The 72089-nt window shown below is 32.8% G+C and overlaps 2 protein-coding genes across 3 annotated transcripts in view; both read left to right on the forward strand.

Moving 5' to 3' along the window:
• Positions 1-20886: 20886 nt before the first annotated feature.
• LOC141287586 (uncharacterized) lies at positions 20887-46740 on the forward strand. Its single transcript, XM_073819747.1, has 19 exons — positions 20887-21058; positions 23601-23632; positions 23726-23760; positions 25914-25951; positions 26391-26484; positions 28911-29005; positions 29130-29187; positions 33020-33112; positions 33221-33249; positions 33342-33378; positions 33472-33550; positions 35821-35851; positions 35936-35969; positions 36056-36161; positions 38621-38652; positions 38782-38813; positions 38917-39000; positions 42563-42721; positions 46406-46740. The coding sequence occupies exons 1-19, from the start codon at positions 20924-20926 to the stop codon at positions 46520-46522; spliced, it is 1320 nt and encodes a 439-aa protein (XP_073675848.1). The 5' UTR covers positions 20887-20923; the 3' UTR covers positions 46523-46740.
• A 2055-nt stretch (positions 46741-48795) lies between these two features.
• cltcl1 (clathrin, heavy chain-like 1) overlaps positions 48796-72089 on the forward strand; it is an 80450-nt gene continuing 57156 nt past the window's right edge. For both annotated transcript variants that reach the window (XM_073818649.1, XM_073818650.1), the window contains exons 1-3: positions 48796-49133; positions 60359-60566; positions 67099-67367. In XM_073818649.1, the coding sequence (XP_073674750.1) occupies positions 49092-49133; positions 60359-60566; positions 67099-67367 (519 nt within the window). In that variant the 5' untranslated portion in view covers positions 48796-49091. The remainder of the gene's footprint in view (positions 49134-60358; positions 60567-67098; positions 67368-72089) is intronic.

Genomic DNA, 72089 nt, shown 5'->3' on the forward strand with positions numbered 1-72089 from the left:
TATTGCAGTTTTCTGCAGAACTCTTGGAATCATAATTATCTTTATTGTACCATTTAAGACTTTTTTTATGGCCTTAAATTTGATGCAACTACAATAAAGACTTTTTAAGACAATTTAAGGACCTGCGGAAACTCTGAATTGTCAGTATCTATACTTTCACTTAAATATAAATTTTGATTACTTCTTACACCCCTGACTGACAGTTATGTAGCAGCAGCAGGAAACCCAACAGAATGACGGTTTAAATCATTTGTTTTAATATTTTAATACTTTGAGTTGGCAAGTTAATGAGTTATTCATTGTGTGTTACATTTCAGCGCAATCAACAAACAGAAATCTCAAAAATGAAGAAGGTCAAACAGTTAAATCAGCAGGGGTTTCCCTTGCATGTAAATGAATCAGGAACAAGGAATTACTAGAACTGATAATTGATAATTGATCTGACATTCTTTCCATAGTTTGCTTCACAAATCTACAATCCTTGTATATTTAAAAAAAAAAAAGAGTATTGTTAGCAAATGCATGCAGTGTTTTTGTTGAACCGTCACCATAAGTAACCAGATCTTATATTAAAAAAAGTAAAATTTATTCATGAATGGCTGATTTATGTCTCAATCACATGGTGATGGTGATACCGGCTCAATTCTTGTGACCTCGAAAGAGTAGATGTCAGTATTATTCGCTCTTAATAAACTCTCCACCAAAGCGGCAACCTAAAAAAAAAAAAGAAGATGATATTAGGCAAGAAAGTCTGGTTCAGAAGTTGCGTCTCAATTCATACACTGTTCATAGTGTATAGAATTTTTGTGATGAGAATAATTAAGAACAATAAATAATTTATGAGTACTCCAGATATTATGATATATTTTTATATTGTCACAAACTTTTTGAATTTGAAGATTAGGGTAAAATAAACTTCTTTTGTTTTCTGGGAAACATCTAAATAACTATCTTTCGTAGCCTCTGAAGGGCAGTACTAAATGAAAAAATATGATATTTAGGCAAAATAAGATCAAAATAATCTCCATTATGTTAAAAAGTTTTCACCTCCCCCCCCCCCCTCCCCCGGCTTTTAAAGGATCAGTGGACGTTTGAACCTTCTGTAATAGTTGCATATGAGTCCCTCAGTTGTACAGTCATTATTGGAAAGGGTTCAAATACTCAAAAATGCAGGAAAACCAAAGAATTTGTGGGACCTGAAGGATTTTTCTGACAAACAGCAGGCAGTTTAACTGTTCAGAACAAACACGGGACTTGTGAACAACTATCACTAAACAAAAACACATAGCTGTGAATCATTCAGGTACACAGTATTAAGAAAATGTTTATCGGGGTCATTTTTATAAATTTAGCTATTAGTAAATGTCTTTCATGTGAAATATCTTTTTCAGATCAGTACTAAATAAACAATTACATGCATTTTGTATAATCCCTCTTAATTTGGCACAATAATTAACATTTTGCAGATTCTGAAAGGGGGGTGACTTCTGACCACAACTCTATGGTTTAGAACAACAAGCAATTATAGAGGATTTCAAATCAGGCACAGAATAGAAACCCTAAATAACATCTTTCAGTCAAAAGAATCACTTTAGAGCCAAAGAATTTCATGAATTGAGCTTCAATTATATTTTTTTGTTTCATAATTTGTCCAATTGCTGGCATACTTAAGGTTTAACATACTCATACATATACACTGCCCTCCAAATGTTTGGAAACACCTTAGAAAAATGGGGTTTTGGACAATATCGGCATGAAATCATTTTTTAATTTGTGATAATTTTGCACTGATAAGGGACAACACAAAATATGAAAACATATTTTATTACATAAACAGTTTATACGTAGAAAAAAATTCAATGTTCAATTAATCGAAATATCCACCATTAGCAGCTATTACAGTTCTGCATAATCTGGGCATCCGAGCTGTCAGTTTATTCAAACATTGACTTGATATATTACTCCAAGTCTTCTGAAGGATTAGTAAGATTATTCACACCGGTTGGACACTTCTTACAGAAATTACGGTCCAGTTTCTGAGGTTTGGTGATTGTGAAGGCCATTCCATGACAGACTGTTTCCTCTCCAAATAGGATTTGCACAGCTTGGAAGTTTGCACCAAAAAATGATTAGGATTCATGAGGATGACACTTTGCCAGAGGTGTTTCCAAACTTTTGGAGGGCATATTTAGCGTGTAGTGTAAGTATGTGAACTAGATGCAATTAAATAATCAGAAATGCTTCTCTCACCTCACGCAGTGCTTGCTGACGCTCTGCTTCAGTGGACGACTCGACGGCCAAAAGCTCTACCTCCAGATTAGTGAGTATTGTCAGAACATCTGTGAAACACATATTATTGATATCAGCATGGGTAAACATGACCTACACATCTCATATACTACACAAATACACACAGGTCAATTACCTTTGGGTGGAGCTGTGGTGGAGGTAAAGGGAGGAGCTGTGGTGGTGTTGACAGAAGGAGGTGCAGTTGGGATTGGGAAATCTAAGGAGAAAGCAATTTATTTAGGATGTCTTAGGATTCATCTTGCGATAAATCCAGTGGTGATTGTTCTGATACTGACTTTGATGCATAGAACAATTCAATCAACAGACTACAAAAATAAAAAATTACTCACCCTCCAGGCATCCTAGGTGTATATGACTTCCTTCTTTCAGACAAATCCAATCGGAGTTATTTAAAATAGCTATTACAAATTATTCATAATTGTTCAGACTCGCCTAAGTTTTATCATGGCAGTGGGCGGGTGTTTCTCTTCATCAGTCATCAAAATAAGTCCAATAAAGCGCATCCATCCATAATAAAAAGTGTCTCAAACAATTCCAATGTGGTAAATATAGGCCTCCTGTTGCAAATCGAGGCATTTTTGTAAGAAAAATATCCACATTTAAAAAATTAATAATCACTTTAATCTAGCTTGCGCAAACTGTCATACATGAAAGCTGCCAAAACAGAGACCAAAACAAAACAACGGTCACAAATTAGAAGTACAAAACAAGGATTTGTAAAGCAAAATGTCGGAGGATTTTGATATAAGCCAAGAGGAGACTAAATTAAGGAAACTTTGCTTCCTTTGCTTCTGTAAACAAATATTGGTTTTCACAAGACAGAAGGCACAACGCCAGCGTCATACGTCATCCACCCATGGATATGGATATTTTACAAAAACACATCGCTACTGGAAGCCTTTATTCGCCCCCCCGGAGTCGTGTGAGACACTTTTTTTTATGGATGGATGCACTTTATTGGACTTGTTTTGAAGAGAAACACCCATCTATGCAATTCTAAATCTTAGAAATGCCAGGATAATTTTAATATAACTCCGATTAGATTTGTCTGAAAGAAGCAAGGATGCATGGAGGATGAGTAAATAATGGGCTGATTTTCATTTTTGGGTGAACTAACCCTTTAAGATTAATAAAGGTGATTATTCTGACACTGACTTTGATGCATAAAACAATTAAATCAGGAACAAACTACTTAAAGAGTTAGTTCACCCCAAAAAAAATAATAATAATTTGCCCATTGTTTACTCACCCTCCAGCCATTCTAGGTGTATATCACTTTGCTTTGTCAGACAAATCCAATCGGAGTTATATTAAAAATTCTGGCTCACCCAAGCTTTATCATGGCAGTGGGTGGGTGACTTCATCAGTCCAAAACAAGTTCAATAAAGTGCATCCATCCATAATAAAAAAGTGTCTCACATGGTCCAGGGGGTGAATAAAGGCTTCCTGTAGTGAATCAATGTGTTTTAGTAAAAAAAAAAATCCATATTTAAAATGTAATAATCACTTTAATCTAGCTTGCACAAACTGTCGTACACGGAACAGAGACCAAAACAAAACAACAGTCACAAATTAGAAGTACAAAATGAGGATTTGTCAAGCAAAATGTCGAAGGGTTTCGATATAAGCCAAGAGGAGACTGGTTTCCCTTTGCTAAATGTAACGGGTGCTATATTATTAATTTCACTCAAAATTTATCTTCTTGTAATTATCAATTATTTTATATGTATTTAATTTTATATTCTCGAAATTGTTCTTTTAATATTAATTTCTTATATTTGCGATTTGACTTTCATAGGTATATGTTTATTTTCAGTGGCTGGTGTATTGTTAAAAAATGGTACGTGGCTCCTTTAAGGGTGTACTCACACTAGGCACGGTTGCCGTGAACCGGGCCCGAGTACGATTGTCCCCCCTCCCCACTCCCCCTCTGGCCTGCACTCACATAGGGTTTCAGCATTCGTGCCGGAGCACGCTTACGTCATTATGGTTTGACGGTTTCAGGATAAACAGGAAGAGCGCGCTCTCGCTGAACGCATTTTAGTCGATCGCTCTTTTTACTTTGTGGATAGTAATTTTGAGTCGTTTGTTCCGCGGTTGTCCACAGCCTATTGTTAAACATGTCTATCGCATTTGTGGCACGAAAATTTTCGCGCAATCGTGCTGCTTGTATGAGGAGGTTTGCAAGGTACCAGCTGAAGTGCAGCAAGGACTTTGCAGCTTTGATTATGGACTATAAAAACGCTGATTACCTCGCAAAAACGCGACATCACACGTCCTGTTCCGTGCTCCAGCACGGTTAGCGCTCACACTGCATGCGAACCGCGCCCGAGTCCAACTGAACCGTGCTCTGGCCCACCTCTTCCAAGCGGGCCAGGGCCGGCTAAACGAGCCGCGCCCGGGCACGGTTCGGAGCACTCACACTAGTCAAACGAACCGCGCTTTGGTGGTCAAACGCACTCGGGCACGGTTCAAACTGCCTAGTGTGAGTACACCCTAAGAGTTCTGTTCCGGTTCCACCTGCTCTCTCAGTCAGTTCGCGGCAAACGCGATTGAGGAGAGGTGAGTTTTACTGAAGCTCCGTCTAAAAAGTATCATATAAATTTTGTTTATCGTAATAATACATGTAATTTTATTCTAAAAAGCACTTTACTCCTATTTAAACATGTATGAAGTTTGTGTGAATAATATGAAGCATGTATTTTTGGAGAAAGTTCATAATAAGCTTCGTGGTTAAAATAATCTCTTTCACTGATAGGTTGATGTCACAAATGTAAAAGAAGGCCACAGATTCAAGCTTGTTTTAATTTGTTTTAGTCACGTAGGTATGTTCTTAATTCATGCTTCTATTAATATCGTTTTGAATTTATGTATAATGTTGTATTTTTTTTAAATGAAATATGTTAAATACTATTTGATTTGATTATATGAGATACATGAAAACAGTGTGCCCTCTGTTTTGATTTGTTCTTTTATTCATGCAGAATAAAATGTGGCCTGAGTAATTCCAGATGCCTGAATTCATCCATCCACAGACAACGCAGAGCTAAGTAAAGATCAGTCACATAAAGTAAAGAAACTTTGCTTCCTTTGCTTCTGTAAACAAAGGTTGGATTTTTTGCAAGCTAGATTAAAGTGATAGTTACGTATTAAATATGGATTTCTTTTCTCACAAAAATGCATCTATTTGCTACAGGAGGCCTTTATTCACCCCTCCGGAGTTGTGTGAGGCATTATTTATTATGGATGGATGCACTTTATTGGACTTGATTTTGGACTGATGTAGAGAAACACCCATCTATGTTATTGTAAAACTTGAAAATGGGGTCATCGGATGCCCATTTACCATAAGCTTATATGATTCTTTAGGGTCTTAATGAAAAGTCTATAATATGCTTTGGTTTAAAATGCTCAATAGTAGTATAAAAGAACACCCTTTTACCTTGTCAAAATCAACTCATTTTATTGCATGGTCCTTTAAATGCAAATGAGCTCTGCTCGCCCCGCCCCTCTCTGCTGTGGGATTATGAGTTGTAATGTTCACTTTAGCCGCATTTTCCCACGAAACTTGCCAACAAGCACATTATTAAGAAAGGTCATTTGCAAAGATGCATAAAAAACCCTTATACTCACTTTCACTGTGCATCACGAATGGTTCACATGAACATACGCATATGTAGATCGGGATCTGCGATTTCCTTTTAAAAACGAAAGTAACGTCAATCCTCTGCATCTTCAGCGGCTCAGATGTTGGGAGTAAATGACGACTGCTATGTTCATTATTACATCCAACAACAGAACACCTCAATCACTCAATTAGAGTCTTCCTCTGCAGCTGAGTCACACAATGGTGATTGGAGTTGGACTGTTTGAGCTCGGTGAGGGCGGGTCTAAGGTAAGACGCTCATGTCAATCAACTATCGTGGGAGCGGCCTCTGTCTGTGTGTCATCACATGACAAGAAGCTGAGAATGAGCTACTACTATTATTATATTATATAAATGTCACTTTTAAAGATTTAAAAAAATACCACTAGGTGGATTTTTATCATTGTAGGGTGGTTGTGTTCACAAATTGCCAACACACATGTTGAATAAACATGTAAAGGGAGTTTTGCATCCAATGACCCCTTTAATATAACTCTGACTGTATTCATCTGAAAGAAGGAAATCAGTAAGAGAGTAAATAATGGGCTAATTTTCATTTTTGGTTGAACTAAGCATTTAAAAATCAAACAATTCTCTCAATCTCTAAACATACTTCAGCCCAAAGAGAGCTTCTGATTCAGTTCAACATCTCTGTCTGTGTATGCAGGTTCTTACTGCAGGTACTGTTGAGGTCTGGACAGCAGTCATTGTACAGTTTGCAGGCCTCGTCACAGAAACAGCCTCTGAAACAGTTGAAGTTTCCGCCATTGCAGCACAGAGTCGGATGTGAACAAGTTCCTACAAGAGCAGTGTAGACGACACATTGATCCTCAGAGCACTTAATTATTCCAGCATGCTAAAGACAATAGCACACAGGGGCTTGGATGGAATTGTATGTTACCTTTATGTAACCACTTCATATTTTATTAGAAGCAGGGTTAAGGTCTTTGCACACTGAGACATGGGACACTGGGACAAACTAGAGACGTGATCCAAAATACAGGCAATAGGTCAAAACACAGGATCCAAAACAATCGACGTGATCCAAAACAATCGACAAGGCAGAAAACGCAGGCAAAGGGGAAATCCAAGAGACGGGAAAGAGAAAAAAAAAAACAAGAGACATGAATCCAGAGAGAATGCTCAGAAATGCAGTGTAACAACTAACACGACTTCGCAAGGAATGACAGACTAAACCAGGCTTATATAAGGTGAGTAGACAGAGTAAATGAGCCACAGGTGCAGACAATGATCCTTTGCATGCAAAGGAATATAGGAAATGAAGTACGACGTGAAAAATGGAAACAATCTGGAATGGAGTGCCCTCTAGATAAGCTCATGGGCATGGGCTAGAAATCATGACAATCATGTTTACACACTAAACACTTCAAAAAAATTGTATCAGGTTTGATTCTCTGCGTTTTCGCATCCGTTGCAAGCATTTTAATAGGAAAAGATGACGAATATGGAGGAAAAAAAATGTTTTTTGGACTAAAAAAATTCTAAGTGTGCAATGACCTTTATTATCGTAAACTAAAACTAAATCTTTAAAGTAACTGCTTAAAAAAAATTGTTTAAAATAAATGAATGAAAGTCAAGAAGTAAATAAAAAAAAACTTAATTTCAGGCTAAGAAAAAGTTTTTTTCATGTAGCTTAAGTTATGCATTAAAATAATTAAAACTTAAATAAATATATAAAAACAAGTTTTAAAAAACAAAGTAATAAAAACAGCTACTTTTAAAATGAAAAAAATCTAACATTCACATTATAACTGTATTCTAATGATACAAAAATGTATTCACATTTTATGTAAAAAGTATTTCATAAGTGAAATGTAGTGAAATCTGATGGAAAAGAACACCAGCTACCACAAAGAATATGACAGCAAATGCAATTACAAAGGTCGGTAAAATTATTTTTCATTTTACTTTTTCACTGTATTGCGCATAAGCACAGCATCAAGCTGAAATAAATTTTAAAAAATGCAACTTGAGATGTTTAAATGTTTAAAAAACAAAATGTGCTCTGTGTGAATAGCCCTTGATGCAGAATAGCTTGTTTCTTGATACAGAGTAATATAAATAAAATAAAGAAGTTGAAAATACCTGTCAGTGGCAAAGCGCCTGGTTTTGTGTAGTTGGTAGTGTTAGTGACTAAAAAATGGGACAGAGGAGCAGAGATATTAAGACGTTTTCATAAATCAAAAGTGATTGATTTTAGCACAGATTTATCAGTTTTACTAATTCGGAATGAATATATCTCTATACCTGTGAGGCAGGTGGGTTTGAAATCAGGGCAGCAGTCATTTAATCTCAGACAAGCAACATCACAATAACAATTCAAGCGGTGACAGCTGTTATTCAATCCAGAGCAGCACAGACCTGCATTGGCACAACTTCCATCTGTGACAGAAACATCAAACACACATATATCACATATAAGCCATAGTATATTAATCACACACAAACAAAATACTCACACACAGGAGCCTGAGGTGTTGTTGTTTTATTTGTCACATTGGTTCCTGAGATGGCGGTCACAGCTGCTGTGGTAACTTAAGATAGAGAGCAAAGAGGTGGTATGAAGCCACATTTTAAACACCATTTAAGAAGACAAGGAAATATTTCAATGCATGTATTAGCATATTTTACACTTGTGGAATTAAAGGAATAGTTCACCCAAAAATTTAAAATTTTCGCCAAATTTGTTTATCTGTTTACCCCCAGGGCTTCCAAGATGTAGGTGACTTTGTTTCATCAGTCAAACACAAACGAAGATTTTTAACTCAAACCGCTGCAGTCGGTCAGCCATATAATGGCAGCCAATAGTACCCACGGCTTTGAGAGTCAAAAAAAAAAAACATACACAGACAAAACCAAATTAAACCCTGTGGCTTGTGATGATACGTTGAGGTCTTAAGACACAAAACAACTGTTCTGTGCAAGAACCTGAGCAGTATTTACATCATTTTTTTACCCCGATCCCCCACAATGCCCAGCTGCCCTGAGTGTGTTCACAACAGCCGGTGTGTGACGAAGAGCAAGCAACCATAAATGATGTTTTATAAACAAGGTTCGGGAGGAGCACGATCAGATAATCAACCAATTTGGCACAGGTGTAATTCGTTTACCCAATCATCCTAACCAACACGTATAAACATACCGCCTTCTTACCTCCGTCCTGTGATAGTTTCTTGGCATCCCTCCTCCACCCCAATTCCCCACTTCTAATCTGTTTTTATCCCATACTAGGGATAGGGGGAGTTCTCTGGGTTCGGCCTATATTCCGGGCCCGGAGCCCTCCCCCAGGACAGCACGCCAAAATATGCTTTCTACATGCTCAAGCAGATTAGATGTAAGGGCGAACTCGTGAACTTCATTTAATCAGGGTCAAATGTTGGGAGTTGGTGAAAAGTCAACAATCCCAGATGAGTTTGCGCAAGCAAACACAATCTTTTAGTTTTTAATTGGTTGCAACAATCAGGATAAGCACAAGTAATAACCATTTTAAGAAGCCGTTGGTGGATCAGAGGTAAAAAAGTATATAAATACTGTTCAGTTTCTTGCACAGACCGATTGCTTTGTGTGTTAAGGCCTCAATATATATCATCACGAGACGCAGGGTTTAATTTGGTTTTGTCTGTGGATGTTTTTTTGACTCTCAAAGCCATGGGTCCCATTGACTGCCATTATATGACTGACAGACGGAAAAGGCTTGAGTTAAAAAAATTTGTTTGCGTTCTACTGAAGAAACAAAGTCACCTATGCCCTGGGGTAGCAGATAAACATCAAATTTTCACTTTTGGGTAAACTATCCCTTTTCGTTGCATGTTAAATCATATTCTTAAAGGAGATAAATTACATACAATATAACCTATTTTAGTCATTACTAATTCAGTATAACATATATTGAGTTTTTTGCCTTACGTGTTGATTGATGGATTGTAGTTGTAGTTGTGATAATTGGTCGTGTCGTAGCTGGTGTAGGTGGTGTTGTATTTGTAGTTGGTGCCTGAGTAGGTGTTGTGGTATTTGTAGTCGATGCCTGAGTAGGTGATGTTGTATTTGTAGTTGGTGCCTGAGTAGGTGGTGTGGTATTTGTAGTCAATGCCTGAGTAGGTGTTGTGGTATTCGTAGTCAATGCCTGAGTAGGTGGTGTTGTATTTGTAGTTGGTGCCTGAGTAGGTGGTGTTGTATTTGTAGTTGGTGCCTGAGTAGGTGTTGTGGTATTCGTAGTCAATGCCTGAGTAGGTGGTGTTGTATTTGTAGTTGGTGCCTGAGTAGGTGTTGTGGTATTTGTAGTCGATGCCTGAGTAGGTGGTGTTGTATTTGTAGTTGGTGCCTGAGTAGGTGGTGTGGTATTTGTAGTCAATGCCTGAGTAGGTGGTGTTGTATTTGTAGTCGATGCCTGAGTAGGTGGAGTTGTATTTGTAGTTGGTGCCTGAGTAGGTGTTGTGGTATTCGTAGTCAATGCCTGAGTAGGTGGTGTTGTATTTGTAGTTGGTGCCTGAGTAGGTGGAGTTGTATTTGTAGTTGGTGCCTGAGTAGGTGGAGTTGTATTTGTAGTTGGTGCCTGAGTAGGTGGTGTTGTATTTGTTGTTGGTGCTGGTGTAGGTGTTGTTGTATTCGTAATTTCTGCTGGTGTAGGTCGTGTTGTAGTTGTGGTCGGTTCTGGTGTAGTGTGTGCTGGAGTAGGTGGTGGTGTTGTAGTTGGTGCCAGAGTAGGCAGTGTTGTGGTCATTTGTGCTGTGGAATGAAAGACAATCAGAGAATCTGAAGCGTACTTGGCCACTACTATTCCAAATAGTGGACTTCAATGGTGCTCAATGGATTGAAGGTTAAAAATGCAGTTTCAATGCAGCTTCAAAGGGCTCTACATGATCCCAGCCAAGGAATAAGGGTCTTATCTAACAAAACGATTGGTGATTTTCGTAGTATGTGCACTGATTCAAGACAGTTAGGGTATGTTGAAAAACTTCAGAAAATCTCATTGTCTTCTCCAACTTCAAAATCTTCTTACATCACAGTTTTACCTTTTTTTTGTAAAGGGTGTTTGACTGTCCTTGCACATTCACTTTGTAAACACTGGATCGATATTTCTCCAGCGATGTAGGACGTTTTTGAAGTTGGAGGAGAAAATGAGATTGGAGATTTTTGACATACCCTAACTGTATTGAACCCGAATACACAGAGTTATACATTAAAAAGTATATAAATTGTATATATATTTTTTTTTTCGTTTTTGTTTTGCTAGATAAGACCTGTATTCCTTGGCTGGGATCGTTTAGAGCCCTTTGAAGCTGTACTGAAACTACATTTTTAACCTTTAATCCATTGACTTTTTTTGAGGAAAACATTCCAGGATTTTTCTACATATAGTGGACTTCAGTGGTGCTCAACGGATTGAAGGTTAAAAATGCAGTTTCAATGCAGCTTTGAATGGCTCTAAATGATCCCAGCCAAGGAATATATATTTTTTTATATTTATACAGCTAGACAAATGCCGGTTCAAGACAGAGGGTCGAACTTTTTTTTTTTAGAAAATGATAGATCGTTTTGCTAGATCCTTATTCCTTGGCTTCGATCATGTAGAGCCATTTGAAGCTGCATTGAAACTGCATTTTGAATCTTCAATCCATTAAGCACCATTGAAGTCCACTATATGGAGAAAAATCCTGTAATGTATTACTCAAAATCTTAATTTCTTTGCGACTGAAGAAAGAAAGACATGAACATCTTGGATGACATGGGGGTTAGTAAATTATAAAAAATATGTGTTTATTTTGGAATTGGAGTAAATGCTTTAATGTAATCAGAGGTGGAACTTATTCTGTAATGAAAACTATATCAAAATCAGACACAGATTACAGTTTGCTTACCTGTGGTGATTGTGGCGAGCAGACAGCTGATGACAAGAACAGTGGGAGCCATCCTGCAGATTCAGTGTGTGTCAGTTCTCTGGCAGCGATCTTCTGAAGTGTGGCTTCTCTGTGGCTCCTTATTTAAGTCCAAATCGTTTCGTCATAACCCATCATGTGCCTGCCCTGCCTCTTGCTGAATTACACTGTTGTCAGAGAGAGATAACTACCAAAAGTATGAAGGAAACAGATGTTTTTATCTGTTTTATCAGATTGTTTTTACTGAAGCAGTGAAAAATGGGCCAAATCATGCTGCATCTGTGTTTGTGAATGTTGGTAGATCATGTGGTCTTTTAATGTGTTCACACTGCCATCCGCAGGTTGAGTTCAGGAACTGATCACAAGGGTTTGTTGTACTGTTCTGTCTTTTGTTATTAAACTCTGTTCCTCTGAAAGGCTTGATAACACTAGTTATTTCTGGCACCTCCCCGTCTGTGGTCAGATGCCTCTAAACATTCAATTCAATTCAATTCAATTCAAGTTTATTTGTATAGCGCTTTTCACAATACGAATCGTTGCAAAGCGCTGTACAAAAGTTTAGGCTACTACAATATATTTAGTAATTTTAGTATTTAGTGGTGAATACTGTATGTCAAGTCGATGTACATATGATATAAATGTTAAAATCAGTAACTGTGTAATCAAACAGATGATGAACACTAATTGCAATGATTATGTGCTGTGATCAAACTTGTAAGAAAATTATGTAGTGCTGTATGTTGTTTCAAGGCTGGCATCATCTGCGGTCCTCTGAGGGGTCGGCATCATCTCTTCTTCTGAATCCAGACTGAATCTTGTGTAAATCCTAGTTACCACGGGATGGAAATCCCGTGGCAGAAACAGAGAAACAAATAGAGAAATAATTAGCGTAGCTGCTGTTCCAACTTCCAACCAAACAAAAATGATGTGTTTAGCCCAAGCCGAAGAATATTAATGTGCATTTGATCAGATGTAACTGAAGTACAACGTTATGAGATACATTATGTGAATGCTTGGCTAAAGAGATGAGTCTTTAATCTAGATTTAAACATAGAGAGTGTGTCTGAACCCCGAACGTTATCAGGAAGGCTATTCCAGAGTTTGGGACCCAAATGAGAAAAGGCTCTCCCTCCTTTAGTGGACTTTGCTATCCTAGGTACTACTAAAAGTCCAGAGTTTTGCGACCTTAGGGAGCGTGAGGGATTGTAGCGTAGTAGGAGACTAGTTAGGTATGCAGGAGCTAAACCATTAAGGGCCTTAAAGGTAAGAAGTAATATTTTGTAAGTGATACGGATCAGACATCAGACAAGAGAGAGAACAAAGTGCCTTAGTGAACAGCTACTTACTAAATCATCCACCTGCTTTGCAAATACTCTCTCTCTCTCTCTCTCTCTCTCTCTCTCTCTCTCTCACACACACACACACACACACACACACACACACACACACACACACACACACACACACACACACACACACACACACACACACACACTATGCACTATCCTCACATACAAAGTTCTAGGAGATTTGCATCCAAACCTCACAGCAGGAAGTTTCCTGATGAACTGAACACCTCACGCATTGTGGTTAAATCCAATTATTTATATTTATTTCATGAATTGCATGGTAAACATTTAGAACTCCAGACAGAGAAAATATAAATATAGCATAAACAGGAATTTCCTCAAAAAAAAACAAACCTAAATCTCACTTTCCATAGTTTGCATCAAACATATACAATGCTTATATGTTTAAGGTTAAAATACTAAAAAACTAAATGTTTGTGCCAGCAACTCTAATGCTTTTGTTCAACCGTCACCATAAACAATCAGATCTCATATTAAAATAAAATAAAATTAAATTAAAGTAAAAGTCCAGTAGAGATGAGAGTTTATTCATGTCTGTTCCTCTTGACTGATTTCTGTCTCAATCACATGGTGATGGAAATACCGGCTCAATTCTTGTGACCTCAAAAGATTCTATGTCATTATAATACCCTCTTAAGTAACTCTCCACCAAAGCACCAACCTGAGAAAGAAAACAAGACAGGAAGTGAGAAAATGCACTTTAATGATTCAGTACAACAAGTTTCATGAATTTTGCTAGATGCTAATGCTTTTTTATTTAATTTGTTTAAATAGCCAAAGTATTTAAGACTACAGTGAGGGGAAAAATATTTGATCCCCTGATGACTTTGTATGTTTGCCCACTGACAAAGAAATGATCAGTTGTTCATTTTATTGGTAGGAGACGGAATAACAACAAAACATCCAGAAAAACGCATTTCAAAAAAAGTTATAAATTGTTTAGCATTTTAATGAGTGAAGTAAGTATTTGACCCCTTCACAAAACATTAGTACTTGGTAGCAAAACCCTTGTTGGCAATCAGAGGTCAGACTTTTTTTTGTAGTTGGCCACCAGGTTTGCACACATCTCAGGAGGGATTTTGTCCCACTCTTTTTTGCACATTCTCTCCAAGTTATTAAGGTTTCAAGGCAGCTTGAACCTTCATCTCCCTCCACAGATTTTTTATGAAGATTAAGGTCTGGCTAGGCCACTCCAGGACCTTAATGTGCTTCTTCTTGAACCACTCCTTTGTTGCCTTGGCTGTATGTTTTGGGTCATTGTCATGCTGGTAACCCATGTTTCCAACTCAATGTTTGACGGTGGGGATGGTGTTCTTGGGGTCATAGGCAGCATTCCTCGTCCAAACACAGCGAGTTGAATTGATGCCAAAGAGCTCGATTTTGGTCTTAACTGACCACAACACTTCCACCCAGTTCTCCTCTGAATCATTCAGATGGCCTGTACATGTGCTTTCTTGAGCAGGGGGACCTTGCGGGCACTGCAGGATTTCAGTACGTCATGGCATAGTGTGTTACCAATTGTTTTCTTGGTGACTATGTTCCCAGCTGCCTTGAGATCATTGACAAGATTCTCCCTTGTAGTTCTGGGCTGATTCCTCACCGTTCTCATGATCATTGAAACTCCACGAGGTGAGATCTTGCATGGAGCCCCAGACTGAGGGAGACTGACAGTTATTTTGTTTCTTTTATTTTCGAATAATCGCACCAACTGTTGTCACCTTCTCACCAAGCTGCTTGGCGATGGTCTTGTAGCCCATTCCAGCCTTGTGTAGGTCTATAATCTTGTCCCTGACATCCTTGGACAGCTCTTTGGTCTTGGCCATGGTGGAGAGTTTGGAAACTAATTGATTGCTTGCTTCTGTGGACAGGTGTCTTTTATACAGGTAACAAGCTGATATTAGGTGCACTCCCTTTAAGAGACTGCTCCTAATCTCAGCTTGTTGCCTGTATAAAAGACACCTGGGAGCCAAAAATCTTGCTGATTGATAGGGAATCAAATACTTAGTTCACTCATTAATATGCAAATCAATTTATAACTTTTTTGTAATGTGTTATTCTGGATTTTTTGTTGTTGTTCTGTCTCTTACTGTTAAAATAAACCTACCATTAAAATTATAAACTGATCATTTCTTTGTCAGTGGGCAAACGTACAAAATCAGCAGGGGATCAAATAATTTTTTCCCTCACTGTATGTTGTTTCCCATGACCAGCAGTGTAGTGTAATTATGTGAACCGGACACACACTGTCAATCAGTTAGAACGCTTTTCTCACCTCACGCAGTGCTTGCTGACGCTCTGCTTCAGTGGATGACTCCTCAGCCAAAATCTCCACCTCCAGATTAGTAAGTATTGTCAGAACATCTGTGAAACGCATATTATTGATATCAGGTTTCACTCTCCATTTGGTTGCAATAGTGAGGGTAAAACATGATCTACACATTTCATATACACGAATACACACAGGTGAATTACCTTTGGGTGGGGGTGAAGTAGGTGAAACTGGAGGTGCTCCACTGGGGTTGAATGGAGGTGCCTCACTGGAGTTAAGTGGAGGTGCCGCACTGGAGTTAAAAGGACGTGCTGTACTGTAGTTGAATGGAGGTGCAGCACTGGAGTTAAAAGGACGTGCTGTACTGTAGTTGAATGGAGGTGCCACACTGGAATTGACTGAAGGTGCTGCACTGGAGTTAAAAGGACGTGCTGTACTGTAGTTGAATGGAGGCGCTGCACTGGAGTTAAAAGGACGTGCTGTACTGTAGTTGACTTGAGGTGCCACACTGGAATTGACTGAAGGTGCTGCACTGGAATTGACTGAAGGTGCCGCACTGGAGTTGACTGAAGGTGCCACACTGGAATTGACTGAAGGTGCCGAACTGGAATTGACTGAAGGTGCCGAACTGGAATTGACTGAAGGTGCCACACTGGAATTGACTGAAGGTGCTGCACTGGAATTGACTGAAGGTGCTGCACTGGAGTTGACTGAAGGTGCTGCACTGGAATTGACTGAAGGTGCTGCACTGGAATTGACTGAAGGTGCCGAACTGGAATTGACTGAAGGTGCCACACTGGAATTGACTGAAGGTGCTGCACTGGAATTGACTGAAGGTGCTGCACTGGAGTTGACTGAAGGTGCCACACTGGAATTGACTGAAGGTGCTGCACTGGAGTTGACTTGAGGTGCCACACTGGAATTGACTGAAGGTGCCACACTGGAATTGACTGAAGGTGCTGCACTGGAGTTGACTTGAGGTGCCACACTGGAATTGACTGAAGGTGCCACACTGGAATTGACTGAAGGTGCCGCACTGGAGTTGACTGAAGGTGCTGCACTGGAGTTGACTTGAGGTGCCACACTGGAATTGACTGAAGGTGCTGCACTGGAGTTGACTTGAGGTGCCACACTGGAATTGACTGAAGGTGCTGCACTGGAGTTGACTTGAGGTGCCACACTGGAATTGACTGAAGGTGCTGCACTGGAGTTGACTGAAGGTGCTGCACTGGAATTGACTGAAGGTGCTGCACTGGAATTGACTGAAGGTGCTGCACTGGAATTGACTGAAGGTGCTGCACTGGAGTTGACTGAAGGTGCCGCACTGGAATTGACTGAAGGTGCTGCACTGGAATTGACTGAAGGTGCTGCACTGGAGTTGACTGAAGGTGCTGCACTGGAGTTGACTGAAGGTGCTGCACTGGAATTGACTGAATGTGCCACACTGGAGTTGACTGGCCGTACTGTACTGGTGTTGACTTGAGGTGCATTAGTCAATGCAAGTTGTGCGGCTAAATTTATAGAGTAAAAAATTGGTAAAAACAGTTATACCACAGTAGAAAGTACAAATGCACAAAAACAAAATGAATTGTTGGTATTATTCTTTTTCTTACTAGTTCTGTAAACAGCATATACTGGTTAGGTATGTTTTGAAGCATGGCTGCTGGTTTCTGCTGGTTTAGGCTGGTCATAACTTTGTTTAAGCTGGTCATGTGCTAGTCCTAAACTGGTCTTGAGCAGGAGCTGCTTAAAGGGGTCATCGGATGCCCATTTTCCACAAGTTCATAGATTCTTTAGGGTCTTAATGAAAAGTCTATAATATACTTTGGTTAAAAATTCCAATAGTAGTGTAAAAAACACCCTTTTACCTTGTTAAAATCAGCCCTGCAAAAAATCAACTCATTTTATTGCATGGTCATTTCAATGCAAATGAGCTCTGCTCGCCCTGCCCCTCTCTTATGTGGGATGATGAGCCGTAATGTTTACTTTATCCGCATTTAGCACGAAACTTGCCAACAAGCACATTATGAAGAAAGGCTGTTTGCAAAGATACATTAAAAACCCACATAATCACTTCTGCCGTGGGTGAAGCTGCATCAGGAACGATTTACACGAACATAGATGCATATGTTGATCGGGATTGGCGCTTTCCTTTTAAAAACGAAAGTAGCTCTATCCTCTGAATCTTCAGTGGCTCAGATGTCGAGAGTAAATGATGACTGCTATGTTCATTATTACATCCAACAACAGAACACCTCAATCGCTCAGTTGGAGACACTCTTGTCTTCCCCTGCACCTGAGTCACACAATGGCTATCGGAGTTGGAATGTTTCAGCTCGGTAAGGGCGGGTGTAAGGTAAGGCGCTCATGTCAATCAACTGTGGCCGTCACACCAACAAAGAGCTGAGAATGATCTGATTTTAAAAAGGGGATAATACTTTTAAAGATTAAAAAAATACCACTGGGTGGATTTTTATCATTGTAGGATGGTTGTGTACAAAAACTGCCAACACACATCAATGTTCAAACAACATGTAAAAGTGAGTTTTGCATCCGATGACCTCTTTAAGACCAGCATGTGACCAGATTAAATCAGCTCATGACCAGCTTAAACCAGCTCAAACCAGCAGCCATGCTTCAAAACATACCTAACCAGCATATGCTGGCACAAACAAACTAAAAATACTGTACAGAAATTGTACACTGTAACAGATTAAAGGATGTAAATATGTGGTTTTACATATTGATGGTTCGACTGTTGCTGTAGGTGCATTAGGTGATGCACTAGTTGCATTGAACAGCATGTTAGTTGAGTTAGACAAGTTAGTTATGTTAAGTGATGTGGTAGTTGAGTCGGGTGACCTACTCGTGGCACTGGATGTGCTTTGTGCATTAGGCAAAGTGGTAGTTACGTCAGGCGGCATGGTAGTTGTGTCTGATGTAGTAGTTTGAGCTGTGGAAAGAAAGAAGACAAATGTTTAATATCAACAATCATATCAAATATCTGAAGTATTTACAGATTGCTAAGTGTAATTATGTCATCTGTTTCAAACAGAAGCTTGTTTCTACAATGGGATTAAAAGAACCAACTTTAAAGAAGCAACTTTTTAACTTTGCAATTCTTTTATTCCCCTACAATTCAGATTTTTTTCTCACAATTTAGAAATCTGAAATATAAACAGAATTTATACCTTAATTAAACATTTTTATATTTAAAAAATCATAATTTTTTGCAGAATTGTGAGAAAGAAGTCTGAATTGTGAGATAAAAAGTTGCAATTACCGTGTATTATTTTTTATTCTGTGGTGGAAATAAGCTTCCATAGTTTTCAGAATCTTTCAGCACTGATTTATCATTCCTTACAGTGCTTCTCAAAACCTCTCAATGTGATTAAAATAAATGAAATCAGAGGTAGATATAATTCTATAATGAAATCTAGCGCAGCTGACATGAACTTTACCTGTGGTTAAGCAGCTCATTGTGGCAAGAAGACCGATGAGTAAAACAGTGAGAGCCATCCTACAGGATCAGTGTCAGATATCTGCCAGTGATGATCTGATCTGCATCTTCTAGTTTGTGTGCTATGGACAGTTTCTAGAGTCCAGCCCTCTACCAACACAGATGTTCACAACAGATTAAAAAAAAATCTTTTCTCAGAAAGTGTGCATGACTAATCACAGATCTCTCAGTTTATCCTGAAATACTAGTTTATTTTTTATGATACTATTAAAATTATTGAATGTCTGATGAATATTTCCATCTGTGACAGTGATAGTGTCCTATACGAGTGCATTAGACTTGTTTATATGAAATAAACCTCATCTGAAGACAAAATAAATGCTTTATTTTACTTAATAGATCTTATTTCAGAGCATGTTATCACACACTCGCCCTCATGTCGTGCCAAACCTGTATGACTTCTTGAGCACCAAAGGTGAATTAAAAGATTTCCTGATTTCTCTTTTTCATATGTGACCCTGTTGCAGAGGTATATTTGTAGCAATAGCCAAAAATGTGTTTTATTGGTCAAAATGATCTATTTTTCTTTTATGCCAAAAATCCAAGATAATGTTCCATGAAGGTAGTTTGTAGATTTCCTAGTGTGAATTTATCAAAACTTAATTTTTGATTAGTAATATGCATTGCTAAGAACTTCATTTGGACAATTTTAAAGGCGTTTTTCCCAGCATTTTGATTTTTTTGCACCCTCAGATTACAGATTTTCCAAATAGCTGTATCTCGGCCAAATAATGGAAAGCTTATTTATTTAGCTGTAAGGTAATGTAAAAATCACAATTAAAAAAATGGACCCTTATGAGTGGTTTTGTGGTCCAGGGTCACACATAATGAAAGTGTTAAGCTTTACAATGGAAGAAAAGCATAATAAATGTAAACTCGTATGCTATTCTGCAAGCTGAAGTTTGTGGTCAGTAAGATTGTTTTTTAGAAAAAAAAAATACAATTATTCATCAATGATGCATGAAATTGATCAAAAGTGACTCTTATAATGTTTCAAAAGATTTTTAGTTAAAATAAATGAAGTGATTAAGTTTGATAAATGATTTCCGAAGAATCGTGTGATAATGAAGACTGGAGTTATAATGCTGAAAATTAAGCTTTGCATCACATGAATATATTACATTTTAAAATATATTCAAATAGAAAACATCTATTTTAAATTGGAATAATATTTCACAATTTTTACTATATTTTTGATCAAATAAACGCAGCCTTGGTGAGCATTAGAGACTTTCAAAATCAATAAATCTCACACCAACCCCAAACTCTTGAATGCTAGTTTACATGAAATTGACCTTTCGTATTCCAGATAAAAATGAAAGTCGCACAGGAATATAATACGAATAAATAAATATGATAACTCTATCATTTTGACCTGTATCTTTTAGACACATCTGTTGTAAAGCCTTACAAGGAAGTTATTTGAGCCGCTCACGCTGGTTTAGTAAAATGTTAGAAAGAATTTTGATCAGATATGTTTTCAGAAAGCGATAAAGCAAGTAAATAATTACAGTATGTTTGTAAACCTACACATCTTGTTTAACCAAAAATGCAATAGCTAGTTTCACCAAGTATTATCAAGAGAAACTGCTGTTTTGTCTATTAAACCAATGTGTTTCCCTTACAAACTGTATTAAATTTGTGTGCAAATGTTCAATGTGTTCATCAGTTTGAGCTCACGAACTGATCACCAGGGTTTGGAGACGTTCGCAAATGATCTGGTGTCATCAAACTCTGTTCCTCTGAAAGGCTTAATAACACTTCTTCTTTCTTTCACCTCCCCGTCTGTGTTCAGATGCCTCTAAACATCAAACAAGAGAGAACAAAGTGCTTCAGTGAGCTCGGAGACGATCGAAGGTCTTTCTATCATTAACAGGGATAATCAGCTACCTGCTAAATCATCCACCTGCTATGCAAATACTCAAACACACACACATACACCTCCAGCACGCTACTTACTGGCCTCACATACAAAGTTCTGGGAGATTTGCATCCAAACCTCACAGCAGAGAGCTTCCTGATGAGCTGAACGCCTCATGCATCATGGTAAAGTACTTATTATTTCTATTTAATTGCATGCTAGACATTTAGAATTACAGATTAAAACAGATTGAGTTGCTACAAACACTGTTTTATATGTGTACATCAATGTAATCATAATTTGGGGCGACAACATCCAGACACTAGCATCATTTATTACCTGGAATTGATGTCAGATACTGTTCGTGTTTAAAAAAAGTTAGGTAATTTCTACTTTTGGATTTCTGCTTTTCTACTTTAACACACTAATGTTTCAGCTCCTCATTCGCAGTGAATAAAACACTACATTGTTCTCTGTCTGATGCATTTGAAGCACCTATCTGATAAAAACCGGAAAATAGAACTGCTTCAGCTTCCTCTTATCTAGTCATCCCAGTTACGACACTATTATGTATCGTGCTGCCAATATACTGTATGCTTTTGTACTTTTGGTTTCAAGATGACATTGATATTTGTCTTAACCTTTGGTCGAATCATTACTAAACCGTTTTGTAGATTTCTAAATACTTTTATTAATTCATTAGCTAAAGTTATCTGCTCTGTTTGTGTTCACTCTCTTTTTTGGCATCAGTGGTTGAACATCCATGGAACCTTTCAAGTGCTTTATAGTTGAAAAAGTTTCTTTAAAGCTGAGGACACACTACACGACTAGCAGAAACATTCAAGACCTGAACACACTTAACGACTGTTTCCATTGACTGGAACCGATTTCAGTCTTTGACAATCGGAAAGGATCACAAACCTAATGACTAAGTCACTTCATTACACAACACACTGTAAAAATTCTGCCGAACCCCCCAAAAAATGGGAACAAAAACCGCAGCATCTACCTGCACCAAAATAAAACAACACCAGTGCTTTTATTATTTTTTTTACCTATTGCAACGTTAAGGTTTGTTTTAATTTGTGCTTAATATAACAGAAAACACTAGCTTTCCTGCTGTTGCTGTTTCTTATAAAAGTCACAATCTCGAATAAGTTTTGATTATATCCGTTGTTTTCTTTTTCTTTGTGGAATTATTAGATGCATCTTTTCAAATGCCTAGTTCTGTTTAATTTCCTTAATTCTAAAATTTCTAGCACTATTTTTAAACGTTTATTCCAGCAATAATATATAAATTATCGAATGTACACTCCTAAAATTAAAGGTGGTTCAAAAGGTTCTTCAAGCGATGCCATAGAAGAACCATTTTTTGGTTCCAGAAAGAACCATTCAGTCGAAGGTTCTTTAAAGAACCATTTCTTGCTTAGCTTTTTATAATCTGAAGAACCTTATTTGCCACATAGAACCTTTTGTGAATCAGAAAGGTTCTTCAGATGTTAAAGGTTGTTTATGGAACCATTTAAACAAAAAGGTTCTTCTATGGCATCATAAAGCACCTTTATGTTTAAGAGTGTATGCTTGTCTAAAATCAGGAATTTAAAAAAAACCCGAATTGGTTCCAAGTAAAAACTATTTTTTTCTTTACATGTCCAGTGAACGAAACGAACAAAATTACATTGCGTAATAAATTCAAGGCACTATGATTTCCTTATCCATTTGATATAACTATTACAGCTAAAAATAAATATATATAGAATAATTTTATTTCGTCATATTCATTATTTATGAGTTTATATATGAAAACTTCTTCACTATAAGCTATTCATTAAGTTTGTATATTTAGTATGAAGACATTTTTGTATATTTAGTATGAAGAAGTTAAAAGTTAAGAAAAAATGAATTAGCCCATAGTCTATATTTAGGGCTATAGGCCAATCTTTTTCTTAACTTTTTTTTTTTTTATTGCAGATCGAAAAAAAATAATTCTTGGTCATCGTCAAAATGAGACATAATTGACATAATTGAAATGACGTAATTTAGGATATACTTACTTTGAAAACTAAACTGTATAAATTTAAATAAAAAGAAAGACAAAATAAATCACAACAAGAACAATCTGTATTTTTCTTGTAATCAAGACATTTTTTTTTTTGACAAAATTACCAAATTAATGCCGAATTAAGTTTGACAGTGAAGGCATCTCCACTGCATAGCATCATATAATCGCTGGTGTCAGTCGCAAATATTAAACACGTTTAAACAAATCTTTGTGAAAACGACTGGCAATGACTGGTTCTTAAATTCTAAGATTATTATCTTTTTATGCAACTTTTTTGTGCCATAATCGGCTGACAATCGTGTAGTGTGATCTCGGCTTTAGAAATGGTTTACTGAAATGTTCTTTGGGGAACCAAAAATAGCTCTTCTATGGCATAACCTTTATTTTGAAGTGTGTACTAACAGAAGAGAAGTGAATAACAATGACCTGCAGTCTATGCGTGTTTCTAACCAAGATGAGCGGTCGTGATTATTTATGTAGTACAACATTCCATCGTCCTGTAGCATTTCTACATGCTTCATCCATATATATTTACATAATCTTGTAATATCCAGGAAGTGATTATCAAAACCAGCTTGCAAATATCAATGCATATTGTTCTTGTTAGACTCTGGTCACCAAGCGAAACTGTATTGCTCACAAAACTGCTCTTTCTTTATTGTTAGAGTTTCTTTGGGAAGTTAAAACCATCTCTACTGTAAGTACTAAAGTCTTTTTCATCAAACATCACTTTTTCTATTGTGTATCTTGCATAATGGTCTAACTTACCTGTTGTTTTTCTTTTGTACAGACATAGCGGACCACCAGCTCCACCCAGGAGAACAGGTGCATTCATGACAGCAGGCCACATCTGTGTAAAAACATAAGATTAAAACATCTACGTTGTACTTTACAACCAACATTAAGATTTTAGGTTAAAACAAAGGTGTAAGGGATCATTTGTGACGTGCTATTTCTTATTTTAATCAGTCAAACACAGTTTGAATCACCTTTTGGCATATTGCAGTTAACATATAGGCCTATTTAATTATTAAAAAAGAAAAAAAAAAGCTTTTAAATAATATGCAGTTATGTTAACTCTACATATTAGAGCCATATATATAAAACCAAGAAAACACCTCACGTCTATTAAAATAAATACACATATAAAAATAACCAGCCTATGTATAGACCTCTTAAAAGGCAGAAAAGCTGGTTAGTCAAATTAGATGTTATTGAATTTAACGCGGATGAAAATGAGGCTCTGAGGGATCGATTTACAGTGTTTACAATGGCACGCACTGTATATAGGTCCTAGATCAAGTAAAGTTACCAACTTTCAGTACTGTTTTATTTAGTTTTTGTCTACTGGAAGTAGAAGTGCTGGAATAAAGACGTCTCGTCAGTTAAACAATCAGTATGTTGTTAACCTCAGCCATTCCTGTCAATATTAAATATTGCGCTGGCGTTTTGGCGATTTCACGCAATACACGAGTATTTTCGTTATCGTTACATTATTTCTCGTTGTGTCATCCCAAAGTGCCTTAACAGTAAACAGTATGAGCACAAAAAGTTTATGTGACTTATTTTCGACGTTTCTGTCGAATGCTGGCGTTTTTGAAGAAGGAATTGAATCAACTCAAGTTCCCAACATGCATTATCTTTGTTATTGTTTTAATGTTTATTCTTTTATGGTTTGCTGATTTTATGCCGGTGTAGTGTTTGTTGTCACTACTGGCGATTATTAAGAGTTTGTATTTATTTATTTGGTTGTCACCATCAGTGTGTCGTTTGTGTTAAACATTAAGGTTATTTGCGTGGATTTATTAGTTTCTGATAGGGATGGGCGATACCACTTATTTTGTTTTCGATACAATCGATCATCAATACTGAGACCAATACTTCTAAAAGTAACTTTTAAATTATTACATTTATTAAATTACTAAGAGTAAATTATGGAATTATACCATCTTAAACTTATATTTGAAATGCATTTTAACATTTAATATGCCTTAATTGCAACTTATTAAATACATTTTTCACACATGGTTAAAATATGTTTACTGTACAGCTGCCAGTGTCGGGCTGTTGCACACATAAAATGCAACATTGTATGATTTATATTAACATTACTTTAAATGTTAATTTAAATCAATGTAATTGCACTAATTATGTAGGCTACAATTTTAATTTGTTAATTGTATAATATCTCAAACATTTTTTTTCTGTCTTCTGATAAGCATTGTTCTGGGCTGCCGTTCCCAAAAGCATCAATTCTTTCTTATGATACTTTTGGGAAACGCAGCCCTGTTTGAATGCACCATCTGAAGTGAGTGAATGCTCTCTGTGGTTGATTGGTTCTGTCTTGCAACATTTACATTTATTCATTTAGCAGACGCTTTTATCCAAAGCGACTTACAATCGGGGAATACAACAAGCGATTCATCCTAAGGAGGCAGATCGACATATGAAGTGCTCAAAAATACCATATATCAGGCGTTGTTAGATGAGTACAGGCTAGAAAGGGAAGATCAAGAAAGAGAGGAGAACAAAGTTTTTTTTTTATTGAGTCAAATAGTGTCGAAAGATATGGGTTTTCAGCAGTCACTTGAAAACTGTTTCAAGCGTACATTTTCGTGCACTCAGATTAACAGGGAAATAGTTCTATCCTGCACAGTTATTCCCTAGCATAGGTTATACGTCCAATTCAATGCATATTGCATGCACTATTTTATTTTAACAAAATCACTGGTAAATAAAACACACCTTAGTATCGATATTTTTTTATTTGAGTATCGATACTTTCGATACTCACATCAGTATCAATACGCCCATCCCTAGTTTCTGACACATAGTGGGTTTGTCAACCGCAGTTAATACACAAAAAGATGTTCTGAAGTCCAAATTAAATGCAAATTATTATCGATCTTGGGATTTTTTTGTTTTTTTTTTGTTTCATGGTTTGTTTGATCTGATTACAACTCTTCAATACTTTGTAGATAACAGTTCTGGATATGGCTGGCCAGAAGGGGAGTTTGTAAGTATTGTGCAAACATCACTCGTCTAAAATACACACAGACACACAGATAGAAGGTTAAAAGGTGTGGAAACATTCATACTTCCTGTTTTGTCGTCAGGAGGTATCACTTCCCTTAATACATAACAGATGATTTTTGTGAAACGCTTAAATGATGTCATATTGATGAGCATCTACTGTGATGTGATAAGAAGCTCAGTCCCACATTACCCAATTACATGATTCCAGATCCACTCAAACAAATGGTTGGGAATACATAGACACTTTTATAGGTATAAAGATGTTTCTGTTACGCCTTAGATGATTAATCTGAATCATAATTAATATCATCGTCATTTAGTGTGACTATTTACCTCCTGTTACCCAATTATGAATGAATGTGAGCTTCTTTTAAACACATCTGGTCAGTCATGATTATTTTCACTCTGTGTGTTTACAGGATGAGGAAGATGGTGATACATATGAAGCTCCACCATGTGAACGTCCCACCATTAAAGTCAAACCGCGCCAAGCAGAGGAGAATGTTTACCTGGGTATCTATTTATCTATCTATAGTTAAAAGGTTTACATGCACCTTGCAGAATTTGCAAAATGTTCAATATTTTACCAAAATAAGAGGGATCATACTAAATGCATGTTATTTTTTATTTGGTACTGACCTGAATCAGATATTTCACATAAAAGACGTTTACATATAGTCCACAAGAGAAAATAATAAAGTTAGATTTATAAAAATGACCCTGTTCAAAAGTTTACATACACTTGATTCTTAATACTGTATTGCTACCTGAATGATCCACAGCTGTGTTTTTTCTTTAGTGATAGTTGTTCATGAGTCCCTTGTTTGTCCTGAACAGTTAAACTGTCTGCTGTTCTTCAGAAAAATCCTTCAGGTCTCACAAATACTTTGGTTTTTAAGCATTTTTGTGTATTTGAACTCTTTCCAACAATGACTGTATGCTTTTGAGATCCATCTTTTCACACTGAGGACAACTGAGAGACTCATACGCAACAAAACAATATGCTTTCGTAAAATTGCTAAAGAAAACAAACATGCACTTTCTGCCATCTCTGTCTTTTTTGAAAATCGGATTGATCGATTTCATGAGACAATTGTGTTCATTTTTTTTTAACATGCATTCAAATATTTTTTCATGTTTATTCTGTGCTGCAAATATTAAAAAGGAAAAGATCATTGATTCACATGCGAATATATCTCACTACAAATGAAATAGCGTAAAAACATTTATTGTTTGTATTTTATTATAAAATTTAGAGAATTTAAGGACTGAGACTTAAGTGCTACAAATAAGGAATGTACTTTAAAATTTACAGATAATTTACTCACCCCCTTGTCATCCAAGATATTCATGTCTTTCTGTCTTCAGTCGATAAGAAATTGTTTCTTGAACAAAACATTTCAAGATTTCTCTTCATATAGTAGATTTCAATGGTGCCCCTAAGTTTAAACTTCTAAAATGCAGTTTAAATGCAGCTTCAAATGGCTGTAAACGATCCAATCCGAGGAAAACAAAATTGACAATTTATATACTTTTTAACCTCAAATGCTCGTCCTGTCTCGTCTTTGCGATGCGCATGCGTAGTCTGTGTAATCCGGATCAATACAGTTAGGGTATGTTGAAAAACTAACGTCTTGTTTTCTTATTCAACGTCAAAATCGCTCTACATCGCTGTTTTACCTTTTTTTGTAAAGGGCGTTTGATTTACTTTGCATGCTTAATTTGTAAACAGTGGGTCTGTACTTCTGCAGCAATGTAGGTCATTTTGAAGTTGGGGAAGAAAACGAGTTTTTCAACATACCCTAACTGTATTGACCGTATTGAACTGGAAAAAAAACAGAGTTCACGCATATTTAGACAAGATGAGCATTTGAGGTTAAAAAGTATATAAATTGTCAATTTGATTTGAAAATGACTAGATAAGACCATATTCCTCAGCTGGGATCATTTAGAGCCATTTGAAGCTGCATTTAAACTGCATTTTGGAAGTTCAGAACTTGGGGGCACCATTGAAGTCCACTATATGGAGATAATTCCTGAATTTTTTTCCACAAGAAACATAACTCCTTATCGACTGAAAAAAGAAAGACAAACATCTTGGATGACAAGGGGGTGAGTAAATTATCTGTAAATTTTTGTTCTGGAAGTGAACTTCCTTTAAGAACTTAACCTTTAAGAGCCGGGGCTGAAAACTTTTTGAATTTGAAGATCAGGCTAAATTTAACTTATTTTGTCTTCTGGGAAACATGTAAGTACTTCTGTAGCTTCCGAAGGGCAGTACTAATTGAAAAAAATGATATATAGGTAAAATTAGAAAAATGTACACATCTTCAATCTGTTCAGAAGTTTTCACCCCCAGCACTTAATGCATGGTTTTTCCTTCTGGAGCATCAGTGAGTGTTTGAACTTTCTGTAATAGTTGCATATGAGTCTCTCAGTTGTCCTCAGTGTGAAAAGATGGATCTCAAAATCATTGTTGGAAAGGGTTCAAATACACAAAAATGCTTAAAAACCAAAGAATTTGTGGGATCTGAAGGATTTTTCTGAAGAACAGCAGGCAGTTTAACTGTTCAGGACAAACAAGGGACTCATGAACAACTATCACTAAACAAAACACCACAGCTGTGGATCATTCAGGTAACAACACAGTATTAAGAATCAAGAGTATGCAAACTTATGAACAGGGTTAGTTTTATAAATTATTTTATAACTTTTATATATATCTTATTCAGGTCAGTACGAAATAAAAAATGACATGCATTTTCTATGATCCCTCTTTTTTTTTGGTAAAATAATTAACATTTTGCAGATTCTGAAAGGTGTATGTAAACTTTTGACTTTCAGCTATATCTCTCTGTTAATTATGCTTACAAATTCATATTTAATGGGATAATATTTTTAATGATTTAGTGTCTAATCCAGTGTTTCTTTTATCTCAGGTTATCCAGAACGAACCCCAAACCCTGTTATTCCCAAAAGACAGGCAGCACCACCGCCACGACCAGCCAAGATCACCCCAATAGGGAAAAACACAGTAAAACATCTAAATTGCTGCAACATCTATGTCTCAGCCTTTAATATGAGCTCATTTAACAGATAAGGCATGTGTTGCTTTTAGATTCAGTTGTGTCACTTGAGTGTGTTTTATTTGCTTCTAGAAGCCAGAGCCGCCTCACGACCTGGAGGAGTTTTACATCGACCCCAATGATAGCAAACGTGAGTCATAAGATCATAAATTAAAAAAGAAAGACTTTTTTTAACACAGGGGATTTGTTTGATCAGAAATACAGTAAAACAGTTCAATATTATTACAACTGAAAAAAAGTTGTTTGCTTTGTGAATATAATGTTAAAATATAATTAAGTTGGTTTGGGAAAGCCTAGCAACTAGAATCATTTTAGTAACTTGTTAATCATGCTAGAAACGGGCTACTAATGCTAACATGATGCTAGCAACATTCTAATCATGCTATTGACATGCTAGTAACAGGCTAATCATGTTAGAAACATGCTAGAAACATGCTATTGACATGCGAATCGTGTTAGAAACATGCTAACAACATGCTAATCAGGCTAATAACTTGCTAACCATGCTAGAAACATAACAACATGTTAATCATGCTAATAACTTGCTAATCATACTAGAAACATGCTAACAACATGTTAATCAGGCTAGAAACATGTTATCATGCTAATAACTTGCTAATCATGTTAGTAATGTTGACATCATGCTAGCAACATTCTAATCATGCTAGCTGCATGCTAGTAACATGCTAATCATGTTAGAAAATATGCTAGAAACATGCTAACAGCATGTTAATCAGGCTAATAGCTCGTTAATCATGCTAGAAACATGCTAACAGCATGTTAATCAGGTTAGAAACATGTTATCATGCAAATAACTTTGTAATCATGTTAGTAATGTTAACATCATGCTAGCAACATTCTAATCATGCTAGCTACATATTAGCAAAGACTATAGAATACCAAAGACATGTCACTCGTGTAGTTTTGAATGGGGAACAATGAAACGTCATCATGCCCGCGAAGCTCCGCCCTCTTAGTGAAAGAGCCAATCGTTGATCAGTAAAGTCAGCGCGTCACTGCATCTGCCGTTAGTAGTCCCGGTTGCTATAGAAACAGCCGGCGCTCTAAGACGTGCGTTCAGTACTGCGCATGCGCACTGGCTCATCTAGCCGGAAAAATAAGCGTTTTTTTAACGCTATTCAAGCACAAGGAACTATATTTATGAGGCAGTTCTTGTTGGATTTCTTTGGAGATTTCAAATATGAAATTTAATCGTAAGTTTGGCGAACAGTTTTGGAGAATTTGATGTTTCCCCATTCAAAGAGATAGGAGCTGCACTTTGATGCCCGAGAGGCGTTTCAAAGATGGCCGCCGAGTGACATGACTTGTCTTAAAAGGACTTTGATATTAGTAACATGCTAATCATGTAAGAAACATGCTAACATGTTAATGATGCTAACAACATGCTAGCAACAAGTTTTTTACATGTCAAACATGTTAGAAACATGCTGATCATATTAAAAACATGTTAGCAACATGTTAATCATGCTAGTAACATGCTAGCAACATGTTAATGATGCTAACAACGTGCTAGCAACACGTTTTTTACATGTCAAACATGTTAGAAACATGCCAATCATGTTAAAAACATGCTAGCATCATGTTAATCATGCTAGTAACATGCTAGCAACATGTTAATGATGATAACAACATGCTAACAACACGTTTTTTACATTTCAAACATGTTAGAAACATGCTGATCATGTTAAAAACATGTTAGCAACATGTTGATCATGTTAGTAACATGCTAATAACTTGTTAATCATGCTAAAACATGCTAACAGCATGTTAATATTGGAAACATGTTAGTGCCTTGCTTATCATACTGGAAACATGCTAGCAACATGTTAATGATGCTAACAACATGCTAGCAACACGATATTGACATGTAAATCATGTTACAAACATGTTAGAAAAATCCTAACAACATGTTACAAACATGTTACAAACATGCTAACAACATGCAAATCATGTTAGAAAAATGCTAACAACAAAGTAACTTTTAACTTTTGCGTACTTTCTGATCAGGCTTTTTCAAGCCAACTTAAAGTTTGTCTTGACTAACTAATTTATCTAATTTTTTTTCTGTGATCAAAGCTGACTTTTCAGCATCATTACTCTTAACATGCTAGCAACATGCTAATCATGCTAGTAACATGCTAGTAACTTGTTAATCATGCTAAAACATGCTAACAACATGTTAATATTAGAAACATGTTAGTGCCTTGCTTATCATACTGGAAACATGCTAGCAACATGTTAATGATGCTAACAACATGCTAGCAACACGATATTGACATGTAAAAAATCCTAACAACATGCTAATCATGTTAGCAACATGCTAAACATGCTAATAACTCATTAATCATGCTAAAAAATGTTAATCGTTACAAACATGCTAACAACATGCTAATCATGTTAGAATCATGTAAATCATGTTACAAACATGCTAACAACTTGCTAATCATGTTAATAACTTGCTAATCATGCTAAAACATGCTAATCATGCTAGAAAAATGCTAACAACATACTATCGATATGCTAGCAACACGTTATTGACATGTAAATCATGTTACAAACATGCTAACAGCATGTTAATCATGTTACAAACATGTTAACAACATGCTAATCATGCTAATACCTTGCTAATCATGCTAAAAACATGCTAATCATGCTAGAAACATGCTAACAACATACTATCTACATGTTAGCAACACACTATTGACATGTAAATCATGTTACAAACATGCTAACAACATGCTAATCATGTTACAAACATGCTAGCAACATGCTAATCATGTTACAAACATGCTAACAACATGCTAATCATGTTACAAACATGCTAACAACATGTTAATCATGTTACAAACATGCTAACAACATGTTAATCATGCTAGTAACATGCTAATCATGTTATAAACATGCTAGTGCCTTAATCATGTTAGAAACATTGTAACAACATGTTAATAATGCTAACATACTATCAACATGCTAGCAACGCGCTATTGACATGTAAATCATGTTACAAACATGCTAACAGCATGTTAATCATGTTACAAACATGTTAACAACATGCTAATCATGCTAATAACTTGCTAATCATGCTGAAAACATGCTAATCATGCTAGAAACATGCTAACAACATACTATTGACATGTTAGCAACACACTATTGACATGTAAATCATGTTACAAACATGCTAACAACATGCTAATCATGTTACAAACATGCTAGCAACATGCTAATCATGTTACAAACATGCTAACAACATGCTAATCATGTTACAAACATGCTAACAACATGTTAATCATGTTACAAACATGCTAACAACATGTTAATCATGCTAGTAACATGCTAATCATGTTATAAACATGCTAGTGCCTTAATCATGTTAGAAACATTGTAACAACATGTTAATGATGCTAACATACTATCAACATGCTAGCAACGCGCTATTGACATGTAAATCATGTTACAAACATGCTAACAACATGCTAATCATGTTAGAAACATGCTAGCAACATGCTACTCATGCTAGTAACATGCTAATCATGCTAGTAACATGCTAATAACTTGTTAATCATGCTAAAACATGTGAACAACATGCTAATCATGCTAGAAACATGCTAACAAAATGCTAATTAGCCTAGAAACATGCTAACAACATGCTAATTAGCCTAGAAACATGCTAACAACATGCTAATCATGTTAGAAATATGCTAACAACAAAGTAACTTTTAACTTTTGCGTACTTTCTGATCAGGCTTTTTTCAAGCCAACTTAACGTTTGTCTTGACTAACTAATTTATCTAATTTTTTTTCTGTGATCAAAGCTGAATTTTCAGCATCATTACTCCAGTCTTCAGTGCCACATGATCCTTCAGAAATCATTCTAATATGCTGATTTGCTGCTCAGGAAACATCATTGATGTCAAAAAACTCTTCAACTTTATATTTTCTAGCTCCTGAGGTAATACGTAAGGATAAACCTGGTAAAAAGGCTCCACCTAAGCGACCTCCGATGAGACCTCCACCGGCCCCTCAACAAGACGAAGGTCATTTCAAGACTATGTTCATTTACTATCACAGATATTTATATTGGATATTACAGTATAAGTTGATTTCACACTGCACTTTTAGTTACTGTATTTGTGATCTTCCAGACGTTTACTTGGACCCAAATGAAGGGCAGGTGAGCATTGAAAATGATAAAGAAAAAATGCAGTCGTTCTTGTCAGATATCATGTGATCATTTTAACATCACTCTCTTTTTGTTTCCGTCAGGATGATGATGATGATACCTATCTAGAACCTGTAGCAGGTCAGCAATTTAACGTTTTTAGCTTAAAATGATATTTTAGCATAATAAGGTGACTTGATTCATATTTGTCATTCTTTATTTTATCTTTTCCAGAACCTCCTCCAGCACCCCGAAGCCCGGCCCGTATGCCATTGCCTCCTAAAACTGTAGGACGAGACCCTCCACCACCAATGTATGTATTCCTCTGCATTTATAAATCAGGGTTGTTAGCAAAAAATAAAACTAAAACCATATTAAATATTTCTCATTTTTATTTAGTTTAACTTCAGATAACTAAAACTAAAACTGCAATAAAAATGTATATGAAGAAATGTGTGTATATATAATATAAAAATGACACCACAAAAATATCATTTTGAAAGATTGTATATAATTATTTGTATTAATTTAGTTTGTAAAAAAATAATATTGCTTAAGTATTATAATATTAATTAGTATAAAGTATTTTTAAGATTATTGTAAATATTATTTTAGTTTTGAAAAATAAATATAGCCATTGATGATGATATTGTGTAAATTGTAAATGAATAATAATTAAATCATAATAACAAATTAGAAAACATTTTAACTTAAAGTACATACGAAAGTATCTAAAGAGAAAATATTAGATTTATGTTTTTTTTTTGTTTATACTTTTAAATATCAATTTGAAAGATTGCATGTAATTGTTTTATTTATTTTGTTTGTTTGAAAAAATATATATTGTTGAATTATTGTATACAGTATAGTATTGTTATTAAAATTATTTTAAATCTTATTATTTTTGAGTTTATTATGAATATACCCTTTAATACTGATATTGTGTAAAATTGTAAATAAATAATAAGTAAATAATAATAACTAAAATTAAAACCATTTTTACTCAAGTACGTTAATGGACAAAAATACTTTGGGTAAATATTAGATTTTTTATCTTTTTTTTTAAATAAATCTTTCAAATATCAGTTTGAAAGATTGTAATTGATTGATTTTGTTAGTTTGAAAAATAATATTGTTAAATTATTGTATACAGTTCACTTGAAAAAATAATATTTTACATTTTATAATTTTTTTATTTACTATTAATATAACCTTTAATACTGATATTGTGTAAAATAAATAATAATTAAATAATAATAACTAAACTTAAAAACATTTTTTATTTTTTAAAAACTAAATTTATCTTTTTTTATCGACCTTTTAAATATCAATATGAAAGATTGTATGTAATCATTTTATTTTGTTTGTTTGTAAAAATAATATTGTTGAATTATTGTAAACAGTTCACTCGAAGTAGTTAAGACTATTAAACATTGTATTATTTTTAGAGTTTACTATGAATATAGTCTTTAATACTGATATTGTGTAAAATTGTAAATAAATAATAATTAAATAATAATAACTAAAATTAAAACCATTTTTACTCAAAATTACGTTAATGGACATTTTGGAAAAAAAATTATTTTGGGTAAATATTAGATTTTTTATCTTTTTTTAAATCAATCTTTCAAATATCAATTTGAAAGATTGTAATTGATTGATTTTGTTAGTTTGAAAAAATAATATTGTTAAATTATTGTATACAGTTCACTTGAAAAAAATAATATTTTACATTTTATTATTTTTTTAATTCACTATTAATATAAACTGATATTGTGTAAAATAAATAATAATTAATAACTAAACTTAAAAACATTTTTTATCTTTTAAAAAACTAAATTTATCTTTTTTTATCGATCTTTTAAAGATCAATATGAAAGATTGTATGTAATCATTTTATTTTGTTTGTTTGTAAAAATAATATTGTTGAATTATTGTATACAGTTCGCTTGAAGTAGTTAAGACTATTTAAAATTGTATTATTTTTAGAGTTTACTATGAATATAGCCTTTAACACTGATATTGTGTAAAATTATACATAAGTAATATATTAAAATGAAAAAGGAAAATACAAAATAAAAAATTCAGAGTATTAAAACTATAATAGTGTCTAAATGATATTGAAAATAACACTGGTCTAAATTAATTTATTACAGGCCATTAAATTATGGTATTTGATAATTAGTACTTTTGCTGAAGTATCTACAGTAAAGTATCTTAGAATTACTTTTATGCATTTATTATCAACATTGACCTTAAACAACTGGCAGTGTGCTAAATACGCATTTATATTCCTCAATATGCAAAATTTCTGTTCCCTAAGAATTAAACCCAAAACAGTAATGTTGCAAGTTTAGTACATCCCACAAATGCGCATTAAAGGAGAGACCCGACTCCAAGTCATGTCTAGAAACCAGAATATCACAGAGAATGTAATGGGATTTTTTATTTATTATTACATAAGAAACATTAAAACTGTGCTTAAAACCACTCTGAACCACTCTTCAACCACTCAGATCGTCCCAGTGCTGACTCTTGTTTGCAAAACCCAGTTTGGTGATACCGTTTCTTCTTGTCTTACAGAATGAAACCGCCTGTTCCCAGAGCCAAATCTGTAAGTACTAGTTTGAGACACATTCATGCATTCATTACAGTGTTCTTCTCCTGAAAGAACTGATTCATTTGTCTTATTCCTCAGAGTTCGGTCCTAGTTGGTGACACTGTAAACAAAGGTTAGAGAGTTTTCTGCTTTAACTCATACATGATGATACAGAGCCACATGTACAGCTTAATTTTAATGTCTGCTCTGATCCATTAGTTCTGCCACCGGAAGTAAAACGCGCCACATTTTCTGGGCAGCTTCCTCCATCTGTGATAAACAGCAAACCAGTTCCTCCCGTCCTCCCCAAAGAACCCAAACCCAGGTGAGCCTTGGATATATGCAAAGCTGGGAAGTAACTTAATGTACTGATTATGTAATCAGATTCCAAAAAATTTAATATTTTTAATTAGAGTAAGTTACATTTTAAAATAATTGTAATCAGACTACAGGTACTTTTTTCTTGATTCATTTTCATTAATCTTAAATAAATTTAAATCGCATATCTCAAGCATGTACAGTCAAGCCCGAAATTACTCATACCCCTGGCAAATTCTGACTTAAAGTTAATTTTATTCAACCAGCAATTTTTTTTTTTGACCGGAAATGACACAGGCTTCTCCCAGAAGATAATAAGACCATGTACATGAGGCATCATTGTGGAAAAAAATATTACTCATCTTTTATTTACATTTGAACAAAAAGTGGCATGTCCAAAATTATTCATACCCTTCTCAATAATCAATAGAAAAGCCTTTATTGGCTATCACAGCAATCAAACGCTTCCTATAATTGCTGAACAGCTTTTTGCATGTGTCCACTGGTATTTTTGCCCATTCATCTTTAGCAATGAGCTCCAACTCTTTCAGGTCTCCTTGAAAAACATTAGGTTCCCACCACCATGTTTGACAGTGGGGATGGTGTTCTTAGGGTTGAAGGCTTCTCCTTTTTTCGCCAAATGAATGCTACATCGTTGTGGCCAAACAATTCAATTTTTGTTTCATCTGACCATAAAACAGAAGACCAGAAGTCTTCTTCTTTTTCCAGTCCTCTGAGATTTTTCACAGTGTGGAACGTCTTGTATTTTTTAATAATACTTTGCACTGTAGCCACTGAAACTTCAAAACATTTAGATATAGTCTTATAGCCCTTTCCTGACTTGTGAGCAGCCACAATGCGCAGCCGCAGGTCCTCAGTGAGCTCCTTTGTCTTAGCCATGACTGTCCACAAACCAACAGCAGAGAGCTTCTGTTTTTCACCTGTTGAGTTGATTCAAACAGCGGTTCCCAATGAATCAGGGTAATTAGGATGCTTTAGAACAGCTTGGACTATTTGGAATGGTATAGAACTTTGGATTTTCCCATAGACTGTGACAGTTTGCAATAATTTTGGACATTCCAGTTTTCGTTCAAATGTAAATTAAAGCTGAGAAATACTTTTTCCACAATGAAGCTTCTTGTAGATCGTCTTATTATCTTCTGGGAGAAGCCTGTGTCATTTCCGGTCAAAAAAAACTTGCTGGTTGAATAAAAGTAACTTTAAGTCAGAATTTGCCTGGGGTATGAATAATTTCGGGCTTGACTGTATGTGTTACATGACTTTTGAATTATGCTGAATTTAATAAAAAAAAGAATATTTTTCCCAGTTATTTTAATATCACTGATATAGTATTGTAGTTTTTGCAAATATTTTAAATTTAGATTTTTTTTGCATTATGTGCAAGTGTATTATCTGTGTAGTTTTAATTTTTAGTCATTTTAGTACTTCAGCTTTAAAAATGAGAAATGCATTTTTTTTTTATGTTTTATTTTATTATTACATAAACATTAATATTTATATAATATTTATATTCATATTTATTTCAAGTAATGGCAATGTTTTTATGGCTTTAATTTTAGTCAGTAATATAAACGCAGTCTTACAGTTTTACCTGAACATAATGAGCATTTGGCGTCAGTATGGACTTGAAAATAAAGTCACATTGCTGTCTTTATGCAAAACAGTATTTTTCTTCAGTTGTTTGTGGTGAAATATAAGATGCACACAAATATCTGAAGCCTATTTTTAGTACAGTAAGATTATTTGCATCATGATATTTTTTCCATGCAAATATCTCCAAACTCGCTTAATTTTAAATAGTCCACTGTAAAAATTGAATTTTCATTCATCTAGTTTGTAAAATAAATAAATAAACAAATAAATAACACATTTAAATTGTAAAGTAAAGATGTCAGTTACAGCTCATTGTTACATGGCTATTTTTTTTGCTGTTTTTGGGTGAATTTTTCAGTATTATTATTATTATTATTATTATTATTTTATTTTTTATTTTGTTTAGAAGTATTATTGATTTTATTTTTATGTTTTCTCTCGCAATTTAAATTTCAGTTGAAGTTTTAGTAATTTAATACATTTTTTATTTAGATTTTTTATATATTTTTTGCTTATTTAGTTTTAGTTACGTACTTAAACTTAATGAAAATTAGAAATTTTGAAATAGTTTTTTTTTTCAATTAATATTTATTTTATTTCAAGTCATGAAATGTTCATGGTTTTAGTTAACGGTATCAACCCTGGATTTTTAATTACTGTCTCATAATATATTTATTTATTTATTTTGTGGTGAAATATAAAAGATTAAATATAAAACATTAATTTGGAAAATGTCTGGGATAATGCAATCTACTAGCTTGCATTCTCAAATTAGTTGTAAATCAAGAACAAACTGTATGTATAAACAGCATGTTTTCTCAAACTCGCATTTAGTAAATATATTGTTTTCAGTCCTCCTCCTCCTCCATCTCTGGACAGCGCAGGTGAGTGCATTTATTATTTTCATTATTTGTCATTCTCTCAAAAATCTGACTGTTATCGTATGTCGCATGAAAATTTGATCAGAATCAGTCATAATTTAAATATAATTTATTAATGTTCTTTCCATACAGCGCATACTTTTGGAGCAAAGCCGGTCGCTCAGGTAAACACTAAACTTACAGTCAACATTTTATGTGATTGGTGACACTGCAATAGCTGTAGCTGTATTCAGTCACTGATTGGTTGACGGTTTTAATCACGATCAGGGGGCGGGGCTTCAGGACAAGGAGTGGTTTGCTGGAGTTTGTGAACGTAAAACTGCAGAGGAAACCGTTCTCAGGATTAACAAGGTATTTTTGCATTTGTGTATGATTGACATTTTGCGGAAGAACATCTCTCTGTTTATGTCTTATGTCGTAGGAATTCAGGATAAGCCAAAAACACTGTTTAGAAAATGGATACATGATGTACTCACTTATTATATAAGCTTTGTAAATTTTAAACACAAAAGAGTTACGGACTGCTGCTTTAAGCAATAAAAAATAAGATAAAAAATACCATAAAAAAAAAAATAAAAAAAAAATAAAAAAAAAAAAATATATATATATATATAAATTTAATTTAAATATTGCATGTTTAGATTAAAAAAACATGCAAAGTTAAATAAAACAAGATGATACATTTATATATAAAATAAAATAAAAAAATATGTTTTTATTTAAATGTTGCATGTTTATCATCTAAATGGCAGTGTTGCACTGAGTCAGTGTTCTGAAATTTAGCAATAAAATAAACAAAGATAAAATAAAAAAATTAATTTTATGTGCATGTTTATCATGTAAATGGGAATGATGTTCCATTGAGTTTTGAAATGAATTAAAATAAAATGTAAATATATAAAAAATAAATAAAAAGATGATCAGATATAAAAAATTTAATAAAACAAGATGATACATTTATACAAAAATTTTTTATTTAAATGTTGCATGTTTATCATCTAAATGGCAGTGTTGCATTGTTCTGAAATTTAGCAATAGAATAAACAATAAAAAAGATAAAATAAAGTATAATAAAAAATAAAATTATTACAATTTTATGTGCATGTTTATCATGTAAATTGGAATGTTCCATTGAGTTGTATTGTTTTGAAATTAAGTATTCAAATAAAATTAAAAAATATAAAAAATAAATAAATGAAAAGATGAATCAAATATAAATATGTATTTAAATATAATTATAAAATCACAAAAAACCCTGCTCTGGATTAACAAGGTTTTTCTGTGTTTTTGATTTATTGATTTAAATGTTGCACGATTTTCCTCCTATATGAGAATAAAATGACAAAAGATAAGACGATAAAATTATATATGAAATAAAATGAAATAAAAAATTGATGTTTTAATTTTATTTAAATGCTGCATGTTTTTCCTCTATAAGAGAATGTTCAGTTCAATCATTGTTCTGAAATTAAACAATAAAATAATATATCAGATATAAATTTTCTTTTAAATTATATATATAAAATAAAATGTAAAAATAAATATTTAAATAATGCTGCATGTTTATTATCTAAATGGGAATGTTCAGTTGAGATATATAAATATATAAATATAATGATTATAAATAGATATATAAATATAATTCTCAGTATAAATATAATTCTCAAATAAATAAATAAAAAGAGTATCTAAAATATTTAAATATATAAATTTAAATATGAATATAAAATAACAACAACAAAAAAATCCTGCTCTGGATATTTTCATTTTATTTAAATGCTGCATTTTTTGTCTCTACATGAGAATGTTCAGTCAAATCATTGTTCTAAAATTAAACAATAAAATATCAGATATAAATTTTCTTGTAAATTATATAAAATAAAATATTCAGTTGAGTTATATTGTTCTGAAATTAAGTGTTAAAATAAAATTTTAAATAAAATAAAATGAAATAAAATGCTAATGACATAAAATAAAATAGTACTCAGGATTAATCAAATGCATCTTTGTTTATGTCCGATTTGTATTTTTATTTTATTTAAATGCTGTTTATCTTCTATATGAGAATGTTTAGTTGAGTCATTGCTCTGAAATTAAGATCAAATAAAACAAAATATGATAAAGTACCCCAAAAATATACATAATATTTAAATTTTATTTTAATGTTGCTTTTAATTATTGTTCTGAAATTTAGCAATAAAATAAATAATAAAAAAGATAAAATATAAAATTAAATGAAATCATTATTTAAAATTTATTTAAATGCTACATGTCTATCATCTAAATGAGAATGTTCCATTGAGATATAATGTTTTAAAATTAAGTATTAAAATAAAATTTAAAAATATAAAAAATACATAAAAAAAGATTATGAAATACAAATATGAATATAAAACCCTGCTATGGATTAACAAGGTTTTTCTGTGCTTGTGTGATTTTTTTAAATATTATTTAAAGACTGCCTGTTTTTTCCTCATTATGAGAATAAAATGATAAAAGACGATAATAAGATTATAAAACGATATATAAAATAAAGATAAATATAAAAAAATATATAAAAAGAAATATTTTCAGTCACATCATTGTTCTGAAATTAAACAATAAAATAAAATATCAGATATAAATTCTTTTAAATTATATATATAAAATAAAATAAAATGTAAAAATAAATATTTAAATAGTATTTAAATGCTGCATGTTTATTATCCAAATGGTAATGTTCAGTTGAGTTATATTGTTCTGAAAATAAGCAAAAAAATAAAAATTCAAAAAGTAAATAAATAAATGAAATGATAGTGACACACAAATAAAATAGTACTCAGGATTAATAAAATGCATCTCTGTTTATGCATTATATGTATTTTTATTTTATTTAAATGATGTTTATCTTCTATATGAGAATGTTTAGTTGAGTCATTGCTCTGAAATTAAGATAAAATAAAACAAAATATGATAAAGTACCCCAAAAATATAAATAATATTTAAATTTTATTTTAATGTTGCTTTTAATTATTGTTCTGAAATTTAGCAATAAAATAAATAATAAAAAAGATAAAATATAAAATTAAATGAAATCATTATTTAAAATTTATTTAAATGCTACATGTCTATCATCTAAATGAGAATGTTCCATTGAGATATAATGTTTTAAAATTAAGTATTAAAATAAAATTTAAAAATATAAAAAATACATAAAAAAAGATTATGAAATACAAATATGAATATAAAACCCTGCTATGGATTAACAAGGTTTTTCTGTGCTTGTGTGATTTTTTTTAATATTATTTAAAGACTGCCTGTTTTTTCCTCATTATGAGAATAAAATGATAAAAGACGATAATAAGATTATAAAACGATATATAAAATAAAGATAAATATAAAAAAAATATATAAAAAGAAATATTTTCAGCCACATCATTGTTCTGAAATTAAACAATAAAATAAAATATCAGATATAAATTCTTTTAAATTATATATATAAAATAAAATAAAATGTAAAAATAAATATTTAAATAGTATTTAAATGCTGCATGTTTATTATCCAAATGGTAATGTTCAGTTGAGTTATATTGTTCTGAAAATAAGCAATAAAATAAAAATTAAAAAAGTAAATAAATAAATGAAATGATAGTGACACAAATAAAATAGTACTCAGGATTAATAAAATGCATCTTTGTTTATGTCCGGTTTGTATTTTTATTTTATTTAAATGCTGTTTATCTTCTATATAAGAATGTTTATTAATAGAACAAAATTAATTAAATAAAACCAAAAATATGATCAAATACAAAATAAAATGAAATGTGTTTTTAATAATAAAAATATTTAAATTTAATTTCAATTCTGCATGTTAAAATAAAATGAAATAAAATATGTTTAATAATATATATTTTGTCATGTGTGTGTCTGGCAGGACGGCACGTTTCTGGTCAGATACAGCAGTTCTCAGAATGACCGCCAGCCCTACACGCTGGTTGTGCTTTACCGCCAGAACGTTTACAACATCCCTGTGCGCTTCCTGGACGATTCACAACAATATGTGCTTGGAAAAGAGGGCAAGAAGACGGAAGAGGTAAAGGAAGATCTGTCTGCTTTCACTTTTGATGCACATGTCATGTACTGTGATAAGAGTCAAGTGTGTTTGTGCAGCTGTGCATGAGTTTACATTCACATGCATGCATTTGGCAGCTGCTTTTATCTGAAGCGACTTACAATTCATGCATTACCTGGGAATCGAACTTATGCCCTTGGTGTTGCTAGCTCCATGCCCTAATGTTTAAGCATCTCAAAAATACTCCAGATATTTTTGTTTTAATTAATCACTTAATTAAATGATGTTTCTCATAGGGATTGCTGAAATGCTTGCGTTTTTGGCTTAAGCTCAGTCTCATGTGACCACAAAACCTCTTCCCTCATTACAGCTGGAAGATTTTATGCTTTTTGCCAAAGTCTTGAAATACTTTTTGAAATACCTTAGGGATTTTTTCTATTTTTTTGTGAGGAATATTTTGTCTAAGATTTTTTTTTCTATGCAATATCAGATTGAAGCAAATCACTTTAAGTTATAATCATAAAAATAATCATTTTAAATATATAATATATATATATATATATATATATATATATATATATATATATATATATATATATATATATATATATATTAGTCATGAAATACTTAATAAATTTTTATAAAAAATTATATAGATTTTCATTTACCATTTGTTTTTGTCATTCATTTATTTCAGTTTTCAGTTAATGTGTAGTTTTTTAGTTTTAGTGTTATTTTTTTTTTAAATTATTCTAATTTCAGTACTTAAATTAAACTAAAATATATCTCAAAACCTCTTCCCTCATCACAGCTGGGGGATGTTATGCTTTTTTTTGTTTGTTTTTAGATTTTTTTAGTTAACGTTTATTTTCTTTCAAGTAATGGAAATGTTTTTATTACTTTAATTTTACATATTTAATCTATATTTTGCTTTGATTTAAAAACATTTTTATATTTATTGAATCATTTTTGACATTTCAGTTGTGTGCACATATAACGTTATTTCATATATATATATATATATATACAGTTGCAATCAAAATTTGAGAAACTGCCCAGAGACTGCAGTACTTTACAAATGTTTTTTGCTCTTTCTTTTTCTTTTTTCTAGGATATTAAAAGTGAAAATGTCAATATATAATGTAATGTTTTTGAGTTATAGGATTTTTTCATAACACTGCCATGTCAGAATTATTCAACCCCTAGTCAACATTGCTGTTTTAAGAGTTATTTTTATGGTCAGAAACAAAATTGTCTGAAAACATAATAAAGCCTTTACAAATTTATTAAAAATGGAATTAGCTTGGGGTGTTACACATAGTATACCTTTAGCCCATGCATGTGCTGATAGGGAGTAGCAAAAATGTTAAAGTCAACAGAGCTCACGCAAAATCAATAGAGAAGAAATAGTTTGCTTTATTAGAAAGTCTAAAACTACATGAAGATTTCTAAGACATTACAAGTTCCTAGAGACACAGCTGGCAGCCGTATTCCTTAGATTAAAGTGTGTTGAACCAGATAAAAAAATAATAATAATGTAGATTTTTATGTTTTCATTTAAAGTTAACATTTATTTTCTTTCGAGTAATGGAAATGTTTATGACTTAAATTTTAGTTTCAATTTTATATATTTAATCTATATTTTGCTTTGACAAACCCATTTTTATATTTATTGAATCCTATATATATAGAATAATTTTTGACATTTTAAAAATCATTGATATACTATTATAGTTTAGCTAAATATTTTGAATTCAGATTTTATTTTTATTTTGTTGTTGTAATTTTAATTTCTGTTAAAGTTTCATTAATTTAATCTTATTAATTGTATTAATTTAATATTATATATATCTGGAGACAGAGGGAGCGAAATAATAATTTTTGACATTTTAAAAATCATTGATATACTATTATAGTTTTGCTAAATATTTTAAATTCAGATTTTTTTTGTAATTTTAATTCCTGTTAAAGTTTCATTAATTTATTCTTATTTGTTTTATAAATTTAATATTATATATATATATATATAGAGAGAGAGAGAGGGAGCGAAAGAATAATTTTTGACATTTTAAAAATCATTGATATACTATTATAGTTTTGCTAAATATTTTAAATTTAGATTTTTTTTCGTAATTTTAATTCCTGTTAAAGTTTCATCAATTTACTCTTATTTGTTTTATAAATTTAATATTATATATATAGAGAGAGAGAGATAGAGAGAATAATTTTTGACATTTTAAAAATCATTGATATACTATTATAGTTTTGCTAAATATTTTAAATTCAGATTTTTTTGTAATTTTAATTCCTGTTAAAGTTTAATTAATTTACTCTTATTTGTTTTATTAATTTAATATTATATATATAGAGAGAGAGATAGAGAGAATAATTTTTGACATTTTAAAAATCATTGATATTCTATTATAGTTTTGCTAAATATTTTAAATTTAGTTTTTTTGTTGTAATTTTAATTCCTGTTAAAGTTTCATTAATTTACTCTTATTAGTTTTATTAATTAAATATTATATATATATATATATATATATATATATATATATATAGAGAGAGAGAGAGAGAGAGAGAGAGAGAGAGAATAATTTTTGACATTTTAAAAATCATTAATATACTATTATAGTTTTGCTAAATATTTTAAATTTAGATTTTTTTGTAATTTTAATTCCTGTTAAAGTTTAATTAATTTACTCTTATTTGTTTTATTAATTTAATATTATATAGAGAGAGAGAGCGATAGAGAGAATAATTTTTGACATTTTAAAAATCATTGATATATTATTATAGTTTTGCTAAATATTTTAAATTGAGTTTTTTTGTAATTTTAATTCCTGTTAAAGTTTCATTAATTTACTCTTATTAGTTTTATTAATTTAATATTATATATATATATATATATAGAGAGAGAGAGAGAGAATAATTTTTGACATTTTAAAAATCATTGATATACTATTATAGTTTTGCTAAATATTTTAAATTTAGATTTTTTTTTGTAATTTTAATTCCTGTTAAAGTTTCATTAATTTACTCTTATTAGTTTTATTAATTTAATATTATATATATATATATATATATATATAGAGAGAGAGAGAGAGAGAGAGAGAGAATAATTTTTGACATTTTAAAAATCATTGATATACTATTATAGTTTTGCTAAATATTTTAAATTTAGATTTTTTTTGTAATTTTAATTCCTGTTAAAGTTTCATTAATTTACTCTTATTAATTTTATTAATTTAATATTATATATATATAGAGAGAGAGATAGAGAGAATAATTTTTGACATTTTAAAAATCATTGATATACTATTATAGTTTTGCTAAATATTTTAAATTTAGATTTTTTTTCGTAATTTTAATTCCTGTTAAAGTTTCATTAATTTACTCTTATTTTTAATTTAATTAATTTAATATTATAAATTTTATATATATATATATGTATATGTGTGTGTGTGTAATATTAAAATAATATAATTAATAATAGTAAAAGATAAATTGTAAATGTAAAATATTAAATATTAAATGTAAATATTAAATATTTTTATTAAATATAATATAAGTAAAATAAATAAATAAATGTGTGTATATTATCAAATAATTGAAAAAATATATAAACAAATTAATGTCAAAGCAAAATTACAGTATAACAGTAAATATTGTGCATTATAATAGATGATGATGTGTGTTTTTCAGCTCTTCAGCAGTTTGCAGGAGATGATCTCTCATCACATGAAGAATCCCATCCTCCTGATCGACCGTAAGAGTCAAGCTAAACACAGCACTCACCTCTCGCACCCCGTACGGCCCTAACGCTCCTAACGCTCTCATTTCAACCTTCATCGTCTGATACTGACCCTCATATCACACATGCAAACACTCACTCATACACTGCCTAAATTATTTATTACATTATGTTTGTAATGCAGTCTGATGTTCATAGTCTGTCTTGTGTTCAGTGCATTTCATGTTTGGGGATTTTTGAATGTGGTGACTATGTAGTGTTCTTTAATATAACTTTAATTAAACTCTCTCATATATGTTTACAGGACAACTTGTTGTCTTGGTGTAAAATATTTAATAAATAAAGTAAAAACAACGTGACCTTTCTGACATTTTTTTTTTACACACAAACTTCACAATCAAATAAAAACAAAGAAACTTAACTGGTGTTGTAAAGATACTTTGAAACTATAAGCTAATTGTAATGTTAATAGGTGAAAAAGAATAATTTTATAATTTATCACCATCATGGTACTTTGAAATATTTTTTTGTTTACTTGACATATCCTTGAAATGTCCATTTATACTTCAAACAATACTATAGTACTTTTCTGTTATGTTTTGTTTAATGTGTTTATGCTGTGCTATTAGCATTAAATGAAACTATTTAAAATGTGTTCATTAAAATTAAAATAAATGTTAAATAAATTAAATATGTAACAACTTTGTTAGTTTCAGTAATATTTTAAATTTTTAGCCAAATAAATATTTTATAGCTTTAGTTTAAGTACTTACAATTCTAAAAACATAAAAGAAGTTCGTTTAAATAAAATGAATGTTAAGGGAAATATTACAAGAAATATTTTATAGTTTACATTGAAGTACTAACATTTCTAAAACTAAAAATAACTAAAATAAAATTTAATTTAATTAATTAAAATATTTAAAAAGTTAACTGAATTATAAAAAATATATATTTATATAAATATTTATATTATTTATAAAAATAACTGAAGTAAAAAAATAATACATAGACTTTAAAAAGAAAAATGTGAAATAAAATAATATTAACTAAAATAATAAAAAGTTATACTTTCGGTAAATATTTCAGTTGCCAAATTAGTATTTTATGGTTTTAGTTTAGTTTAAGTTGAAGTACTTAAATTATTAAAACTAAAATTAACTAAACTAAAACTAAAATTAATTATAATTAAATTATTTAATTTATTTTCAGTTGCCAAATTTGTATTTTATGGTTTAAGTTTAGTTTAAGCTGAAGTACTTAAATTAAATTCAAATAAATGATAACCTAAATTATAAATCTTTAGTGAAAGCTTAGTCTTTAAGTAAATATTTCAGTTACTGCCAAAGGAATATTTAAGCTACTTAACCTAAAACTGAAATAAAAATAAAAACTAAATAGATATTTAAAAATAAATATTTTATTTAAATAAAATAAAATATATATTAACTAAAATATTGAATATAAAATATTAAATTAAAACTGTTATACTTTAAGTAAATATTTCAGTCAGTCATGTCAAGTTTCATTGTTTAGTTTAAGATTTAATACTTCAAGTAGGCATGTAATAAACGATGATGTATGTATGTATGATGATGTAATAAAAAAATGATAAATGGAAAATCAATACTGAAGTAAAAGAAACAGACATTTAAAAATAAAGAAATAAATATATAAATAAGCATGTAATTTAAATAAAATATATATTTACTAAAATTTTGAAAAAAATACTTTAAATATTTCAGTCAGTCATGTCAAGTTTTATAGTTTAGTTTAAGATTTAATACTTAAAGTAGGCATGTAATAAACGGAAAAAAACAATGATTAAAGGTAAATTGAAACTAAAGTAAAAGAAACAGACATTTAAAAATAAAGAAATAAATATAAATAAGCATGTAATTTAAAATATATATTTACTAAAATTATGAAAAAAATAATTTAAGTAAATATTTCAGTCAGTTGTGTAATGTTTTATAGTTTAGTTCAAGTTGAAGTTCTTAATACTAAGCAGGCATTTAAAATAATAATAATAATAAAACAACTTAAAAGGTAAATTTAATTGAAAACGAAAAATATAAAATAACTTAAAAATATTAACATATACTATAATATTATGTGAATGACAGTTAAACGGCAGTGGTTTAATGTCGTGCGTATTATTGTTGTTGTTGCTGCTGCTGCTCTGAGTGAGTGTGCAGAAATAGACCCCCAGTATTTCTGGCTGGAGGGGGGAGTTCCTACTGTCACATGTTCGTCTCGAGCGGAAGGGTACAGCTGAACCCCCTCACACTCCCTTCACCCGCAAACTCACGCATTTTCCCCTACTTCATCATACCGCACTCCGCTCCAGTTAGAGTGTGTTTACAGCATCTGCGCCGCAGGACAGGAGTCTCTCCCCCGTCCGGCTCGTATCAGTGCGCGCGGATCTACTTTCTCACGCGGAGGAGTTCGGCGGCGCCCCGAGAAGTTGCCCAGAGTGAATCCGACCGGCCGAAGACACAGAGATTCACGAGCATTCACGGAATAACCGCGTCTGACGGGACACACAACTCAGAGAAGCACAACACAAACACACCTCTTCATCTGCGCCCCCTTCCTCCTCCTCCTCCTCACCTTCCTCCTCTCCTCTCCGTGAGAATGGCGCAGATTTTACCGATCCGCTTCCAGGAGCATCTGCAGGTAAAACCGCACGGTCACACGCAACGTTCGTGGCTTTCCGCTCGACGCAGTCAAAACTGTAAAGACGCAACTGTGTAACGGCGGCCTCGCCCGCGCGCTGCGCTCGTGCACAAGTTACATAGTTGATACATATGTGACATTAGACAATATAGAGTTGCGTTAGATGTTACATAGTTGCCTGACATTTCAAAGAATGACGATGAAGGGATTGTTACATAGTAACATCGATCCATGACGTGTCAGAAATTGATACATAGCTGCATGACATTTAAAATATTACAGTTACTGTATCTAAGAATGTTTCTTTTTTATGTTACACAGTTATGTTACACAATAATCATCAATATTTTAGGTTACAGCTGAATGTGTACAAGTCCACTTCATTGTATAATAAATAAGCTTTCCGTTGATGTATGTTTGTTAAGATAGGATAATATTTGGATGAGATACTATTTGAAAATCTAGAGGTGCAAAAAAATCAAATATTGAGGAAATTGCCTGTAAAGTTGTCCAAATGAAGTTCTTAGCAATGCATATGACTAATCAAAAATTAAGTTTTGATATATTTACAGTAAGAAAATTGCAAAATATCATCATGGAACATGATCTTTACTTAATATCCAAATGATTTTTGGCAAAAATTGATGTTTATGACCCATACAATGTATTTTTGGCTATATACAAATATTAAATAGGCTAATAATACTTAAAATATTAACTATTTCCCCTACTGTGCAGGGAAATACTACGTTGTAGTCTCTATTTGTGACCCTGGACCACAAAACCAGTCGTAAAGGTCATCAAATCATCCTAAATAATAAATAAATAAGCTTTCCATTGATGTATGGTTTGTTAGGATAGGACATTATTTGGCTGAGATACAACTATTTTGGCGCTATGTATATATATATATATATATATATATATATATATATATATATATATATATATATATATATATATATATTGTGGTTCAGGGTCACATATATAGGCTAATAATACTTAAAATATGAACTATTTTACATATAGTACTATGTCTTTAAGTATTACTACATATAATAACATTCCATGTACAGCTATATGAGCTCATAAAACTGCTTTAGAAACATTATGCACAAATTTGAAGTTTTGGATTACATTTTATTGCAATTACCCAGCATGACACATTTTGACATCGTTGTGTGATAAACTGCACAGCAGTTGCATTGTATGCAAATAAAAAACCTTACTGTAGTGAAACAAGCGTCTTTGCTGTAGTGAGTTTTATAGACAATGAAACTATATAATATTTGGATGACTCTTCATAATGCAATGTGCAGGGAAATACTGTATTATTGCCTCTATTTGTGACCCTGGACCGCAAAACCAGTCATAAGTCTTATCAAATCATCATAAAATCTGAATAAATAAGCTTTCCATTGATGTATGGTTTGTTAGGATAGGATAATATTTGGTTGAGGTGCAACTATTTGAAAATCTGGAATCTGAAAGTGTAAAAAAATCTAAATATTGAGAAAATCACCTTTAAAATTGTCCAAATGAAGTTCTTCGCAATGCATATTACTAATTCAAAATTACGTTTTGATAATTACAGTAGGAAATTTACAAAATGTCTTTATGGATCATGATCTTTACATAATATCCTAATGATTTTAAAGTTGTCATCTTTAAAATTGACAAAATATCTTCATGGAACATGATCTTTACTCAATATCCTAATGATTTTTGGCATAAAAGAAAAATCAATCATTTTGACCCATACAATGTATCGTTGACTATTGCTACAAATATACCTGTTCTACTTAAGACTGGTTTTGTGCTCCATTGTCACGCTTATTAAAAAAAAGCTTCTAAATCACACATTTTTTGTCGTGCATGTCATATTACGGCTTTTAAAAGTGCATTTAGGTGCTTTGAAGCTCTTTTGTAAATTGCTGTCAGATGTCAGATGAGTTAGTGTTTTCTTTTAAGGCTGGCGTATTGACAATATTGTCTCTTTTCTCTCCATACTGCATTAGTCGGATGAGCTTGTGTCTGTAATTGTGGGTGAAATGCACCGTCAAATAAATGTACAGATAATGTACTTGCCCCGTTGTCATCCATGATGTTCATGTCTTTCTTCAGTAATAAAGAAATGGTGGATTTCTGTCCATATAGTGGCCTCCAATGGTGCCCACGAGTTTGAACTTCCAAAATGCCATTTTAATGCAGCTTCAAAGGGCTCTAAATGATCCAGGTCAAGGAATAAGGGTCTTATTTAGTGAAACGATCATAATTTTCTTAAAAAAAAGAAAGATTTATATACTTTTAAACCTCAAATGCTCATCTTGCCTAGCATGAACTCAGGTTCAAGACAGAAAAACTCCCATCTCATTTTCTCCTTCAACTTTAAAATCATCCTACATCGCTGTTTTACCTTATTTTGTAAAGGGCGTTTGACCTCCTTTACACATTCACTTTGTAAACACTGGGTTGGTACTTCTGCAGCAATATAGGGCAATTTTGAAGTTGGAGGAGAACACGAGATGGGAGTTTTTCGACATACCCTAACTGTATTGAACCGGAATTCACGCAGAGCTAGACAAGCATTTGAGGTTAAAAAGTTATAATTGAAATTTTTTTAGTAAATGACCCATCGTTTGAATAGATAAGACCCTTATTCCTCGGCTGGGATCGTTTAGAGCCCTTTGAAGCTGCATTTAAACTGCATTTTGGAAGTTCAAACTCGCGGGCACCATAGAAGTCCACTATATGGAGAGAAATCCCTGAAATGTTTTCCTCAAAAAACAATCCCTTTACGACTGAAGAAAGAAAGACATGAACATCTTGGAAAACATCAGGGTGAGAACTACTCCTTGCATGTCAGATAGCACCGTCTGCAGTTTTTAAAGGAATAGTCATCCCAAAAATGAATATTTGCTGAATGCAAATACTCACCCTAAGGCCATCCAAAATGTAGATGTGTTTGTTTCTTCATCAGATTTAGAGAAATGTAGCATTGCATCATTTGCTCACCAACGGATCCTCTTAAGTGAATGGGTGCCGTCAGAATGAGAGTCCGAACAGCTGAAAAAAACAATAAGTAATCCACAGCACTCCACTCCATCAGTTAACATCTTGACAAGACAAAAGCTGCGTGTTTGTAAAAAAACAAATCCATCAGTAACTTTTGCATGAACATAAAGTATTCTCTCCAAAAATATTACTTCCTGAATTAAGAGAGAAATCTGCACAGATAAAGCACCGTTTGCAAGTAAAAACAATACAAAGCAGCTCTGAACTTTTGACATGAGAGACAACAGGAGATTTTTTACTGGAGGAAGCGTTTTATGTATTTTGGCCAAAGGTGACATTTTAAGATGAAAAACATCTTAATGTTGGATTTGTTTCTCAAAAACGCACAGCTTTTGTCTTAACAAAATGTTAACTGTTTGACTGGAGTGGTGTGGATTATTGTGATGTTTTTATCAGCCGTTTTGACACTAATTCTGACGGCACCCATTCACTGCAAATGATCCGTTGGTGAGCAAGTGATGCAATGCTACATTTCTCCAAATCTGATGAAGAAACAAACTCATCTACATCTTGGATGGCCTGCAGGGTGAGGACATTTTCAGTATGTTTTCATTTTTTGGATGAATTACTCCTTGAGTTTCCTGCTGGAGTGAGATAAGATGACTCAGCTTTCCAGTAAAGCAGGACACTTACAGTCGCAAAGACTGTGCTTCGCTCATTTCATCTGGATCAGAGTTGCTCTCCAGCACTGAAGTGCATATTCAGTGGATCCATTGGAAACAATGGGACAGTGTTATTTTGGAGATGAGGGTTTCGGTGCCAAACGCTAATGAAGTTTCATTCTACACGCCTTTGAAAATATTCTCCCTGACAGAGACGTGTGAGCGACTGTCCCAGCCTCACCTTTCCACAAGCCATGTTTTCTTTGTCGTTCACAGAACGCATCTGGAATTCACTCCCGGGCTGATCGAAACCAGATGCTGCCGTCTCATTTAGATGTACGGCTGCTTTACCGGGATTTGAGATGATATTTTATTGTAAAAGGTGGAATTTCATAGCGTGGCTTTTGAGATACGGTTCCTCCGTGTTCTCTTTTGATTCTCTTTCTCTCTCTCTCTCTCGTGTCTTATTCCAGTGTCGGACGCTCAGCCGGTGCATTTCTGTCAAAGAATGCCAAGAATCTGCAGCCGGCAGGACTTTGGGCCTCTAGCAGCTCGGCTTTATGTCTTGAATGTGTGTTTGAGTTCATTCAGAGCTGGATTATATTGATACAGTTTTATCCTGAATGGAAATGTGTGTGCGGTTTTATAAATAGACACACGGTTCATTCAGCTCATGTCTTATAAATATGTTGAACAGGAAAAGGAACAAACACACAGATATAAATATATCCAGCTTCACTATCTTTCAAATACTTACAGATCTTAAAAGCGACCAGATTTTACACAAGTGCTCTTTGTTTATTTTTATTTATTTATTATTATTTAAATGCCTTTTTTATTCAAATTATTAAAAAAAAATGTAATTACTTTTTTAAAATAATTTTTTATTATTTAAAATATTACATCTTGTTCTCATGTTCAAACTCGAATGGCTATTTTTGCTGTGTCATTTTTCTCTGTCCTCTGATTGGCTGCTGATGTAAAGCTGTAACCCAATAGAGATTTGGCTAATGAAGTTAGGAGCAGGAAGAGGAAACATGTTTATCAACAGCATAAACTGACACAGAGGACTAGTTTTATTACAAACACTGAAAATTAAAATATATTTATATATAAATATATTTTGTTGAACTCATTGCTTGCATAACTGTGTTTTGAGGAGAAAATGAATGAAATAGTCTTTCCTGTCTGATAAGCTGATTTTAAATTTTAAAATATAATTTTTGTATCTTTGTCTGGTAATATTTAACCCTTCTAGCAATGATTCTCACACACACACAACAGGGTTAAAGCTACTTGAAATAAAAAATAAAAATAAAAAAACTTAAACTTATTTTATTTCAGCTTGTTGCCAAAAAAGGAATCATTTTTATTGATATACTAAAATATTTAAACCCATAGCTGAAATAAAATGAATTGAAAAATGCATCTAAAAATAGAAAAACATACAAACATGACAAAAACATGAAACAAAATCACTAAAACTTTAAAATTAATTATAAATTTGACAATATGAAAAAATAAATGTTTATATTTAGAAAATATTGTCTAAAAGACAAATATTAGTATCTCAATTATTTATTTATTTTGTACTGTTGTAGGATTTATTAATAATTTGAATTAACTTGAGTTTGAATTTTTATTAATTTCATTGTGCATTTGTCATTTTTATTCATATTTTGCTTGAATTTAATATTTATTTCAGTTGTAGTTTGAGTAGTTTTAGTACTTAAACTTGTTGCATGTAGTTGCCAAAGCAACATGTTAAGTTTTCCATCTAATATTTACAAGTGCGTAAAATTTATAGGGACACTAAGGACATGTCCCTATAATATCCGGCATACAAATAATAATACAAAATAATACAAAAGACTTTGTAAAGCTGTTTCGTATACATGAAATGCTCTCTCTGGGTCAGCAGACACAGAATTGAATGTTACAGTGTGATTCATGGGTTCATAGGTAGACATACAGCTGAATCGTGTCATTTAGGAGCACGATTATGTGTGTGACTAAATTGTGTTCACGATGTCCAAAAAATAAATTGTGGTCTTCAAAGCTGCCACAGCCAACTGCGTAGACTTTTTTTTTTTTTATCATTGGTAGATGGATTTCTAGTAGTCTATTTAAAGAACAAATTAAAATTTAAACTTGTGAACTTGTCCATCTTCAAAAAGATCAGGGGCTTTTGGCAAAACAGTTTGGTGCAGGTTTGCGAATCATTTGATTCATAACGGGACTTCGGATTGCGATCGGAAATCATTTGTGCAGTTTGGGACTTTGGTGCGGGTTCGTGAATCATTTGATTCATAACGGGACTTCTGAATCAAATGACTTGTGATCGCGATCCGTCATTTGATTCAGATCGGGACTTCGGATCGCGATCGCGAGTCATTTGATTCAGATCGGGACTTCGGATCGCGATAGCGAGTCATTTGATTCATAACTGGACTTCGGATCACGAGTCATTTGATTCAGATCAGGACTTCGATTCGCGATCCCGAGTCATTTGATTCATAACTGGACTTCGGATCGCGAGTCATTTGATTCAGATCAGGACTTCGAAACGCGATCGCGAGTCATTTGATTCATAACTGGACTTCAGATCGCGATCACGAGTCATTTGATTCATAACTGGACTTCGGATCGCAAGTCATTTGCTTCAGATCGGAACTTCGGATCGCGAGTCATTTGATTCATAACTGGACTTCGGATCGCAAGTCATTTTCTTCAGATCGGAACTTCGGATCGCGAGTCATTTGATTCATAACTGGACTTCGGATCGTGAGTCATTTGATTCATATCGGGTCTTCGGATCGCGAGTCATTTGATTCAGATCGGGACTTCGGATCGCGGTCGCGAGTCATTTGATTCATAACTGGACTTCGGATCGTAAACGCGAGTAATTTGATTCAGATCGGGACTTCGGATCGCGATCGCGAGTCATTTGATTCAGATCGGGACTTCGGATCGCGATCGTGAGTCATTTGATTCATAACGGGACTTCGGTTCGCGATCGCGAGTCATTTGATTCAGATCGGGACTTCAGATCGCAAACGCGAGTCATTTGATTCAGATCGTGACTTCAGTAAGCGATCGCGAGTCATTTGATTCCGATCGGGACTTCGGATCGCGGTCGCGAGTCATTTGATTCATAACAGGACTTCGGATCGCGAGTCATTTGATTCAGATCGGGACTTCGGATCGCGAGTCATTTGATTCAGATCAGGACTTCAGATCGCAAACGCGAGTCATTTGATTCAGATCGGGACTTCGGTAAGCGATCGCGAGTCATTTGATTCAGATCGGGACTTCGGATCGCGGTCGCGAGTCATTTGATTCATAACAGGACTTCGGATCGTGAGTCATTTGATTCAGAGCGGGACTTCGGATCGCGAGTCATTTGATTCAGATCGGGACTTCAGATCGCAAACGCGAGTCATTTGATTCAGATCGGGACTTCGGTAAGCGATCGCGAGTCATTTGATTCAGATCGGGACTTCGGATCGCGGTCGCGAGTCATTTGATTCATAACAGGACTTCGGATCGCGAGTCATTTGATTCAGATCGGGACTTCGGATCGCGATCGTGAGTCATTTGATTCATAACTGGACTTCAAATCGCGAGTCATTTGATTCAGATCAGGACTTCGGATCGCGAGTCATTTGATTCAGATGGGGACTTCAGATCGCGATCGCGAGTAATTTGATTCATAACAGGACTTCGAATCGCGAGTAATTTGATTCAGATCGGGACTTCGGATCGCGATCGTGAGTCATTTGATTCATAACGGGACTTCGGTTCACGATCGCGAGTCATTTGATTCAGATCGGAACTTCAGATCGCAAACGCGAGTCATTTGATTCAGATCGGTACTTCGGATCGCGATCGCGAGTCATTTGATTCAGATCGGGACTTTGGATCGCAATCGCGAGTCATCTGATTCATCTGATTCAGATTTGACTACTTTAGGCTTAACAGAGCTTTTTTTTTTCTCCATATACTTGTCTAGATCAACTCTGATTAAAAAAAAAGAGAGTTTAGAGCCAGATTTTTTGCTTATGTATGTGAAATTTTGCATTTTGGTTACAAGTGTTTGCCAGGTGCATGAAATGTCTTGTGGTAGAGAATACTAGAGATCAGTAAGCGGAAGAGACAGAGACAGAGCGAGTCTTCTGACGTCCGCTTCATCTCATTCTGCTGTGAGACAGAGAATCATCATAGACGAGCCCATCGGAAATGAGTTTACCTCCTCCTCCTCCTCCTCATTATGATCTGTGTGTGTGTGAGTGGACATCTGGAGCTTTCAGTAAGAACGTCTCATATAGATGCAGTGCTTTTCATACAGTTCTAATGCTGCTGTATGTACAGTAATGTAAGCATCTAACTCTTCACTAAAACCTGTCTGATTTTCAAGCTACACCTGATTTGGTTGATTTATGAGGCTTTTTAAATACTGAAAGCGCTGTTCAACAGGCTTCTCTGTATCTTGGTGAGGAGAATTTTCACTAATAATGTCATTTAGGACCTTACAAGTTTAGCAAAACAAGCACATAAGTCCTATATAATTCCTAAAACTTTTCTTATTTCTATATTTATTTCTATTTATGTGTTTTTTTGTTTTTGTGTGTATATATCTATATTTGTTTATCTTTATTTTACATTTAATTTTTATTTAATTGTTATTTTATTTTATTAATTAAAAATAAAGTAATGTTTTACTTTTATCATTTCTTTTTACTTTATTTTTTATTTTACATTTTTATGATAATTTTTTTTAGCAAGTGATTTATTGTCAGTGCTTTTTATTTTAAGATGATTTATTCATTTTAATTTTTAAATAAAATAAAATAAAATTAAGTTTGCATTTAATTTTCAGCAAGTGTTTTAGAATTATTAATTTTAATTGGACTTTTTTGTGATTTCATTAACTTTTAGTTTTCAATAATTTATTCATTTTGATGATTGATTTAATTATATTTTTATTTTATTTAGTTTTATTTATTTTTATTTTTATTGTGTTTTTTTATTATTTTAATTTGACATTTGTATGATTTGCATTTTTTGAACATTTTTTAACATTAAAATTATTAATTTGGACATTTTTATGATTTAATTATATTTCAGCAAATGTTTTATTTTTATTGTAGTTTTAAAATTTATTTTCTTTGAATGCTTTTACCTATAAATGATTAATTTTGACATTTTTATGGTTTGATTATTTTTTAGGGAATGTTCATAGCCGTTTCTAGAAACTTAAAACATCACAGAGCCGTGTTGGTTTTGATTTTGCAGTAGGTTTTGTGAAGTCAGTGAAGATGTTGATTAGAGCACTAAAACACAGACTCAGTCCTCTATCTGTCCCTGTGTTTTTGTGTGTGTGTGTGTGTGTGTGTGTGTGTGTGTGTGTGTGTGTGTGTGTGTGTGTGTGTTTGAGGGAGTCAGTAATGCTGAGACAAGAAAAGGGAGGAAAGAGTTGTAGCTGTGTTTTCTCTAACGCAGTGTGCGAGTGTGTAAGTGTGTGTGTGTGTGTGTGTGTGTGTGTGTGTGTGTGTGTGTGTGTGTGTGTGTGTGTGTGTGTGTGTTGGCCGTGGGCTGCTATACAGTATCAGGAGGTCCTTGCGTAAGCAGTGTGTTCCCGTCAGACGGACAGCAGGTTTGCGTTACGCCCGTGTTTCTCAGCAGTGAATCATTCAGACCCCAGAGAGACTCCTGAATCCTAAAGAACGTGAGCTTACACCCATCTGTATGATCCAAACAGCCATGAAACAGCCCGGCTCTCATCAGGACATGTTTCATGTTTAATATACGACTGTGCTGAGAGTTTGGAGCAGTGAGAGTTCACTGTGATGAAAATATCTAAGTTAATGTCAAAATATCTTGAATCTCGGCGCTGTTCACAGCTGGTTAAATCAGGTGTTTTATCGCTTGATGCTTTATTGCAGGAATTACTTGTGGTTCATGAACCCATTAGACATTCAATAACTTACTAAACTTTTTTTTTCAGCTGAACCCCTAACATTTATTAATTTTAATTTAATAAAAGAATAGAATTTTGTTTTGTTTAGAATATTTTTTATTTAATTTTTACATAAATATTTTTTTATTATAATAAATTTATTGGTGTTTTATTTTGTTCTTTTTATGAACCCCTTCGAGCTGAAGTCTTTACTTTAACAATACATTCACGTGTTCACATGTTTATTTTTATGTTTGTTATTTAATATTTTTTTTACATTTTTGTGAATAGTTTTTTTATTTAGATTATTTTTATTTAAAAAAATATATTATTTTATTTTTAAGTTGTACATTTTATTTTTTAATTTTTGGTGTTTTTGTTTATTTCCTAATCATTTATACATTTTTATTATTTAATTGTTTATGTTTTACCATTTTTTACCTTTCATTATTAATTTTAATTTAACGTTATTCAATACATGTTATTGTAATATATTCATTTCGTTTTGTATTTTATGATTTAATTGTTTTATTTTTCATTTTTAAATATTTATTAATTTTACATTTTTTGATTTAATTGTTTGCTTTATCATTTTTTTATTTTTATTACTAATTTTAATTTAACATTTTATTATTTAATACTTTTTTTGTATTTGATTTGATTATTTGATTTGGAATGTTTTAATATATTCATTTAATTTTAGATTTCATGATTTAATTGTTGTTTTTTATTTTTTAAATATTTAGATTTAATTGTTTGATCATTTTTTTAGTTTTCTTTATTAATTTTAATTTTAGATTTTATCGTTTAATACATGTTTTAGCATGTATTCGTTTAGTTTATTTTTTAAATAAATTAATTTAATTTTGTGTTTTATTATTTAATTGATGTTTTATTTTATTTAATAAATATTTATTCATTTTACATTTTTATTATTTAACTGTTTTTCATTATTAATTTTAATTTAACATTTTCTTATTCAATACTTTTTGAGTAGTATATATATTTATGTGTGTATATATATATATGTATGTTTGTTAATTTTTATTTTGTATTTTAATTGTTTTGAAATATTTATTAATTTTACATTTTTATGATTTAACTGTTTGTTTTATTTCTTTCATCAATTTTAATTTTACATTTTGTGATTTAATACATTTTTGTAGGTGTTAAATTTTGATTCTTTTTATTTCATAATTATTTATTAATTTTATTTTACATGTTATGATTTAACTGTTTCATTTTGGAATATGTATTTATTTTTTCACATTTTTGTGATTTAATGTTTAAATTTACAACTGTTAAAGTTCATTGAAAATGAATTGCTTACTAAAAATTAATTAAATAACAAAATAGAAAATTAAAAATACATTTTAAAATAAAAACATTCGTTTTTAATTTTACATTTTATGATTTATTGAATTTTTAGTAAGTGTTTTATTTTGATCATTTTTATTTGTAATTATTTAAACAATTTATACAATTTAATAATTCTTTAAAAACTCATTGGCTTCAATGCATTAACTATTTAGGACTAGTGGACTTGTGTAGGGTTTTTCTGAGCGCTCTCCCTGTTTGTCTCCCTCTAGCTGCAGAGCCTGGGAGTGAGTCCGGCCAGCATCAGCTTCAGCTGCCTGACCATGGAGTCAGACCGCTTCATCTGCATCCGAGAAAAGGTGGGCGATCAGAACCAGGTGGTGATTGTGGACTTGAGCGACCCGACCAACCCCATCCGCCGGCCCATCACCGCAGACAGCGCCATCATGAACCCAGCCAGCAAAGTCATCGCACTGAAAGGTGCCGATCCGCTCATGTACACGTTTCTCAATCAGTCTGACAGATTTCATTATGTATGGCAAGCCTATTTAGCCTAAAATATACTCACCATAAATGCATTTTTACAAGTAACAATTCAATTAGAGAGCTCTATAATTCAATTCCTACTAGTAACAATGCCAATTAGAGAGCTCTTTAAATCAATTTTTACTAGTTACAATTAAAATTACAGAGCTCTACAAATTAATTTTTATTAGTCATATGTCTCCATTGACTTCCATTCATTTTTAATTACAGAGCTCTACAAATGAATTATTACTAGTTGCAATTCCAATTAGAGAGCTCTCTAAATAAATTTTTACTAGTAATAATTCCATTTAGAGAGCGCTCTAATTCAATTGTTACTAGTAAGAACTGAATTTGAGAGCTCTTTAATTCAATTGCAGAGCTCTGCAATAAAACATATCTTCAATGTGGTTTTTTACTAGTAAAAATTGAACTGTAGAGCTCTGTAATTGCATTTTTACTAGTAATAATTAAATTAGAGAGCTCTTTAATTGGAATTGTTACTAGTAAAAATTGATTTAGAGAGCTCTCTAATTGCAATTCTTACTAGTTATAATTCTGTTGTAGAGCTCTGCAATTAAAAATGAATGGAAGTCAATGGAGACATATGTATGGCAAGCCGTTTTAGCCTAAAGTGTTACTCGTAATCACATTTTTAATAGTAACAATTCAATTAAAGAGCACTCTGATTCAGTTTTTACTAGTAAGAATTTCGATTTGAGAGCTCTCTAATTTAATTATGTTGGAATTGTTACTAATTAAAATTTAATAAGAGAGCTCTTTAAATGGAATTGTTACTAGTAATAATTCAGTTGTAGAGCTCTCTGATTGAAATTCTTACTAGTAAAAATTTAATTAGAGCTCTTTAATTCAATTACAGAGCTCTGCAATAAAACATATCTTTAATGTGTTTTTTTACTAGTAATAATTAAATTAGAAAGCTCTTTAATTGGAATTATTACTAGTAAAAATTGATTTAGAGAGCTCTCTAATTAGAATTCTTACTAGTAATAATTCTGTTGTAAAGCTCTGTAATTAAAAATGAATAGAAGTCAATGGAGACATATGTATGGCATATGGCAAGCCGTTTTAGCCTAAAATATAATAAGCGTTACTCATCGTTAAAGCATTTTTACAAGTAACAATTCAATTAGCGAGCTCTATAATCCAATTCCTACTAGTAATAATGCCAATTAGAGAGTTCTTTAAATAAATTTTTACTAGTTACAATTACAATTAGAGAGCTCTCTAATTCAATTATTGCCAGTAATAATTCCAATTACAGAGCTCTCTAATTAAATTCTTACTAGTACCAATTCCAATTAGAGAGCTCTTCAAATTCATTTTTACTACTCATATGTCTCCATTGACTTCCATTCATTTTTAATTACAGAGCTCTACAACAGAATTTTTACTAATAAGAATTTCAATTAGAGAGCTCTACAATTGAATTATTACTAGTAACAATTACAATTAGAGAGCTTTCTTAATCAATTTTTACTAGTAAGAATTCCAATTAGTGAGCTCTCTAATTCAGTTTTTACTAGTAAGAATTTAATTTAGAGAGCTCTCTAATCAGTTGTTACAAGTAAGAACTGAATTAGAGAGCTCTTTAATTCAATTACAGAGCTCTGCAATTAAACATATCTTTAATGTGTTTTTTTACTAGTAAAAATTGAATTGTAGAGCTCTGTAATTGCATTTTTGCTAGTAATAATTAAATTAGAGAGCTCTCTTAAAGGAACCGTATGTAAGAAATTTATTTCAGTTAATCATAAAATGGCAGAGAGCTCTCTAATTTAATTATGTTGGAATTCTTACTTGTAAAACTGAATTAGAGAGCTCTTTAATTGGAATTCTTACTAGTAAAAGTTCTGTTGTAGAGCTCTGTAATTAAAAAAATGAATGGAAGTCAATGGAGACATATGACTAGTAAAAATTAATTTGTAGAGCTCTCTAATTGAATTGTTACTAGTAAAAATGCAATTACAACGAGTAACGCTTAGTATATTTTTAGGCTAAAACGGCTTGCCATACATATGACTAGTAAAAATTCTTTTGTAGAGCTCTCTAATTGGAATTTTTACTAGTAAGAATTTAATTAGAGATCTCTCTAATTGAATTGTTACTAGTAAAAATGCAATTACGACGAGTAACACTTTTATTTTATTTATTATTTTAATATTTTAGGCTAAAACGGCTTGCCATAATTATGCTGCTGTTGTTGTTCTCTGATATGCTTCTCAGAAATGTTAACTCTTTAACCGCTCTAACCACTAAACCGCTCTCACTCTGCTCTTGTTGAAGATGGTGAGTTTCTCCGTCTTTCTGGAATGATGCCTGTCGATCATTGTGTTCTGATCATTGACGGCTCACATACATATATAACGTCTCATATGTATGGAAATGTCTGTGTCCTGTTGGCTGAAGGCCGAATTACTGTGTTTCTGACATATGCATGAGTATTGTGTGTGTTCACCACATTTGGGGACAAATTTGTACCCAAAAGTGAGATAAACATGACAAAACATCCTTTTGCAGACATCCAGGGACATTCTCAAAATGATATAAAAATATAGGAAGTTGTTTAATTGTAAAAATGCAAACATTTTTCTTTTAGGGTTAAGATTTTGTAATAGACTTTCTTTTATTTTATTGTGATTTATATATTTCTTAATAGGATTTTTTTATGATTTAACATTTATTTCTTTATCAAATTTAGCTTAATTAATATTCAATGTTTTTTATTTTTATTTCATTTGTTTAGTAATTGCTATTTTACATTTTTACAGATTATTTTTAAAATATATGAATTGCATTTTATGTTTTATGATTTAATTGTTTTTATTTTGATTTTAGTTACATTTTTACATTTAATTACAATTTTTGGTGAGTGTTTTATTTTGTTTGTTTTTATTTTTCAATTTATTATTTTTATTTTTATTTTAATGTAACATTTTATTATTTAATTAATGTTTTACATTTGTGTTACATTTAGATTATTATTTTTAATGTTTTAATTTCCTTTTATGTTTTATGATTTAATTGTTGTTTTATTTAGTTTTTTATATTTATTAATTTTACATTTTGTGATTTAATAATTTTTTTACTCTTAGTTTTTTTTGTATTGTAGTATTTTTAAGTGTAAATTTATATTTAATTATTGATTCATTTTATTTTACTTTTTACAATTGAATTGTTTTATTTTTTTTTACAAATATTTTGTTACTTTATTATTATTTTACATTTTTAAAATTCATCAAAATGAACTGCTTATTTAAAAGTATTTAAATCATAAATTTTAAAAATACATTTTAAAGTAAAAACTTTTTTAAAATTTTTTATTTGTAATTATTTAAGCATTAATTTTACATTAAGTGTTTAGTTTCACCTATTTTTATATTAAAATAATTTATTTTTATATTTTTATGATTCATTTTTAGAATAATAATAATTAATAATAATATAATTTTAATAATAATATTAACAATATAAAATGCTTTATTTAAAATTCTTTTAAATTTTAAAATTAATAACAGTGATAAACTTACTAAAAATGAATGTTAATTTAAAAATGTAAAAATAAAAACATTATTTGTTCATTTTATAGTTAAATTTGTAGTATTTTTAAAATTATTTTTAATTTAAATTTTTGTTTTATTTTGATTATTTTAAAAGTATTATTTATTTTAATTTTGACATTGATTCATTTTTTGAAAGTTATATTTTAAGTGTTTTGTTTTATTATTTATTATCTGTTAATTTAATAAACTAATACAATTCTAAAATTAAATTAATATCAGTAAACATATGACCCCATATTTCATAGTAAAAATTACATTATTGTAACTTGTTAAAAGCATCTGAGCTGAATGAATTTCAGGAACGTAATCAAGCACTAATCAGGAGTGTCTGGACTGTAAAGAATGCATGTTTGATACGGCCTGTTCGTTTACAGTTACAGTAAAACATTCCTAAAACATCTTTTTCTCATCACATCCTGGTTCATGAACCCATTAGATATTCAGTGCTTTATCGTGTGGAATCTGGAATCAAGCAGATCATGTCATCTGGCTCAGTGTCTTTATCAATTTTAAAATTATAAATTATAAATACATTTTATCAGTCTTTTCTTAATAATTTAAATGAACATTTATACATTTTGTTTAGCAAGCATTTTGTTTTAATTTTTATTTTAAATGTAGAATTTGGGGGATTTTGTAGTAGTAAATGTTTTCATATAAAATATGGTTCGTTTTTAATTATTTTATGTTTTTATTTTTTATGATTTTATTAATTTTAAGTAAGTGTTGGGTATTGATTTGTTTTTTGTTTTATTTATTTATTTTAATCCTATTTTTAATGGTTTGGTAATCAGAATAAAATAAAGAATTTAAAAATGCTGAAATTTTTCTGTTGGGGTTAAGATTTGATAATAGATTTTCTTTTCTATTAGTTAATTTGATAAATTGTTTTTTACTTATTTATTTTTTATGATGTATTTAATTATGGATTATTAATTAATTTATTCATTCATTCATCAAATTCTGTTTAATTCATGTTCATTATTTCATATTTATTTTTATTTTTATGTTAATTATTAATTTTAATTTTCAGTTTTTACAATTTAACAATTATAAAATAAAACAAAATTATTTATTAATTTTAATCCTGATTTTCCTTTTTAAATGTATTATTTTTTTAATTGGTAATAGATTTTCTTTTATTTTTATTAATTATATATTTTTTTATGAATTATTTATTTAATTACATATTATTTATTTATCTATTAATTCATTTATTCATCAAATTCAGTTTAATTAATTTGTAGTATAATTTTACACTTTTACATTTATAAAATAAAATAACAGTATTTATTCATTATTCATTTTTTTCTAAAATTATTTGTAATCAAAGTAAAATAAAATAAAAAAATTTAATATAATATAGTATTTATATTTATTTCATATTTATTTTTATTTCAATTATTAATTTTTTAATTTTTAATTTTACACTTTTACATTTATAAAATAAAAGTATTTATTCATTATTAATTTTTTCTAAAACGATTTGTAATCAAAGTAAAATAAAATAAAATAAATGTAAATATAATATATAATAAATATAAATATAATAATAATGAAGTAAACTAACCGAAATGAGCTGAGGTAAAAAAACAAAAAACAAACTAAAACTGAAATAAAACAATGAAGCTGTTTAGAAATAAAAAAATTAATAAAAAATCAGAAAGAAAAAAATAAAACAAAAAATATAATAAAAAATAAAAGCTAATTTATTAAATTTAATAAAAAAATAGACATTTAATATTAGATCTTAATGTACAGTATTAGATTATTTCTTATATTTAATAATGATACTCAGTGTTGAAGAATATCACTTTTAAAGTCAACATTAAATCAATATTTACTTTCAGAATTAAATGTGAATGATTCATCAGTGCATGTTTTTCTAAAGAAATGTTTGTGTTCATAATCATTCATCAGAATGTAAAAACTGTCTCTGTCTCTGAAACAACTTCCATTTTCAGCCTTTCGATGCAGTTAATAGCAATGTTTGTAATTGAGTTTCAGTAAATACATTGAATAAATAAAATCTGTTTTGGGTCATTTTAAGGCGAGACACTGCATGGGAATAGGGTAAAAAAATTAACTAATAGTCACCTTACTTACTCAGTTGATTGATTACATTGATAATTGCAAACATTTTTTGTATTACAAGTTTTGTAAAATGTTAGGTATATATGCAAATGAGCCATTATTTAATGAAATATGCACTAATTTGCATACATTTCTAGTACAAAAATCTAAACAGTGGATGAAGTCAGTTTTAAAACTCTTGTTTAATTTTTTTTGACATATTAGAGTCAAATGTTTTTACATTTTGGGTATCTTATTTTGTCACTCCATAATTCAGAAAATACTTACAACAGGCAGAAAACAATATTTTTTTAACAGTTTTTTGGGAAATAAAATGTTGTATAAAATCAAGAAAATTATATATGAACAAATCCCTCTGTAAAAACCTTCAGGATATAGATAAAAATAAAAAAGTAAAGAGTGGTAAGTGCTACTGAAGTGGAGATGGCTCAGTGTAGGAGAAAACACTCATTTTGAGAAAACAGCCTTTAAAAATATGCATTGTAATTGAACTCTATTGACGCAAATAGATAAAGTGCTATAAAAGAAACACTTAACAGTGTCTTTTAGGTTTTTTCTTTCCACTTGTCTGCAAAAACACTTTATGAAAAACCAAAAAGCCCAAAATCTCAAACTTGACAGGTGCATGAAAAAAAAGTTTTTGCCTGCAGTGTCTCCCCTTAAGGTATAATAACAAAAAAAAACTAAGTATAAGTAAGCATAAAAGTAAGTAATCTGAAGTATTGGAGTAAACATGTCATGTCCAGCACAGCTTATATTCAGTGTAGAGTGTGTGAGGTCAAAGGTTGCATGTGGTGTGTGTCCTCCAGCGGCGCGGACGCTGCAGATCTTTAACATGGAGATGAAGAGTAAAGTGAAGGCTCACACCATGACGGATGAAGTCCTCTTCTGGAAATGGATCTCGGTCAACACCATCGCCCTGGTTACGGACATGGCCGCCTATCATTGGAGCATGGAGGGAGACTCTCAGCCAATCAAGATGTTCGATCGTCACGCCAGCCTCGCGGGTTGCCAGATCATCAACTACAGAACGGACGAGCAGCAGAAGTGGCTCCTGCTCATCGGGATATCGGCACAGGTGAGTGTGAATAAGTGCGTGTGGAGGTCAGTTCTGCAGCATCAGCACTTGCTATATTGTGTGATATATTGGAACGACTACACAGATCCAACACTCATTTTTCATGTTTTTTGTGCTGAACGTCAGGGGAAAGATTTTCTGAAATCTATGATGTACATATGGAAGCTTGTTTCTGCCACTGGATTAAAAAAATGACATTTTATCTGAAGGGCTCATCGGATGCAAAACTCACTTTTTCATGTTGTTTGAACATTAATGTGTGTTGGCAGTTTGTGTACACAACCACCCTACAATGATAGAAATCCACCCAGTGGTATTTTTTACATCTTTAAAGTTCCCATATTGTCAAAATCCAAATTTCCTGGCTTTCTTCATGATAACTGAGGTCTAGTGGCTATGTGACTACCATTTAAGTTTCAAAACAGTCAATCCACAGTAAACTGCACACAGCCTGCTTAAAGTAGCTGTTCCTTTTCACGAGCCGCTGTGACTTCCGTAAAAACGTGACGTCCGATCGACTCAGTCACCGCCTCAAGCACCAACCACCGTCCCACCCTCCTTTTGTCAAACCCGAAAACATTGCATCCATGCTATTGTTGAGCAACAACACGAAAACAAGTGGAGAAAACGCTGTTCAGTTGATGGATGTCAGGAAACTACATCATTGCACAGGCTTCCAAACAACATTAATATAAGAGAGCAGTGGCACGGCGACTTTAGCCTCTTTCACACAGCCATTCCGGAAAATACACGGATAATGTGTCCCATGATTTGTTCCGGAGTTGTTTGATTTGGTTCATTCACAAAGTGATTTTCCGGAATCTGTGCGTGCTTTACACACAACCCATAAAGACGTGACATGGATGTGAGATGTAATGCGACGCGTACATTTCACTAAACTGAAACTAACCTGATGATGATGAACAATCTGTGCTTCAGCGCTGATAGTGAGGAGCTGCCTGATTGATGCTTCATTCCACTTTGCACGTATTTTTCCGTCGTGAAGAGTCGCAGGATAACGTGCATCATCACTACAACACTGCCTTTATGGCATTTGGTTCTGGCTTTTGTTCACACAGCGCTCGCTCCCGTCATTTTCCGGAATCAACGCACATTGTGAAAGGGGCTTTACTAAAGCAACAGTTACGTAGCTTACTGCATTCATACATGTGTTTGAAAAAGAAAAAAAACATTAATGATCATTCTGAAATATCCTGTTGAGTATCAGCTCTCTCTATGGCTCTGGGCTAGGCTACAGCATTAGTGATGGGTAGTTCTTGAACGATTCGTTCATTTTGAACGAATCTTTAATGTGACTCGGGAAGAACGAGTCGTCTCGGGCAGTGATTCGTGCTCACTATACAGCACATATGACCGTAGTTACTTGTGGTTGGCCTGTGCGCCACTCAGAAAACAACAGGCCAATCAGAAGAGAGGCTCATGAATATTAATTGGATGGGCCAAAATCGACCTGTTTTTGACAGAGCTCTTAAAAAAGGAGCTGTAAAAATTTATTGAGATGGATTTTGGCACTTATACCGCAAATATATATTCTTAAAGGTTGTATCAGCGATTCTAGGCTGAAACATAAAGTGGCAAATTCAGCTGACCTTTCTTCACGATCCGCTCGCTGCCTGCCCCATAAATCAGCTGTAAAAAAAACTTGTCTCTCTGGTCAGCCTAGGGTCCGAGATATGCCAAAAAAAACAATCGGTTCTACCACAGCTTTCCACAGCAAAACAAACAGTGTTCCAACCAATCACCGTCAGGGGGTTGGTGTTGTGGACTTTCGTACTGGTGCAGGGATGTGATGGAGGCGGAGCGAAAGTTTTGCTGTGGAAAGTTTGGTAGCACCGATTGTTTTTTTGGCATATCTCGGACCCTAGGCTGACCAGAGAGACGCGTTTTTTTTTTACAGCTGATTTATGGGGCAGGCAGCGAGCGGATCGTGAAGAAAGGTCAGCTGAATTTGACACTTTATATTTCAGGCTTGAAATCGCTGATACAACCTTTAAGGACATCAACAACTAAAATAAACCTCCAGAAATGTGTACAATATGGGACCTTTAAAAGTAATATCCCCTTTTTAAAATCAGGTCATTCACAGCTTCTTGTGGGTGTGATGGCTCACAGACAGAGGCCACTCCTACGATAGTTGATTGACATGAGCGCCTTACCTTAGACCCGCCCTCACCGAGCTCAAACAGTCCAACTCCGATCACCATTGTGTGACTCAGGTGCAGGGGAAGACAAGAATGTCTCAGATTGAGTGATTGAGGTGTTCTGTTGTTGGATGTAATAATGAAGATAGCAGTCATCAGTTATTTCCGACATCTGAGCCGCTGAAGATGCAGATGATTAACGTTACTTTCGTTTTTAAAAAGGAAAGCGCCAATCCCGATCTACATATGCGTCTATGTTCATGCAAATCATTCGTGATGCAGCATCACCCACAGCAGAAGTGAGTAAAAGGGGTTTTATGCATCTTTGCAAAGGGCCTTTCTTAATAATGTGCTTGTTGGCAAGTTCCGCCGCTAAACACAGCTAAATGTGGCTAATGTAAACATTACAGCTCATAATCCCTCAGCAGAGAGGGCCGGGGCGAGCAGAGCTCATTTGCATTTAAAGGGACCATGCAATAAAATGAGTTGATTCTTTGCAGAGCTGATTTTGACAAGGTAAAAGGGTGTTTTATTACATTACTATTGAGAATTTTTAACCAAAGTAGATTATAGACTTTTCATTAAAGGGGTCATCGGATGCCCATTTTCCAAAAGTTCATATGATTCTTAAGGGTCTTAATGAAAAGTCTATAATATGCTTTAGTTAAAAATTCTCAATAGTAGTGTAAAAAAAAAACACCCTTTTACCTTGTCAAAATCAGCTCTGCAAAAATCAACTCATTTTATTGCATGGGCCCTTTAAATGCAAATGAGCTCTGCCCACCTCACCCCTCTCTGCCTGGGATGATGAGCCGTAATGTTTACTTTAGCTTTGTTTAGCAGCAAAACTTGCCAACAAGCACATTATTAAGAAAGGCCGTTTGCAAGGATGCATAAAAAACCATTTTACTCACTTCTGCTGTGGGTGAAGCTGCATCAGGAATGATTCACACAAACATAGATGCATATGTCGATCGGGATCGGTGCTTTAATTTTTAAAAATCAGCAGCTCAGATGTCAGGAGTAAATGTTGACTGCTATGTTCATTATTACATCCAACAACAGAACACCTCAATCGCTCAATTAGAGTCTGCACCTGAGTCACACAATGGCGATCGGAGTCGGACTGTTTGAGCTCGGTGAGGGCGGGTCTAAGACAAGGCGCTCATGTCAATCAACTATCGTAGGAGTGGTCTCTATCTGTGTTTCGTCACACCCACAAGAAGCTGAGAATGACCTGATATTAAAAAGGGGATATTAATCCACTGGGTGTATTTTTATCATTGTAGGGTGGTTGTGTACACAAACTGCCAACACACATTAATGTTCAAACAAAATATAAAAGTGAGTTTTGCATCCGATGACAGAGGACTGGTCTAGTCCATTTCTAGTACAAAAATCTAAGCACTGGATGAAGTCAGTTTCAAAATTCTTGTTTAATTTTTTTTTTTAAATATTACAGAGTCAAGTGCTTTTACAGAGGGAATTTTGGGTATCTCATTTCGGTATTGTCACTCCATAATTCAGAAAAAAACATTTTATTTTTTTTATTTTTTGGGGGGTATAAAATCAAGCAAATTATATATGAACAAATCCCTCTCTAGGAAACCTTCAGAATATAGACAGGAATAAAAATCTTTGGTTTGGTTTAAGTGCTACTGAAGTGGAGATTTATGGCTCAGTGTAGGAGAAAAACGTCTAGGTTACGAAGGTAACCCTCGTTCCCCGAAGGAGGGAACGGAGACGTTACATTGGGATCTCGCCTGAGAGACCGATCACCTCTGAGCCTTATTAAAAAGGCCAATTGAAAATTGGCGAGTGGACGCGCGCGCCGGCCACGCCCCCGTACATACGGGTATATAAGATGGCTGCGCGCACCACTCAGTCAGGCTTTTGCTGAAGAGCCGGGAGAGCCCGGCGTCAGCGCGACGCCAGGGGCGTGGCAGGGGAATGTAACGTCTCCGTTCCCTCCTTCGGGGAACGAGGGTTACCTTCGTAACCTAGACGTTACCCCTTCAGTCGAATCACTTCGACGTTACATTGGGAACAAACCCATGGAAAAGGCCACGACCCTGACGCCGCGTTACGCAACAGCTTCACGTGCTGACAAGTATACGTGCCGGCAGGCGAAGTGTAACGTAACCTTCCCAACGCCCTGGGGCCCAATAAGGGGGCCCCTCCAGGGATGCCAGTTGTACTGAAGCATGGGTTGGGGGGGCGGAGCACATGAAATTTTACATGTGGAATAAGAATAATTCAATATATCCATAAAAAGTTTTTTGGGGATATACGAGGGAAACAGCGGTCTCCTCCGCTGGAATAATAAAAAACTAAGCCACAACCTGCGGGGCGAAGGAAACCCAGGCAGGATCACAGTGCAGGACTACTCCGCGCCTAGCCCTGACTGCGGGGCAGGAGGACCCAGGGTTCGCCGGAGGGAACATACTGGGAAATAGCGCACGGATCCACGTGGGAATGGCGCAGCAAGCCGACACCAGCCGGTCTTCCCGCTCGCCTGAGAGTCCCTAAGTTAGGACACGGGAGAACGGCCTCTACGCAA

The sequence above is a fragment of the Garra rufa genome, chromosome 15 (assembly GCF_049309525.1).
Source record: "Garra rufa chromosome 15, GarRuf1.0, whole genome shotgun sequence".
In the NCBI taxonomy this organism is placed as follows: domain Eukaryota; kingdom Metazoa; phylum Chordata; class Actinopteri; order Cypriniformes; family Cyprinidae; genus Garra; species Garra rufa.

What these genes read in the sequence shown, in the direction of transcription:
- LOC141287586 (XM_073819747.1), top strand. Translation starts at nt 20,924, where the DNA reads ATGCAAATACTCAAACACACACACATACACCTCCAGCACGCTACTTAC. An exon ending in AAGTTAAAACCATCTCTACT is followed by an intron (nt 23,633 to 23,725) that starts GTAAGTACTAAA and finishes TCTTTTGTACAG; the next exon opens with ACATAGCGGACCACCAGCTC. An exon ending in TCCATCTCTGGACAGCGCAG is followed by an intron (nt 38,653 to 38,781) that starts GTGAGTGCATTT and finishes CTTTCCATACAG; the next exon opens with CGCATACTTTTGGAGCAAAG.